Source organism: Phodopus roborovskii, unplaced genomic scaffold (assembly GCF_943737965.1).
Source record: "Phodopus roborovskii unplaced genomic scaffold, PHOROB, whole genome shotgun sequence".
In the NCBI taxonomy this organism is placed as follows: Eukaryota; Metazoa; Chordata; class Mammalia; order Rodentia; family Cricetidae; genus Phodopus; species Phodopus roborovskii.
Genome location: NW_026125856.1, coordinates 565,994 through 638,082, shown reverse-complemented (window position 1 = coordinate 638,082; position 72,089 = coordinate 565,994). Strand labels below are relative to the sequence as shown.

Below are 72,089 nucleotides of genomic sequence, written 5' to 3'. Positions count from 1 at the left end.
CTCCTAATAAATCTCTTGTGTGAGGTTTGTTGTGTGGTGTGACTTTGTGGTATTCCTTGGATCTGCACTGCCACGATACCTTTCCGTCTGGGCTATAACACTGACAGAAATGGAAGTATAGGGGTATTACAGTATTTTCACAATTGCACACAGCTCTACAAGATGGGCCAAAGATTCAAAAATAGGCAGTCATACTTTAGAGATCAGGACCTTGTCCAATATCAGATGTTAAATGGATAGCACCTTGCAAGTCGACAAAAAAAAGTTATTTAATATCTGTTAAGTAATACAAGGAATATATGGTTAGAATTTTACTACTAACTTCCCCAGCAGCCTTATTCCTCAGTGTTTTCTCCTGATTCAGTGCCTCAGTGTTTTAGGAATAGATCTTGAAGTTAGGCTTTTTATATCCTTTATGGGCAAACACATTGCACTTTCCAATGCTTAACCAATAAACAAATGTGGTAGTTTGAATGTATTTGGCTCCCATAATCTAATAGGGAGTGGCACTATTAGGAGGTGTGGCTTTGTTGGAGTGGATATGGCCTTACTGGAGGAAGTGTATCACTGTGGGGGCAGGCTTTGAGGTTTTCTATGCTCAGTTCAACTTCTTGTTGCTGCAAAATGTACGACTCAGGTACTCCTCTAGCACCATGTCTGTCTGCATGCCCCATGCTCTCTGCCATGCTGATAATGCACCAAACCTCTGAAACTGTAAGCGAGAACCTTCAATTAAATGTCTTCCTTATAAGAATTGCCATAGTCATGATATCTCTTCATAGTAATAAAAACCATGTCTATATAACAATTAATAAATTGTGGGGGCACAAAGGTCCTTGTGGTCAGAGACAAGTGCTAGGGAAAATGGAATGTTAAACACTTAGGGAAACAGGAAGTGTAACCTGTTTTCTGCCCAGAAGCCTGGGGATAGAGGTGGCTATTACTCTAGGTCATCCCTGTGCTATCCGTAAGGCCAGGCCGTAGATGCCTACCACAAACTCCCATAAGGAAGAAAGGAGGTGGCTAATAGTCTAGATGGCCTCTGTGCTTTCTGTATGGCCAGGGGCTCCTCCAGGCTCCTGAAACAGGACCAGAGGTGGTTGATAGCCCAGATGACCTCTATGCTATTTTTATGATTGCACCAGATCTGCCCTTAGGTCCTAATGATAACACAAGAAGTCTAGCTATAGAACCCATATTCACAGAAGAAGTGGCATGTTCTTTGAGAGGACCTTCAATGCAATTATACCTCACTGTGCACAAGGGATTGTGTTACACAAGAAAACTTTTTCCTAAGTTTTACTATACTTACTTAGGACTAGAATAACTTCATCAGTGTCAAACTTTCAAAGTTTGAACTAACAGCAGCTACTGAGTCATATTGACCCGGACTTCCTTCTTGCCTCAAGTGGATCATCACCCTTGCAGTTCTGGTGTTTGAAAGGACCCCCATAAATGAAAACAGAAAGCATGAAATTGAAAGAGAGAAAGGAGGGGCATGCATTAAAGTTTGGAGGGAGAAAGGAGAAGCGAGAAATATTATAGGTGTATTATTAAAACTAAATCCTAAAATTTATAAAAAGCCATTTTTATTTTTCTAAATTAATATGGTCGAAAAATGCCTCTCCTGTACAAAGCTCTGTCCCCACAATTGGCTTATTAGCCCTCTACAATTCCTCACAGAAAGAGTTCCTTCATAAGAAAGAATATAAAGGACTATCATATTTATGGAAAGATGCCCAGCCTCACCAGTTATGAATGATATATACAGTAAAATATCAAAGATCACTTCTCAAACTGGTAAAAAAAAAAAGTCAAAGGACTTAAATAATCAGTATTTTAAAGGATTCTGGGAAGTAGACCTTTTAAATATTACTTGATTCGCTGTAATTTAATTGGGTAAAGCTACCATAAAGTGAAATTTGACAAAGTCTAACATCTGAAAGTGCAAATAATTTGACCTAGAATTTCCATTTCCAGGAATTTTTTTTGCTACAAAATGCTTATGTTGTACAAGCATATATGTTGTAGAGAAACTAGAAAAAAATAAAATTTCTGTTCATGGGGAATGGGTAATAGCATACTATGGAAGCATAAAATGAGAAGAATCTGTATTTTTGTACAAAAAAAAGTATCTGGGCTGATGGGGGCTTCAAATACTTGAGTTAACAAATAAATATTACAGAAAACATATGCAAATGTGATAGTTTGAATGTAATTGAACCCCATAAGCTCATAGGGAGTGGCACTATTAAGAGGTGTGAATTTATTGGAGTAGGTGTGGTCTTTTTGGAGGATGTTTGCTACTCTAAAGTCAGGCATTAAGCTCTTATATGTATTCAAGATATCACCCGTTGTCTCAATTCACTTGCTGTTGCTTTTGGATCAAGATGTAGAATTCTTCAGAGTCACATCTATCTGCATGCTACCATACTCCCAGCCTCCATGCTCACTACCATAAACCTTTGAAACCATAAGCTACCACCTCAATGAAATGTTTTCCTTATAAGAGTTGCCATTGTCATGGTGTCTCTTCACAGAAATAGAAACCCTTACAAAGATAATTAGGTTATTTAACTTTTGTAAACCAAAATAATTTCACATTTAAAATATACATATTTAAATATGCACATTTAATTTCTGAGTTTATACCAGTCAACTACTTTAAACTGACTTTGGAAATTAGAATTTAAGGTATAATGGATATTCACAATTGTAATATTTACATTTTGGTCACATTTAGCTCTTTCACAATTTTTTCTATCACTAGAGATTGAATCCCCTGCCTCATGCATGCTAGGCAAGTACACTGCCATTATGACCCCATTAATAATTTCTGAATGTGTATATCTAGAGACAAAGAAGATAAAATAAAACAGACTAGACGAAAGAATTGTAATTAAGATTCACTTGAAATCTCTTAAAAACAACCAAGGAATCAGAAGGTCAAAACTTTGTTTGACATCTTCTAAACCTGAGCCTCAAAGGAAAACATTCTAGGTCATAGAGCATGGAGGTTCTTGTGAAGAACACAATCTCTCATCACACAAAATAGATGTGGCTTTGGGTTTCTATGCCAGTAATGTCTCCAAACTTTATGGAGGTAAAATCTCAGTTCTTAAAAATAAAATGGATGGAAGTACAGAAATAAAATTCCTCTTAATTCTTTCCATGTTCTTGATTCTAATGTGAAGAGAGAGAGAGAGAGAGAGAGAAGAGAGTGAGGAAGGGAAGGAGGGAAGGAGGGAGGGAGGGAGGGAAGTGAATCATGAGGGCCTTACTTAATTTTGAGGGAAATGGTAAGAGATGAGTCTTGTTTGAGGGTGTCACTGTGGATGGGCCTTTGAAGGGTGTCTTGATCTGTCTCTTTCTCTCTCTCGCCCCCTTCTGACTGCAATGAATAATGGCTATTTTCCTCTACCACAGCCTACGAACATGAATTTTTGTTAACCAGAAACTGAAATCTCTGAAACCACAATCCAAAATAAATATATCATCCTAAACTGATCCTGTCAGACATTTATCACAGCAACAAAGTGTCTATCACACCAGGTCTGATCCCCGTTCTCCAAATGCACCCCATACCTTCTTCCTTTGTTTTCAACATTCCTTCATCATGGAACTATTGTGATCTGATTCATCTTCAGCTGTGGAAACTTCCAGTAGTCAAAAGCCTGTTTGTAACAACTCTAAATTACAGTATCTATCATGGCTACGAGAATGCATACCTTCACCATTATCCTATTCACACGGACTCTCAGCAGTAGGAAAACAATGGCATTTCTGAAGAAAAAGCATAATTATCCTTCCCCCAAATTAAACACAGTGAGTCCACAAATTCTTTTATCTAAGGGACCTCTGTGATCTCCTGTTTCAGTTACTCCACAAAGGATTTTTAGGAAAATTATTGCCAAAATGACTCTTCTATTGTGATCAAAATTTACACAAACCCAAAGAGACAGCTGACCTGAACAAGGAGAAGATCATGGACGCCCCAGACTGATAGCAGGGAAACCAGCATAGGAACGACTTAGACCCCCGAACATGAGTGTCAGTTAGAAGGCCTGGGAAGTCTAAGGGACCTCGGACAGTGGAACCAGGATGTATGCCTGGTGCATGGAGGGACTTTGGGAGCACATTCCACATGGAGAAATACTCCCTTAACCTAGAGGCAGCAGGGAGGGCCTAGTCCCTACTGCAAATGACAGATTTTTTGACACTTCCTGGAAGGCATCACCCTCTCTGTGGAGTGGTGGGGGAATTGGAGGGGAGGGTGATGGGGACAATGGGAGGGAGGGAGAGGGAACTTGGATTGATATGTAAAATTTTGAACATTGTCAAAATTTGAAATATTTCACTTAGAAATCAAAATATTTGTCTCCAGATGCTAAACTATAGCAAGAAGTTTTATATATCCTTCTATATGGCTCTTAACACAACCACAAACAAATCCAAAATCCCCAGTTTCTGAACAAGTCTCCTGCATTGTCAGTGGTGGCTGTAATTTTCAGTGGATACTCTAGATGGTAGCATTGTGCATTTTATTCTTTTTATATCATTTTATTGATTTTTCTAAGTCTTTATTTTGTACATCACAGCAGGCATAGGAATGGAGGGAAGAGAGAAGGACAAATACTAACTTCATGTCAATATAAATCTGTAACAAGGTGGTTATTAATAATAATATTTTAATTATATTTTATCAGTCCAATTTTTATTTCTATCATTGTTTAATTTTTCAGTCCATGTCATTGATCCCACTGTGTCACCTCCCAGTTATATTCCCACCCTGAGCAATCATTTTTCCTTTCCTCTATCTATCCCTTCTAATGTCTTTATTTCATTAAGACTTCCTGTCATTGCTTAGTCTACAGCCCAACTGCCCCTTCCTACGGTCCATCTGAACCATTTATAAGGCAGTTATCCTTTTTTTAAATGTTTTCCCAACATTTTGAATTTGAAACTTACCAAAAAAAAATTGGAAGAGTACTATAAAAAGCAGCCATGTATCTGGTCACTAAGGTCCACCAGTTAACATTTTTCCACATTTCTGCCTTCCCTTAACTTCCTCCTACTCACACCCCCGCTCTCTGCTACCATTCTTCGGTCATCCTGACACACTATAAGTACTTCACCATGCATTTCCTAGGTTTCAGATAACATTTCAGTTGTACTTAAGCTCTTCAGCATGCATTTCCTAAGAATCAGAACATTCTCTTACAGCTTCATCTTGAAACCCCTTGTTCTCCTTGTCTTCCCTCAACTTTTTTTGTACATCTAACCATATCTTTCCAAAGACATAACACAAAGGAGATGGTTGAGGACAATAAAATAGCTCTTAAGAAAATGAAAAAGAAAGGAAGGGAAATATTTTGCGTAATTAATTTCTACTTGTTGTAGAAAACAGGAAAAATAAAAAGTTTGAATAAATTTAAAAAATATATGAGTATAGTGTATAAAGATAATTATTCTGCAAACATTTATCAATTAAAACTTCCCCTATGCATAATCCATTTTAAATAAACTGATAGAATAGCTAAAATATTTTATTCTTGCTCCATTACATATTAACAATAAATACCACAACTTTTCATAAATCTTTATTAGCTTAATCTCATTAAAATAAATGTAGTCTTTTTTTCCTAGGGGAGAGTGTGAACACACCCCCACTACCACAAATTATGCAGTTGAGTTTTCCTCATTTGGGGTAACCACAGGGGTCAGCACATCTGGAGTGCAATGGATAAGCCTCGTCCTGGGAAAACCACCTTCATGATCATGTTATCTCCCCTGCCAGGTAAGTATAAATAACTGTAGTCTCGAAGAAAAAAAAATGAACACTTCTATTTTCCAGTTAAACAAAAGACAGGAAAGCCATATGGAAGTAAGAGATTCTCCATTGATGGTCTCCTGAATGTTAACATCTGTTCTCACCTGGAAAGTGCCTTTACAAGAACTAAGGAAATGAAGCAAGAGAATCTAGTATTTAGTTTTAATAAAAGATAGTAGAAAAACATTAAGGAATAACTAGTAGTTGCATTTGTACTGCTATAATAAAACACCACGGCCAGGGTAGTTTATAGAAAGAGGGGTTTATTTGGGCTTACAGTTCCAGAGGGATGAGTCTATCACCATCACTATCAGGAAGTATGATAGCAGACAGCCATGGAAACTGTAGCTGGAAACTGAGACCTGAAGGTTCCCATCTCAAACCACAAACAGGAAACAGAGAGAAAACCAGGAATAATATTCATGATACCTCAACAATATGACTACCTAAACAAGACCTGAATAAAGATGACACCAATAGACAAGCTACCATGGAAGAGGGAAATCTCATGAGATCTCACCCCTAAACAAAACTACAGGCAACTAAAAGATATTAAGAGTGAGAGAAGTAGTTTTCTATTAGCAAGAAACCCCTTAACAGTTTATCCGTGGCCACATGCCCAGCCCTCAAATCATGTACATATAAACAGTACTGAACTTACTGAGAAGGTTATATTTATATATTTATTCAAAAATATAATTACACACATATATATGGAATAATAGCAAATAAAGGGGACTCCATAAATTTAAGAGCGAGTGCAAAAGGTGGTGGTAGTGGTGGGAGAATTGGACACAAAGAGAAATGAGAAAATTGGTGTGACTGTATTTTACCTAAAAAAAAAAAAAAAAAAACATTCAGGCTATTGAGAAATAATTCAAATTGAACACTAACCAAAAAAAAAAAAAAAAAAAAAAAAAAAAAAAAAAAAGGTACAGAATCTCTTATGATACTCGAGATAGTCCCTTCATTGTAACCATTACAAAACTGAAAAACAAATTGCATGTTCCTGCCAGACAATGGCATAGACTATGAATTACCTGTCCAAAAAAGAACTGGGGACATAGTGAGGAACTATGGGACTAATTAATACAGCAATAGAGCACAGCAAGACATATACCATATCTTGTAGCTCCACTTCTAGTGTCAAAGAACTAGGAAAGATGACTGCCTGTCTGACTTTGATGCCAACAACATGCATCTCTCTCTTGAGGTTGATTTCATTTCTTTATTTAGTCATCTTTGGTAGATGTCTCAAGGCCCTGGCATCTCCAACATTGTGGGCTCTTTGGTGTAATCCAGGTTTCACAGTCACAGTTTTACACAATGGTCGCTCAGAGACTCTCTCTCTCTCTCGAGGCCTTCCTGGAGGAACTCCCCTGTCACATGCCAACTGGCCTCAGTGGTCACCCACACTACAGTGGATAATCCCACAGCCATGAATATATGGGCAGCACAATTTGAATAGAAGACAGAAAGTTGTGAGTGGATGGGGAGATAAAGGGTAGATTGGGAGGAGTTAAGGAGGGGAAAGAATTGAATGTGATCAAAATATGTTGATTGAAATTCTCAATGAATTAATAAAAATCTTGCATTAAAAGGCTCTGTTTAGGAAATGGACAAATTTCTGGATAACTATCACTTACCAAAATTAAACCAAGGACAAGCAACTTAAATAGACCTATAACCCCTAATGAAATAGAAGCAGTCATCAAAAGCCTTCCAACCAAAAAAAGCTCAGGGCCAGATGGATTCAGTGCAGAATCCTACCAGAAATTCAAGGAAGAGTTAACACCAATACTCCTCAAATTGTTCCACACTATAAAAACAGAAGTTTCATTACCAAACTTTTTATGAGGCCACAATAACCTTGGTACCCAAACCACACAAAGACAAAACTAAGAAAGAAAACTACAGACCAATATCCCTCATGAACATTGATGCAAAAATACTCAATAAAATACTGGCAAACCAAATCCAAAAATACATCAGAGAAATCATCCACCATGACCAAGTAGGCTTCATCTCTGGGTTGCAAGGATGGTTTAACATATGAAAATCTATCAACATGATCCACCATATAAACAAACTGAAAAAGAAAAACCACATGATCATCTCCCTAGATGCTGAAAAAGCCTTAAACAAAATTCAACACGATGTCATGATAAAGTTCTTGGAGAGATCAGTGATAACAGGAACATACCTAAACATAATAAGAGCAATATACAACAAACCAACAACCAACATCAAACTGAATGGAGAGAAGCTTAAGGAGATTCCTCTAAAATCAGAAACAAGACAAGGCTGCCCTCTCTCTCCATACCTCTTCAATATCGAACTAGAAGTTCTAGCTAATGTTATAAGACAACAAAAGGAGATCAAGGGGATTCAAATTGGAAAGGAAGAAGTCAAACTGTCTCTATTTGCAGATGATATGATAGTTTACATAAGCGACACAATAAACTCTACCAGGGAACTCCTACAGCTGATAAACACCTTCAGCAAACTAGCAGGATACAAGATAAAGTAAAAAAAAAAAAAAAAAAAAAACCAGTAGCCCTACTTTTTTCAGATGACAAAGAGACAGAGAAAGAAATCAGAGAAACATCAGCCTTTACAATAGCCACAAGCAACATAAAGTATCTTGGTGTAATGCTTACCAAACAAGTAAGAGACCTATATAATAAGAACTTTGTGGCTCTAAAGAAAGAAATTAAAGAAGATACCAGAAAATGGAAAGATCTCCCATGCTCTTGGATAGGTAGGATAAACATAGTAAAAATGGCAAATTTGCCAAAAGCAATCTACAGATTCAGTGCCATCCCCATTAAAATCCCACCACAATTCTTCACTGACTTTGAAAGGATAATAATCAACTTTATATGGGAAAACAAAAGACCCAGGATAGCCAAAACAACCTTATACAATAAAAGAACTCCAGGAGGCATCACCATTCCTAACTTTAAGCTCTACTACAGAGCTATAGTTCTGAAAACAGCCTGGTATTGGCACAAAAATAGGGAGGTAGACCAATGGAATTGAATTTAAAATCCTGACACTAACCCACACACCTAAAAACACCGGATTTTTGACAAAACAGCTAAAAGTATACAATGGGAGGAGTAAAGCATCTTCAACAAATGGTGCTGGCACAACTAGATGATGGTGTATAGAAGACTGCAAATAGACCCATGTCTATCCCCATGCACAAAACTCAAGTCCAAATGGATCAAAGACCTCAACATAAATCCGGCCACACTGAACTTCTTAGAAGAGAAAGTGGGAGGTACCCTTGAACAAATTGGTACAGGAGACCGCTTCCTGAATATAACTCCAGGGGCACAGACACTGAGAGAAACAATTAATAAATGGGACCTCCACAAACTTAGAAGCTTCTGTAAGGCAAAGGACACAGTTGACAGGACCAAATAGCAGCCCACAGACAGGGAACAGACCTTCACCAATCCTACATCTGACAGAGGGCTGATCTCCAAAATAGACAGAGAACTCAAGAAACTAATCAACAAAACACCAAATAACCCTATAAAATGGGGTAGAGAACTGAATAGAGAACTATCAATAGAGGAAATCAAAAAGGCTGAAAGACACTTAAGAATGTGCTCCACATCCTTAGCTATCAGGGAAATGCAAATCAAAACAACACTGAGATACAATCTTACTCCTGCCAGAATGGCTAATATCAGAAACACCAATGACAACTTATTGCTAGTGAGGATGTGGAAAAAGGGGAACACTCCTCCCCTGCTGGTGGGAGTTTAAACTTGTACCATTTTGGAGATCAGTATGGTGGTTTCTCAGGAAAATGTGAATCAGTCTACCACAGGACCCGGCAATCCCCCTCTTAGGCATATAACCAAATGATCCACATCCATGCAACAAAGACATGTGCTTAACTATGTTCATAGCAACATTATTTGTAATAGCAAGAAACTGGAAGCAACATAGATGCCCGGCAACTGATCAACAGATAAAGAAGATGTGGCATATTTACACAATGGATTACTACTCTGTGGAAAAAGACAATGGAATCTTGAAATTCGCAGGAAAATGGATGGAACTTGAAGAAACCATCTTGGATGAGGTAACCAAGTCACAAAAAGAGGAACATGGTATGTAGTAGCTCATATATGGATTTTAGACATAGAGCAAAGGATCACCAGCCTATAATTCACACAGCCAGAGAAACTAGGATACAAGGAGGATTCTAAGAGATTTCTATAAGGTCCCTCACAGAAGTAGAAAGGGACAAGATCCCCAGAGCATATGGGGAGTGGAGGGGCAGTGAGTGGAGAGGGAGCTAGGTGAAAGAGAATGGGAGGAGAGGGAAGCACATAGGACTAGGAACATTAAGTCGGGGGAAGAACAGAAGAGAGAAGAGAGAGAGAGAATGACAGACAGAGACACACACACACAGAGAGAGAGATACCATAAAAGAGTGAGCCATTATAGGTTTGAAGAGAAAACTGACTCTAGAGAAATGTCCAGAGTCCTACAAGACTGACCCCAACTAGCAATAGTGGAAAGGCTACCATAAAAAGCCTTCCCTGACAATGAGATTGATAACTAACTTATCCACCATCATAGAGCCCTCATCTAGTAGCTAATGGAAACAGAAGCAAACACCCACAGCTAAACACTGAGCCGAACTGGAATCCAGATGCAGAGAGGGAGGACAAAACCAGGCTGCAGAAACCCACAGAGATAGTTGACCTGAACAAGGATTAGCTAATGGGCCCCCAGACTGATAGCTGGGAAACCAGCATTGAACCAACTCAGACCCCAGAACATGGGTCTCAGCTAGAAGGCCTGAGCAGTACAAGGGACCTTGGATAGTGGAAACAGGATGTATTCCTGGTGCACAAAAAGACTTTGGGGGCACATCCCCCATGAAGGGATATTCCCTTAACCTAGAGACAGGATAGAAGGCCTAGTCCCTACTCCAAATGACATATTTAGATGACCCCTCCTGGAGGGCATCACCCTACATGTGTATTGGGGGGGAATAGGAGGGGAAGGTAGTCGGGGGGCGTGAGTGGGTGGGACAGAGGGAAAGAGGGAGGGAGGGAGAGGGAACTGGGATCAATATGTTAAATAAAAATAAAAAATAAATTAAAAAAACAAATGAAAAAGAAAAAAATTAAAAATAAAAGGCTCCTTTTATACTTTTCCCTTACCCATCATTATGAAGAACTATAAAAGTACTGGTTGACTTATCCAATAAACTGCATTTTCTGTGACTTTAATTTTAATATTATGCTAAACAAAAAACACCAACTTTCAATCCTGCTGGCAGTGTATTGGGAGCCAATTATCCACAGGTCTCTTATATTTCCACTTCTCATGTGGTAGAGATCCTAACTATATTTTAGAGAATGTTTATATTATAAAGAGTTATGAAAGAAAGATCACTCCTTTCTCCAAGATAAAGAGATACGTTTAGTGTGATATAAACTTTCCCCTTATAGATGATAAGATTTCTGAAACAAACATCCCCCTTTATCAAGGAAACAAAATCATTCTCTCCTACCTTGAAGAGCAGGTTTCAGTTCATTACCATCTTGCAGAATTATCCCAACAACTGATTCCACTCTCCAACAGGAACCAGAAGGCCTCCCATATGTATGATTCTTACAAAGCTTGAATCTCCCTGTCTCTGGTTATTAACTCTGCTGCTAGGGCAATTACATGTGGCCCTGCAAAGTATCCAGTGACCTCTTCCCTTGGATCATTATGCTATGTGACTAATGTAGTGTGGATATCATTTGTTTTATTTTGAATGTTATATATTTGACCATTCCTATAACCTTAGAGTAGTACTCTCCCCTTTATTAAGGGGTTAGCTAGAAAAAGAAACTATGTGTGTGTATGCATGCATATGTGCATGTGTACATGTATGCACATATTTAAATAGAGATGTTTACTTCCAAGCCAAGTCAAAAGAAGTAAGATAGATAGATACCATAATAAGTTATTACTTCCTAAAATTTTAGGGTTCTGAACTTTTATGTGATGTGACTATGTTCAGAGCTTCCAACTTGGTTACCCACTCTGTGTCACCAAGTGGGAGTGAATTGTCACAGGAATCTGTCAGGGATGTGAACTTCTTGATATTTTCTGTGTAATAACTAATAAAATCTTTTATGTCTAACCCAGAAAATGTTCACATATTCTATCAGCACTTATGAAACTGGCATACAAGAAGAGTTGAAAGTTCATGGCCTTCACATATTGTATAGACTGATAATAACCTGCCATATGCTGATGAGTATTTTCTTGAATGTCTTTTCTTTATTAATTAGCTACTATAAGAACATTTTGCAATGGATCCAAGTAGAGGTGTGTCTACTTTAAATTGAGCTTAAACCATTTAATGATCTGGTTCATTGATGTTGGAGGTATTCTTTCTCATGGATTATTGAGATTTATAAATATTGACATCACTGCAAGAAGCAAAATTTGACATGCCATAAAGATATTAATATGCTCTAGCCATAACAATGTTGGGCCTTATCTAAATATCCCTTTTTGAATAGCACAGATACCTAGTTCCAACCACTTCTAGCAGTTACCTCAAAAAATGTACAGTGCAATTTTGCAATTAAAAATATAAACTTTTGCCAAAAATTCAAATATCCAAGCATGTAGAAGACCTTGAAGAACTGCTCAAATAATTCACAAATTCACTGTCAAGTGATGCCCTGCCTAAGTTTTATAAATCATCCTTTAAAAAGCAGAAAATGCCTAAGTTTTATAAATCATCCTTTAAAAAGCAGAAAATAGACTAGTATTTCAAAAGATAATTATTTGGATAATAAAATTTAAGAGAAGTTCGTGGAATAAAATAATGCTGTGTGGAAAAAATGGACCTCTAATATAATCAAAAGTGGAATTAAGAGGGTTACACCCATGCTATCACTTATGTTTGTCCAGAAATCGGCCCTCCAAAAAGAAACCAAGTATTTAAAACCATGTATTTAAGTACTAGAAACCAGTTTGGTTTGAGCCTACGTGTGATATGACATAAAATTCTTTTATAATAATTGTGCTTTCTTAAAACAAGGACTCATTCTTCAGCCTGAACTAACCTTAGACTCATTATTTATCATAAGCTGGCCACAGTCCTTCAATTACCTCTGCCTCCCCCACCCCAAATGCTAGGATGACAGATGTGCATCACCACAACCAGACCTAATTGTTTCACTTTTGAACTAAGATCTCAGTCATACAGCTTCTTTTTTCTACTATTTATTCTTAAATGTTTCCTGTTTTACACACATTCTTTCCAAGTGCTCTGACCACAAAGGAACCATGCTCATTGGCTTGTTCAACTAACTTTCTGTCTTTTTTTTAATGCTCATGTCTGTTTTATCTATACTATCTTCAAACTGGAAACAACACAATATCCTTTAATTAATGAGTGGGTAAAAATATGGTATATTTATGCAACAGAATACTCCTCAGGAACAATTAGTGAACTGATGATATGCATAAAAATGTGAATATATATCCTGATTATGAGAGTCTACTTTTTTTCTCACTCTATTATATAACCTAGGACCACTTGCCTAGGTGTGGCATCTCCCCCCAAAGTGACTGGGCCCTCTTACATCAATTAATCAGGAAATGCCTCACAGAAATACTCAAAGGCGAATCCAATGGTGGGAATTTCTGAATTGGGTTTCCTCTTCCCAGGTAACTCTAGTTACCATCAAGTTGACAAAAAACTAGCCAACACAGGCTCAATGCATTCCCTATTAAGATCACAGTGCACAAATCCATCCTAAAATCATTCAGAATCTCAAACAGCAAAGTCAATAAAAAAAAAAAAAAAGATTCAACTTGGAGGTATCATAGTTTCTGATTTAAAATCTTATATCAAAGCTATAGTAATCAAACTAGAATGGTGTTGGCATAAAGATTGTCATGTTGACCTGCATAACAGAATAAAATCCCATAAACAGGCACTGGAGAGACAGCTCAGTCAGTGAAATGCTTGCTGCACATGTATGAGTACCTAAGTTCAATTTCCAGCATGCATGCAAACAGATGTTATGTTATGTCCCTGGAATCTCAACACTGGAGACAGAAAGATCACTGGGCAACCTGACCAGCTAATCTAACCAATCAGTGAGTTCCAGATTCAGTAAGAGACTGTGTCTCAAAATAAAATAAAATGAGGAGAAGTTATTGAGGAAGACACCCAATGTCAGTCTCTGCAAAGACACAGGCAATAAAGGCAACTGGACAATAAGTCTATCTAGCAAAAGAATACTAGTGGATTCCTCCTAGAGCCTATGGCCTCCTCGTTTATTTACTTTGACCATATTTACAATACCAAGTATTCTGTCCCATTGACCAGACCTCGAATTCAATCAGAAATTGGGTGATTACCCAAAGGACAGTCATCCACTATTGCTTGCATCAGTGGATATTTCCTAGCAGGCCAGTATTGTGCCATGTAGGGTCCATAGCTGGGAAAGAGTGCTGATAGCAATTCTCCTCAGAAGTCTGTGTAACACCTTCAGGCACTGTATATGTTAGTCAGTAAGCAAAGGTCTTCCAACTTAGATTTAGCTTGATTTATCTGAGTTCTGTATGATGACTTCAAAAATAAGCTCATACTAACTAGTTCTGGTTGGTAACAACCAGCATTGGGAAAAACCTGTGATGTTTGGAGAGATGTATGAATTCATAGAGACTGTGGTAGCAAGCACAGGGTATATATAGGGTTTACAAACCACAGTTAAGGGAGCCTCTAAGCCCAATAGTCGATGGCGAATACAAAATGAATGCAATAGCAATTTTAGAGATGTTTGTTTCATAATGCTTTGTTTGGCCTTTTTTAACTTTACTGATCTTTTGATTATTTATAATAGTTTCTTATTATTTTATTACAGGATTTCTGTGTGTGCCTGTGTATGTTTCTCTGTGTATATGTGCTTCTGGTGATTTCTCTTTGTTTTTTATCCTGTTTTGATGTTTGCTTGTTTAGCTGCCTGTTTGCTTTCTAAAGAGAAAGAAAGAAGTCATGGAGTTGAATAGTTTGGGAGATGGAAAGGATCTGGGAGGAGATAAGGGAGAGGAAACCATGATCTAAATATTTTGTATGAAAACTATTTCTTTTCAATAAAAAAGAAAAGATGTTGGGAAAAGTGTAGAAGAATGAAACTAGACCTTACCTTGCACCCTGCACAAAAACAACTCCAGATGAATCAAAGAGCTCAACATGAAGCCTGAAAGTGTGAATCCAGTGGCAGAAGTAAGGAGTGCTTTCTAAATGACAGCATGACCACTGTGGAAATAAAGTCAACAAGCAACAAATGGAATCTCATGAAATGGAAAGGTGTCTATACTGCAAAGGCAATTTTCCATCAAGTGAAGAAACAGATTACAGAATGGGAGAAAATTTTTTCTAACTGTACTTCTGATGGAGAATTGATGTAAAAAATATTAAAAGTTGGTTATCATTTTAAAAATACAGATCAGAAAATCATGATGATGGCTGGGGAAATGTGCATAAATTTGAACTCTTCCTAACTTTTGATGGAGATATGAAGTAATACAACTTCTGTGTGAAAATAATATGGAAATTTCTGAAAGAATAAATGCAGAATTACTCCATAATCCAGAAATTCTGCTGCCAGGGTACATACACAAAACACTTAGAGAAGAACCATAGATACTCATGTACCCACATCTACAGCAGCAAAATTCAAAATAGCCAAATTATAGAAACAATCCAAATGTCAGTGAACAGAAGGATGGATGGATAGATGGATGGATGGATGAAAAAATGTAGGATACACATAAAAGGTAGTATTTTTTTAATCCTATAAATAATGTACACAATGTGGATGTACCTTAAAAACACTTTACTGAATGAAATAAGTCAGACACCATAAGACAAATGTTGTATAAGCCCACTTATGTCAGTTCACTAAAATATAGAGAGAAAACAGAATGATAACAATCAGGAACTATGGGAAGAGAGAAGGAAAGTTAATGTTTAATAGGAAGAGTTTCCCTTTGTAAAGTGAGCAAGTAGTGATTATTGCACAGCAGTAAGAATGTACATAATACATCTGAACTTCATGAAAAAGGCGAGGAGGAGGGAGAGCAAAAGATTATATCAATTGCAATCTACATACAGAACCAACTGTCATAATTCTTAATGTTTAGATCCCCAAATATCAAAATCCCTATGGCAGAAACCCTGAAGTTACAGTCCCAATATTATAATTCAGAAAGTAAAATTCCTAAATGCTTGAATCCCTCAAATTACAAGTCCCATGAAAAGAAAATCTAGAGAAAGGGATAGAAAACTGAATTCGGGAGAGTTATCCATGCCACATATCAATAACTTTAGCTTAAAAATGTGTTAATATTTATATATTTATACATTCATATGTGTATATAACAATAAAAGAAAGATCATGTATTTGAGAGGACGTGAAGTGGAGGTCATGGGATGGGCTCAAGAGAGGGGAAATGTGAGGAATGGGAAGGAAGGGAGAAATGATATAATTATATTTTAATTAAAAATTAATATATCATCCTTCTGTATCACCTGGTATCTCTGATAGGTGATAAAATTCCAAGACTTGCTCATAAATTAAAGTTGCATGTTCCTGAGAAAACCAGAAAATTACTGACAGATTTTTAAAAAGTTAAGAATAATTATGTGAAGAGTAGGATAACAAGACATTTTACACAATAGTTTTACTGTTCAATCACCACTACTATTTTTGCCAAATATTTAGCCTATATATGAAAGCAGTGAAAATGGATTTCCCCCCAAATAACATTGAAGCATGGGAAAAATCTTCCACAGAATTTGAGAAAATGCAATAGAGAATGTTCCTGCCAGTGTATATCAAATCATAGGAAAATTTCAAAAAGAGCAACACCAGGTAGAAAATGAAACTGAACCTATTCTCTGAGAAGACCTATGTCCCAACAGAATTAAAGGACAGTATTCATCACAATGTGAAACTTCAAAGTGTGATGATTGAGAAAGTTGTCTAGCTAGTATAAATACCCCCAGAAAAATTTCCTTACTCCATGACTGAAAACGGATAAACACTTTCAACAAAGTAGAAGGATACAAAAGTAGGACAAAAAATCAGTAGCCTTCCTATAGACAAATGACAAACACACTGAGAAGGAAATGAAATAATACCTTTCACAACAGCCTAAATAATAATTACACACACACACACACACACACACACACACACACACACGATCTTGGAATAACTAAGGGAGTAAAAAACTCATGTAATATAACTTTAAGACATTGAATATAAAATTTGAGTAGGACATCAAAAAATGGAAAGATTTTCTGTGCTAATGGGCCTTATGAAACTTTCTTCTGTACTAAGATTGGTTATAGTTCTGAATATATATGTATATCCGTTTAATAACAATTGATGACAAAAGATACCATTAATTTGAAAGAGCAAAGAGGAGTATATTTTTAGAGGGTTTGAGAGGAGGAAAGTGAAGGAAGAAATGTAGTAATTACATTATAATCTCAAGTAAGAGAAGATACACAAAATCAGAGGAAAACAACATTTAAAAATGATCAGATACCTTGAATCTAATAAAAGATAAAGAATGTAATACACTTAAACTTAATTACAGAGGAAGGGACTTTCTGAACTGGACCTCAGCAGCATAGACATTAAGATCAACAATTTTAAGTGGAACATCATGAAACTTTCTTCTGTACAGCAAGGGGAATCATTATTCAAGCAAAGAAGCATACTATAGAATGGAATAAAGTATTAATAAAGTCTTTACCAATTATATGAATGACAGAGAGTTGATATCCAGAACAAAGGAAGAATTCACAAGTCTGAACAGCAAGAAAACAAATAGCTCAATTTAAAAATAGAGCATAGAACTAAACAGGGAGTTATTTTCTGTATTTCCAAATTTAGGATTCTTTTCGTTGCTTTCTTGGGTTTTGTTGTTTGTTTGTTTGCTTGTTTGTTTTCCTCCTGTTCTTTTAGTTTGCCAGAATCTTTACAATTCACTATACTATTCACTTTATCTTTTCATCATTTCTAACATTTGAGATATATATTGAAACATCCAATGCCAGGAACATGTTTCATCTAGTTCAAACATGAGCCAAAGTGGCCCCATAGAAGCCCTCCAGTATCCAAGCTATTGCCAAAGTTATCAGTTACCCTCCACAGACTAATGTTAAGGCTCTGTTTCTGAAGGCAACAATTTCATATGTCGTTGAACACAGAAAATATAGCTAGTGGCTCTACTGACTAGCATCCATGGTATTGGTATGTACTCTATATGTTACCAGAGGAGAAAGGGAATCACCAACCCAACAACAAACCCTGTAAACTACATTGGTGATCATTCTTGTATATTAATGGTGCAAAAATGTGCCATACTATCTGATTGGATCTGAGATCCACTCAAAGAGATGTAACCCATGCTGACACTGCTTAAGTGGCCAAGTTCCTGGGACTTGACAGCCCATGGACCTAGGAGGGAAAATACTATTGTTCTGCTAAAGAAACATAGCAATGAAATGACTCCTAACAACATTTTGTTGTACCTTCAGATCATTATCTCATTCAACAATCATCAGGGAAGTGAAATTTATTCTTGTAGTACATGAGAACTAACACAAGGACCTACAACTGGACAATGTGTAAAGAATGAGAGATTTTGGAGCACTCAACCCTAAATAGGATGTCCTGATTAACACCAGTGGAATGACAGTTGGTATATTAACCACACTCTAGAGAAGGCCTCATGCCCAGAAGTAGTAGTAAGCCAACACAAAACAGACTCCATTTTGTGCAATTTTTGTTTTTGTTTGTTTGATTTTGTACTTTTGTCTAATAAAAGTTTTTGTCTTGATGCTTTTGTTTTATTGCATTTGTTTTGAGAAGAAGAAAGAAAAAAGAGAAAGAAGTTGAGTGGGTAGGGAGGCGGGAAAATCTGAGAGGAGTTGGAGTAGGGGAAAGAATATGATGAAAATATATTGTTCAGCTCTGAGTTCCTGCAGGCAAGATCCTTGACTCCCAAATCTGGGCCTCTGTTAAGAAAGAGACCTCAGCTGGAGAGTTCCAGTTTCCAGTGAGATCCGACTATCCTGCAAAACCTTCCCAAGTTCCAGCTCAGCCCTTGTCCTCTTCCGCCAGCTATGGGCCAGAGGTGAGTCTGGGCCCAATCAGGGCTGCCTGGCCCCTACATCCTCTTCCCCCCCCCCGCCCAAACTCCCTGGGTTGGCCCCTGATCCTGCTGCTCCTGTCTTCTGTCCCCGTCGAGAGCACCCTTGGAGATCTGATACACCCCCACCCATCCCCACCTCGAGCCTACCCCCCCTACCTTGTGCCCTACCCTACCCACAGTCCTGCCACTCTGGTTGAGCACTGGGACAGAGGGTGGAGCCAATAGTCCACCCTACTTCAGAGACTTCTTGGAGCAACTCTGAACAAAGGAGACCTGACTATCCACACGGGACCACCCGTAATTTCAACCTGCTTGGTCTCTGACCGCACCTCCAGTCCTCTGCTGGAGTCCGGGCCCCTCCCAGAGATCCGCCTATCTCTGCGGGACCACTGTGAGTACCTGCTGGCATCTTCTACTGGATCCTTATTCTTGACCCCATCCCTGGATCCCTGTCTGCGGAGAAACTTCCTTGAGAGCTTGGACCACACAGAGCTATAGATATTGAATCTCAGAGCCACATAGCCAACCGGGGAAGTACCATAGAGAGAGGGGGAGACCCCACGAACACCTACTGGAAGAAGCTATGGGAAGAAGGCAATACAAGAAAACACCTAACAACAGAAAGACAAGCATGACACCACCAGAATCTAGGGAATCTACACCAACTAGAATGGATCACAACAACAAAAACGTGGCAGAAATGAACAAATTCCTTAAGGAAAGTACAGAAAGCCAAGAAAAAACAATTAAGCAGGTGAAGGAAACAGTTCAAGACTTGAAAACTGAAATAGAGAAAATAAAGGCAACACAAACTGAAGGAATTCTGGAAATAGAAAAACTGGGCAAAAAATCGGCAACTACAGACACAAGCATAACCAATAGAATTCAAGAGATGGAAGAAAGAATCTCAGGCGCAGAAGATAAACTAGAAGAAATAGATTCATCGACCAAAGAAAATCATAAATACAACAAATCCTTAACACAAAACATCCAGGAAAAGTGGGACACCATGAAAAGGCCAAACCTAAGAATAATAGGCATAGACGAAGGTGAGGAAGCCCAGCTCAAAGGTGCCGAAAACATATTCAACAAAATCATTGAGGAAAACTTTCCAAATCTGAAGAAGGATATGCCCATGAAAGTACAAGAAGCATACCGAACCCCAAATAGGTTGGACCAAAGAAAAAAGACCCCTCTACATATAATAATCAAAACACCTAGCATACAGAATAAAGAAAGAATATTAAGAGCAGCGAAGGAAAAAGGACAGGTAACATATAAAGGCAGAACTATCAAAATTACACCTGACTTCTCCATGGAAACTCTCAAGGCCAGAAGGTCCTGGATAGATGTTCTAAAAGTATTAAGAGAACACGGATGCCAGCCTAGGCTACTATATCCAGAAAAACTCTCAATCACTATAGATGGAGAAAACAAGGTATTTAATGACAAAACCAGATTTTCCCAATATGTATCTACAAATCCAGCCCTACAGAAAGTATTGGAAGGAAAACTCCAACCCAAGGAAGAAACACAAAGGTAAAACTGAACTAATATATTCATAATACCACTGCCAACAACAAACCTAAAACAAACAAGCATCATCAATCAATGGTCCTTACTCACCCTCAACATTAATGGTCTTAACTCACCTATAAAAAGACACATGCTAACAAAATGGATACGAAGACAGAATCCATCCTTCTGCTGCATACAAGAAACACATCTAAGCTTCAAAGATAGACATTACCTCAGGGTAAAGGGTTGGGAGATGATTTTCCAATCAAATGGAAGTAAGAAGCAAGCAGGCATAGCTATCCTAATATCTAACAAGTTAGACTTCAAACCAAAATTAGTCAAAAGAGATGAAGACGGTCATTTCATATTCATCTCAGGAGAAATCCATCAACACAAAGTCTCAGTTCTGAACATCTATGCCCCAAATACAAAGGCACCCACATTCGTAAAAGAAACACTATTAAAACTCAAAGCTCTTATAAAACCTCACACACTTATAGTGGGAGATTTCAATATACCACTCTCAACACTAGACAGGACCACAAATCAGAAACTCAACAAAGAAACAGAAGAATTAACAGAAGTTATGTCTCAACTGGGGTTAACAGACATCTATAGAACATTCCATCCAAAGACAAAAGAATATACCTTCTTCTCTGCGCCACATGGAACCTTCTCTAAAATCGACCACATACTAGGTGACATAACAAACCTCAACACATACAAGAGAATAGGAATTGTAAGGACTAAGGTATTTCCTCCTGCCGCCTGGTCTTGTCCCACCACTGTGCCAGCCCCAATTAATACACAGAGACTCTGTATTTGATAAAATTCTGTTGGCCTGGTTACTTGTTTCTTATCGGCTAGCTCTGCCTTAATTACTAATCCATTTCTATGTATTTCCACGTGGTCTTACTGAGAGCAGAGGAATGGCGGTTCTCTTCTCTCCAGGCTCTCCATCATCACGCTTCTCCTACTTTCCCTTTCCTCCTCATCTCCTCCTCCCGCCTACCTAAATTTCCTATTGGCCAACAGTGCTTTATTCATTAACCAGTATGAGAAACATATACAGAATGACATCTCCCATCAAGGAATAGTCCCCTGTATCTTATTGGACCACCATGCTTTAAAATTGGAATTCAACAACACAAATAGCAGAAAACCTGCAAACGCATGGAAACTGAACAATGTGCAATTGCACCACTCCTGGGGTCAAAGAAGAAATAAAGAAAGAAATTAAGGACTTTCTAATATTCAACGAGAATGAGGATACAACATACACGAACTTATGGAACACTTTGAAAGCAGTGCTACAAGGGAAGTTCATTGCACTAAGTGCCTATATGAAGAAAATAGAGGATAGTCACATAAGAGAATTAACAGCGCAACTGAAAGCCTTAGAACAGAGAGAAGCGAATTCACCCTGTAGGAGTTGACGCCAGGAAATAATCAACTTGAGGGCTGAAATCAACAAAATAGAAACCAGGAAAACAATACAAAAAATCAATGCAACGAAGAGTTGGTTTTTTGACAAAATCAACAAGATAGACAAACCTTTATCCAAATTAACAAAAAAGCAGAGAGAATATGCAAATTAACAAAATCAGAAATGAAAAGGGGAACATAACAACAGACACAGAAGAAATCCAGAAAATTTTCAGGTCATCCTTTGAAAAATCTGTATTCCACAAAAATTGAAAATTCAAAGGAAATGAACAAATTTCTGGATAACTATCACTTACCAAAATTAAATCAAGAACAGACAAAAACTTAAATAGACCTATAAACCACAATGAAATAGAAGCAGTCATCGAAAGCCTTCTAACCAAAAAAAGTTCAGGGCCAGATGGATTCAATGCAGACATTCATTCAAGGAAGAACTAATACCATTACTCCTCAAACCGTTCCACAAGATAGAAACAGAAGGTTCATTGCCAAACTCTTTTTATGAGGCCACAATAACCTTGGTACTCAAGCCTCACAAAGACACAACTAAGAAAGAAAACTACAGACCAATATCCCTGATGAACATCAATGCAAAAATACTCAATGAAATACTGGCAAACCGAATTCAAGAATACATCAGAGAAATCATCCACCATGACCAAGTGGGCTTCATCCCTGGAATGCTGGGATGGTTTAACATATGAAAATCTATCAACATGATCCACCATATAAACAAACAGAAAAAGAAAAACCACATGATCATCTCCCTAGATGTGGAAAAAGCCTTCGACAAAATTCAACACCCTTACATGATAAAGGTCTTGGAGAGATCGGGGATAACAGGAACATACCTAAACATAATAAGAGCAATATACAACAAACCAACAACCAACATCAAACTGAATGGAGAGAAGCTTAAGGAGATTCCTCTAAAATCAGAAACAAGACAAGGCTGCCCTCTCTCTCCATACCTCTTCAATATCGAACTAGAAGTTCTAGCTAATGCTATAAGACAACAAAAGGAGATCAAGGGGATTCAAATTGGAAAGGAAGAAGTCAAACTGTCTCTATTTGCAGATGATATGATAGTTTACATAAGCGACCCAATAAACTCTACCAGGGAACTCCTACAGCTGATAAACACCTTCAGCAAATTAGCAGGATACAAGATAAACTCAAAAAAAAAAAATCAGTAGCTCTACTTTTTTCAGATGACAAAGAGACAGAGAAAGAAATCAGAGAAACATCAGCCTTTACAATAGCCACAAGCAACATAAAGTATCTTGGTGTAACACTTACCAAACAAGTAAAAGACCTATATAATAAGAACTTTGTGGCTCTAAAGAAAGAAATTAAAGAAGATACCAGAAAATGAAAATATCTCCCATGCTCTTGGATAGGTAGGATAAACATAATAAAAATGGCAATCTTGCCAAAAGCAATCTACAGATTCAGTGCAATCCCCATTAAAATCCCACCACAATTCTTCACCGACCTTGAAAGGATAATAATCAACTTTATATGGAAAAACAAAAGACCCAGGATAGCCAAAACAACCCTATACGATAAAAGAACTTCAGGAGGTATCACCATTCCTGACTTTAAGCTCTACTACAGAGCTATAGTTCTGAAAACAGCATAAAAATAGACAGGAAGACCAATGGAATCGAATTGAAAATCCTGATATTAAACCACACACCTATGAACACCTGATTTTCAACAAAACAGCTAAAATTATACAATGGGGCGAAGACAGCAACTTCAACAAATGGTGCTGGCACAATTTGATGAGGGTGTGTAGAAGACTGCAGATAGACCCATGTCTGTCGTCATGCACAAAACTCAAGTCCAAATGGATCAAAGACCTCAACATCAATTCAGCCACATTGAACCTCTTAGAAGAGAAAGTAGGAGGTACCCTTGAACAAATTGGTATAGGAGACTGCTTCTTGAACATAACTCCAGGGGCACAGACACCCATACATAAACACTGAGTCAAACTAGAACCCAGATGCAGATGGAGAGGACAAGACCAGGCGGCAGAAACACATACAGACAGCTTACCTGAACAAGGAGGAGCTAACAGCCACTAGACTGATAGCTGGGAAGCCAGCATGGGACTGACTCAGGCGCCCTGAATATGGGTCTCAGCCAGAAGGACTGAGCAGTCTAAGGGACCTCAGACAGTGGAGCCAGGATGTATCCCTGGTGCACAAAAGGACTTTGCAAACACATCCCCCATGGAGGGATAACTGCCTTAATCTAGAGGCAGGAGAGAAGCCCTAGTCCCTACTTCACATGACCTGTGAGATCTACATGACCCCAACTGGATGGCATTCCCCTACACATGGAATTGGGGTGGGGAGATGGGAGGGGAGGGTGGTTAGAGTGCATGTGAGAGGGCAGAGAGGATAAAATGGAGGGAAAGAGGGAGGGAGGGAAGGAAGGAGGAAGGAAGGGAAGGAGGGAGGGAGAGGAAACTGGGATCAACATGTAAAATAATAAATTAAATTTTAAACAAATGCTTTGACTCCAAAATTTAAGTTCAAGGACAAGTTACTAGGGAAAAGGATTTCTATTTTTGTTTCCACAGAAAATGAAAAGATGTGGATTCCTTCCAGACTAATGTGGTTTGATCAAGCCAAACCGCATGAAAGAGAGTAGGAGGTGATCCTACATTCAAAACAGCTGGACAAAGCAGCCTTACAGACTACAGCCAGGATTTCTGAATCTTCTTTGAATCCCCCATGACAGCGCCCCTTACCAGCAGGAAGTAGTTTGGAAAGAACAATGCCCAAATTCCCAAATATTTTCTATAAATGTTTGTTTTCATTTAAATGGACTTTGTTATATAAAATAAATTAAAAAACATTTAAAAAATAAAATGTTCCAATGGAAAAAAAAAGAAAATATATTGTTCAAAAAACTTAAATTTTGAGTTTTCATAATATATTCTATTTTTTTATTATTTTATAAAAATCATACTGCTTTAAAATGTTTTGAACATTTTTGTTTTGCTTTTTTACATAAGCTTGGAATTTGTTTCAGATTAAAAAAGAAACTGATAGTTTATTGAAATTTAATTAAATTTGTGAATTAATATAGAGATAATTTACTTATTTACAATGTGAGTCTTCCAAAGTCTAGAATTAAATACATGTTTTCATTTAGTGACGTAAACTTTATCTTTCAGTAGTGTTTTCCTCAAATTATTCATACAATTCTGGCTAAGCATTTTGTCTTCCTTCTTGCTATTTAAAATACTGTCTTCTTTTCAATTGTATCTCTAATGTATTGATTTATAGAGTAAAAGCGCTGATTCTTGTAAATTCTTGACATACCCTATCATTTTTTTTTCTAGTGCTGTCTCCAGATAGAGACTAGACAGAAAGTACAGAGAAGGTACATAAAATGAAAGAATGAATGAATGATAGATAGATAGATAGATAGATAGATAGATAGATAGATATTTTTGGTGTTCCAAAAAACGAATGTTTTAAAAGGAACAATTAATATCCTCAAAGAGTTAAGTAATTATTGAGTCCATAAAACAAAAAAGATTCTAAAGAAAGAACAAAAAACAAGAACACATTCTCAGATATTATTTATTTTTTGCTATGTCATATCGCCTTCCTGTTCATGTGAAAAATGTACATATTATACCTTTTTGCAATAGTGCACTTAGAGTTTTATTGTGAAAAGAATGAAAAATTGTCATGGAAAACTAATAATAGGCCTGTTTATGCTTCTAATTGCCTCTGTTATCTAGGCCAAATGAATTACCACGGCTGTTCCTTTTTTGCCTACCTGTAAAGTAACAGTTATGCTACATTATGTAAATTTGTTACTTCTAAGGTCATTGTATGACTAAATTACTCAGCAAGTGATTTGCGATTTTAATTTTTTACTAGATTTTCCACAGTAAATGTTGTGACAAGTTTGTAAACAGAATCTATGTCTTTCAATGTAATGGGATTTAAACTTGTGGCCTTCAAACAGTGAATCTGGAACCATTGTAGACAGTGTTTTGAATCATATACAACTTGCAGTCTTAACTAACAGTATACACAATATACAATCCATAGTGCCACTTTTATCTACTCAATGAGATTTACAGATCTATGTGGATCTAACATGGGGCAAGCATTCTACCACTGAGCTACATTTTTCATATTTCATTTATTTTTCATAGAGACCACAGTTTTCCCTCCCTTCTCACCTCCTGTTCCCTTCCCCCTCCTCAAATCAGAGAGGGGCAGGCCTCCCATAGGCTTGACCAAAGCATAGCCCTTCAAGTTGAGGCAAAGCCTAGCTCCTCCCCCTGTGTCAAGGCTGGGTGAAGTAATCCAGTAAGGGGATCAGGTTCCCAAAAGCCAGTGAAGCACCAGGAACAAGTCAATCATTTCTTTCAAAATTATTGATAGTGTGTGCATAGTGTATGTGACTGTGCTAGCTACCTGTATATCAACTTCACACAATTTATATCCTCTGAAAGGAAGGAACCACAGTTAACAAAATGCCTCCATAAAATCAGGCTGTAGTCAAACCTTTGGGACATTTTCTTAATTATTGCTTGATAGGGAGACAACCCATTGGGTATAGGGTCATCTCTGGGCTGGTGGTCCTGGGTTCTGTAAGAAAGCAGGATGAACAAGCCAATAGACAGCACCTTCCATGGCCTCTGCATTAGTTCTTGTCTCTAGATTCCTGCCCTGGTTGAGTCCCTGCTCTGGCCACCTTTTGTGATGGACTATGATGTGGAAGTGTAAGCCAAATAAACCCTTTCCTTCACAGCTTGCTTTTTGGTAATGGTGATTTTTATCACAACAATAGTAACCCTGACTAAGACACTAACATAAACCATAGATATATCTTGGAATTATCACTGTAGAGAAGAAAAGTAGTATTTATCATTTTTCAAAGCTGTCTCCTTGTTTCTGGTCTGATCCCCTAAAACATGTGTTAACTGAGTTTTAATTTATAATAGAGTAGTATTAATTTTAGCATTTCTGCTGTATGTTAAATCACTTAACCTTTCCATCTTGCATAACTGTGTAGCATCTCATTTGTTTCCTCACTTGTCCCCTAGCAACCACTATCCTGCCCTTTTAATATACTTTTCTCCTTTTATATTTCCCATACAAAATTAATCAGACAATATTGTCTTTTGTGCACTTTTTGTTTTGTTGTGTGTTAGCACTTTTTATCTTATTGTTTGTTTTGACCTCCATTTTTGTTTTATTTTCAAAAGAAAGAGAGAACATGAAGTTGAAGGAGTATAAAAATGGAAGGGACCTGAGAGGAGCTAGGGGGTGGGAAATAATATAATTAAAATAGATTGTATGCAAAAAACGTAAATTTAAAAAAGAAGGGAAAACAGGTCAAAATATTAAGATTTGTAGCCTGACTTAGCCATCTTCTCCAGCTCATAGCATCACATAGTTCATATCATAATGTCTTAAATCATAATCATGACATCTTATAGGTAATAAAAGTTAAGCTGCTAACTCCCTCTCCCCTCCCCCCCATGCTCCCAATTTGCTCAGATCTTGTCCCTTTTCCCTTCTTAGGGGGACCAGGTATGTCTCTCTTAGGGTCCTCCTTGTTTCTTAATTTCTCTGGCAGTGTGGATTGTAGCCTGGTAATCTTCTGCTCTATGTCTAAAAATCCATATATGAGTAACTACATACCATGTTTTTCTTTTTGTGACTGGGTTACCCTCACTCAAGATGGTTTCTTCCAGTTCCATCCATTTGCCTGGGAATTTCAAGATTCCATTGTTTGTTTGTCCCCCACCCACCCCCACCAAATAGTACTCCATTGTGTAAACATACCACATTTTCTTCATCCATTCTTCAATTTAGGGGAATTTAGGTTGCTTCCAGGTGCTGGCTATTACAAATAATGCTGCTATGAACATAGTTGAACAGATGTCCTTGTTGTATGAATGTGGATCATTTGGGTATATGCCTAAGAGTGAATCTTGAGGTAGACTGATTCCCATTTTCCTGAGGAACCACCATACTGATCTCCAAAGTGGCTATACAAGATTGCACACCCACCATCAGTGGAGGAGTGTTCACCCTTCCCCACATCCTCTCCAGCATAACCTGTAATTGGTGTTTTTGACTTTAGCCATTCTGAAAGGAGTAAGATGGTATCTCAGAGTTGTTTTGATTTGCATTTCCCTGATGGCTAATAATATTGAACACTTTCTTAAGTGTCTTTCAGACATGTTAGATTCCTCTATTGAGAATTCTCTATTTAGTTCTGTACTCCAATTTTTAATTGGATTATTTGGTGTTTTGGTCACTAGCTTCTTTAATTCATTATATATTTTGGAAATCAGCCCTCTGTCAGATGTGGGGTTGGTAAACATATTTTCCCACTGTGGGCTACCCTTTTGTATTGTTGACTGTGTCCTTTGCCTTACAGAAGCTTTTCAATTTCAGGAGTTACCATTTATTAATTGTAAATCTCAGGGTCGTGCTATGAGTATTATGTTCAGGAAACAGTCTCCCGGGGGAGCAGAAAGAGGATGGGATGCAGGTTGGGAGGGGGACAGGGGAAGAGGGGAGAGTGAGGGGACTGGGATTGACATGTAAAATAAGCTTGTTGCAAATTTAAATAAAAAATTAGTATTAAAAAATGTTAAGCTGGTAAGAACAAACAGGAACTAAATAGTGAGGTATTTCTGAACATAAAGCATTAAGCTTAAGTTGTTATCAAGGTACTTACAATGAAATAATATTTTGTGACAATGAATCAAAATTTAGACTTACCATAATTTCAGAAATGTGATAAGGTACAAGTAATAATTACTCCATAACAATGTAATGTTTTGTCTAAACAAAAGTCATATTTACATTAAACCAAAGAAAGAAAACACTGAATAGCTGTGTGTTGTTTGAGGTCATGATTTCTAAGAAAACAAGTTATAGCCAACTTTTTCAGGGTAAAGAAGTGACTGTTGGAAGAGTGCTTGGCCAGCATGCATGAGACCCTGGCTTCTCTAGCCAGCGCTGTAATCCCGGAGTTGTGGCACAGGCCTGTAATTCTAGCACTTGGAATTTGTGGGCAGGAGGATCAAAAGAATAAGGTCATCTTTAGTTATGTAAACAACTTGAAGCCAGCCTGGGTTGTGTGAGACCTCCACCCATCTTAAAGAAATAAATAAATGATTTCCCTTACACACTCCTAGACTTTAGGGGAATGCAGGTAAAAACTCATGAAATCATACTTCCTTATGTTTTTATGTTTTATTTATAAAAAATGATTTGTTTTCCTGTGTACCTTCTTGGCTTCTTCAGTGGTCTCTATTGTTTTTGAAGAGTGCAGCAAGTCCACCAGATGTATGTCCAAGGCTTGCCCCTTTGCATATGCTGATTTTTCCAAGAAAATACTGGATTGTGTTTAGCAGCCATGCATCTATAAGCAGCTTCAGAAAACAGCTAACGAAAACCAATAAGGGCATCTCTGAGTTCATTGTTATGGTGGTAAAAGCTGAAAGTTAGCCAATCATCCTGCACCACTCACCACTGTGTGAAGACAGGCATGTGCCCTCCACATTCACGTACTTAGCATCATCATGGGATGGGCCTGTGGAGTCCTCAGGTCTGTAGTGGCCTGTACTTTCACTACCCAAGAAGGCTCTTGGCTGAAGCAGCATACACAGTCCATTCAGCAGTGGCTCCATTTAGTGTGTTGATAAGCTCTTAATTTAAGACTATTCTTTGCCCCATTCTACTTGCCCACTCCCCTCAGCTGGGTTCATAATGACCAGGAATTGGAAGCACCAATCTCTCAGTAGGTGAGCAGGTAAACTCTGATTGCATCCAGGTGATTGCACATTATTCATTGCTAAAAATACCTGAGCTATCAAGCCACAAAAAGACACAAAAGAACTTGAAATGTGTGTTATTCCCTGAAAGAAACCCATCTGAAAAAGCTACATACAGCAAGAATCTTAATTATATGATGTCTTGGGGAAAGCAAAACTATAAAGATGATAAAAGATTGGTGAGCTTCCCAAGGATAGGGGTGGAAAGATGCATAAATAGGTGGAACACAGAGGATTTTAAGAACAGTAGAACCACTGTATGTGACATTGTAATGTTTGACAAATATTATACATTTGTCAAAACTCATAGAATATATAAAACCCACAGAAAACTCTAATGGAAACCATGGATTTTGGATGATAAAAATGGGTCAGTGTAAGTCCAACACTGTAACAAATGCACACTGTTGTGAAGGAGCTTGACAGTGAGAAAGGCCACAAGTATATGGAGGTGAGATACATGGCTGTACCTACCCTCCATTTAATTTTTTGCAAGGTCCTAAAACTTCTTTAAACAATATATCCAGTTTAATAAAATAGCAAAGCAAAAATATAAAAGTTTTGTGAGTGGGGAAAAAAAAAGACTAAGAAACCTGAGGATATGTTTCAGGGGAGTTTAATATCTACAAATAGTTTAGAAGAAAGAAAATTTAAGATATGAAATTATAAAACAATAGTTCAAGGCTATTTCTTAGAACTAAATAATAAAAAACAGAAAAAACAGCCCAGCAGTGCTGGATGGTGGTGGTATGCATCATTAAGCTCAGCACTTAGGAGGCAGATGCTGGCAGATCTCAGTTCAAGGCCAGTCTGGTCGAGCCAGTGAGTTCCAGGACAGTCAAGCCTACACAGAGAAACCTTGTCTCTAATCCTCCCAAATAGTCTGAAACCCTCTCCCTGCTACACACACACACACACACACACACACACACACACACGAGTCCACCAGTAAAAATGCACACACACAAGAATGATCGGTCCCTCTATAGTTGTTTGCTTATCATAACAGGAGAGCCTGGGGCAAAATTATATTGTAAAATATGCTGTTTTTCAGTAGGTCTCATTTAAAGGGTAGAAATATATCACAACCACTTCAGTAAAGCTTTCATTCGAATTAGTTGGCTGAGCCAGGGTGCTAATGAGGCCCCAGTCATGGGCCCAACTCCTGTGTGGGCCATTCAATCTTTTCTGTTTCCTGGCCAGACCATTAACATTAAAAAAATAAAAAGATGAAAGCTGAGAAAAATACAGAGAAAGGTAGAGATGAGTTGCTACAAATCCATTAGTAATACAAGAGGGAACAAACATTAAATTACCTGCCCTGGTGAAGGTTCTACATCTTAACCTACAAAAGCATCATCCTCACTTTAAATAACCAAACTATTTATAAATTACTTTATATAATAGGTTACTACCAACACCCTAGATTTGGACTGCCATTCTCTGGAAAAGAAAATGCTTGGGTTCTCTTGTATTTTTGGTGGTTTCCTAGTCTTCCTTATTGACATAAAAATTCAAGCAAAAGCCCAAAAGTAATTTTTCAGGCCAGTATTTCCAGGCACACGAATTTTATATGCCAGTCAGATTTATTGTAATAGGAATAGAATGAATTAAGTCAGCTGCTTCTAGATGATGTTTGTGATTGATTTTCCAGAGTACCTTGGAGACTGTCCGTTTATCTCCTACTGCTCTCAGCTTTTTTTTTTTTTTTTTTCTTCCTGAAATAAGTTTGTTGGCAAGGCACATTTTTTTTCACCTCTCCTTGGTACCTGTAAATACACAAAACTACATATTTTGCCCAACCAAATTGCTTGGCTCTATCACATTTCACAGAGGTGTTTTTCCCCTTCCCTCAGTTGCTACTCTCTTGTCAAAATCTCTTTGAAAGATCTTTTTCTGCCTCTATTTTGTGTTTGCTTTCTAATGACTCTATTAGTAATATCCAAAGAAAGTATTTTGAACAACAACAACAAAAGGCCAGCAAGAAAACTACTTCCTATCACTCCTGTTTTTTAATATAATATTCTATTCTTCTTAGAGAGTTTAGTTGAAAATATTTTAAAGTGAATATTAATCAAGCAATATTGTGAAGCAGTGAATGAGCCTCCTGCCCTTTATACCTCAATCCCTTGTAAGCAGCAGTCAATACGGTGCCTAAGCTACTTTCACATTTTTTAAGTCACTGAATTCTCAGTGGTGTATATTTAAACACTCCAAGTAAAATGAAAAATAAAACATAAAAATGGAAAAGAAACGGAGGGAAAGTACTTCAGCATAATGTGATGAAGGTCACATGGTTTGTCTGTGGTATTCAGAAATAGCCTGGTAAACTTAGTACACCAGACAGTCTTCCCACTCAATTGTAAATCATTTAAGCTCAGATTTAAGTATAATACCTTACCTTGGTCTCAGTGCCACAGTAGTCATTTTATTGTTTCTGGCAAAGAAGGGAGGAAAAAATGAAAACTAATATAGTGGTTGAAAAGTAAAATCTCTTTAACAGACTAAGCTTTAAAAACTTACTATTTTCCTCCAAGTCCTTCCTGCTGCACTCCAGACCCAGTCGTGTTTGAAGAATGTATGAAAATCATTAGTTCTTCTTCTCTAGGGATAAGTATGCTTGCTCTACTGGGAAGATCCCTGGAAAAGGGATCAGAAAGCCTAGGCACCAGTCCTCTTTGGGCCACTAACTAGCTATGTTACTTTGAGCAAGTTGTTTCATGGCTCTGCCTTTCAGTTTTCCTATCTTTATAAATAATAGGGTTGGAACAGAAAACTGCTAAGATCCTATTAGCTCCAACTTTTTCTTAATGTTATTATTTGTAAGAGAAAACAACACAATATAAGTGAGCATACGAAGTAAACAGAGGACCAATATGAAGCTGACTGGTTGTTCAGAGCAGGAGGCAAAGTGCAAAGAACAATGCAAAGAGCCAGGAAGCTGTAAAATACATAATGGTGTAAGCTACAAAAGAATGGTTTTGAGACTATTAATATAGGGCAGATACTTCACAGAGAGCCTGAAGTCATTGCCACAATTAAGTTGTCCTTTTTATAAAGCAGATGCAGTTGCCGATCAAAAAAAGAGATGAAAAAGGACATCTTATTTCAGGCTCTTATAACAGGGTGCTGTGGCTTAAACAACAGATATTTATTTCTCACAGTACTCCAGTCTGGAAAGCCCTAGATCAAGGTGCAGGCCAGTTTGGTGTTAATGAGAGATGTTTTCAGTGTTTCTTCTTCTCATGGCAAAAAGAGGTAAGAGAACTATTAAAGGATTCTTTCTATTTCCTTTTTCTTTATTAAAGGAGTCTTTCTATTTCCTTTTTCTTTTTCACTTTGGCAATAATAAGAATTGAACTCACGACTTGGTACATGCTAGGGAAATTCTCTACTATTTAACTGTATCCAAAACCCCTGGGATTCCTTTGTATTAGTATATTAGTATTAATACCATGCATGAGAGTTCTACTCATATAACTTGATTATTTCCTATAGGCTCCACATCTAAAATGACATCACAATGGCAGCTAGAAATTCATCACTTATTTTGGGAGTCTAAAAATGTTCAATCTATTAACAGATGGGCTAACATCAGAGAGTCATGACATTCAACAATATTCTAAAGAAAGACGGGATCTCACCAATAGAAGACATGAAAACGATTAAACAGACACCATTATTTCTGTCAGGCACCCATGACATCATTGTTAATACAAGGAAATTAAGCTGAAACATGGTGTTCTAGTTTTATCCATTTTGATACTGTGAAAATACCTTAAGCAAAGTGACTTTTGAAGGAAAAGGACTTATTTCACTTTACAGATTACAAAACGTCATTGAGGGATATCAGTACAGGAAGTCAATGCTTGATATTCCACACAGCAATGACTACACCTCAGGAATCACTTCACAATCATGAAGTACAACAAGGACCACGGAAGATGTGTTTAATAAACAGATGCAGGCTTGTATTTAACTAGCTATCTTCTATAGCTAAGAAGCCTTTGCCTAGGAATAGTGCCAGTCATAGTATATACTAAGCCATTATAGGTTTAAAGAGAAATCTCACACTTGGAAAATGTATAGATACATACAAGGATGACCCCCCAACTAACAATCTAAACAATAGTGGAGAGGCTACCTTTAATGCCCTTCCATGATAATGAAATTGATGCCTACCTTATAAGCCATCCTACAACCTTCATCTAGTAGCTGATGGAAGCAGAAACAGACACTCACAGCTAAACACTGAGCTAACTCCTGGAATCCAGCTGCACAGAGGAAGGGGTGATGAGCAACGAGGTCAAGACCAGGCTAGAGAAACCCACATAATCAGCTGACCTGAATAAGGGGGAGCTCATGGACCCCAGACTGACAGCTGGGAAACCAGCATAGGATCGAACCAGGCCCCCTGAAAATGGGTGGCAGTTAAGAGGCATGGACAGTCTATGGGGCCCCTGGTAATGGAACAGCATTTATACCTCGTGTAGAAATGGACTTTGGGAGCCCATTCTCCATAGAGGGATACTCTCTCAGCCTTGACACAAGGGGGAAGGCCTAGGCCCTGCTCCAAATGATGTGATAGACTTTGAAGATCCCCCATAGAAGGCTTCACCCATTCTATGGAGCAGAAGAGGGATGGGGGGGGGGGGAAGTCAGTGGTGGTCATGGGAGAATAGGAGGGAGATGGAACTGGAATTCATATATAGAATAAGATTGTTTCTAATTTAAATTAAAAAAGAATGAGTGAGTTTGAAAGCATTTCCTCTCTATCTTGTAGTTTCAAGAGCATTAATGTTAGCAATTTTTTAAAAGGTAGAATTAATAATTGAATCTGTCTAGTCCTGAATTCCCATTTAATACATTTTAGACTACTTCCATTTAATTGCTTATTATTATGTTTTGATCATTTATATCCCCTGGGTTCAACTTTGTTGAACCACACCATTTATTTTAGATTTCAAAATGTATAGGATTATAAGTTTTACATTCTCCATTTGCTTGAAACCTTGTTTTCCATCCTTGCCATTAGGGTATATCACTTGGATCTTGGTTTTAAACAAATCTGCCAATATACATGATTTAACTGGATACCAAATTATTGAGAGGTATATGTGCATTTCTCTTACTTTGTTGTTCAGTTTCCTGCATGGTTTGGCCTTGTTCTTTTTTCCTCCCTTAATTTATACTGGCTTTCAAAGTTGAAAATATTCAATTCTTTCCTAATTCTGAAGTCTTGTATTATCTATTCTTCTAATGAGATTTATTTTTCCCTAGTGATTAGGATTGTAAATTTAGTTTTACCTCTTCTCTGTGTATGATTTATTTATCTTCTGCACTGCTGAATTAATGGTCATGGAGTATTTTAGTTTTTTGATTATCTTGGAAAGTCTTTGTTTCTCCATCAATTTTAAAGAATAAGTGAGGTAGTAATTTTGTTGGTAGTTTTTCAGGAGTTAGGTTATAATATAGCATTATCTCCTAGATTTTAGAGTTTCGTCAAAAAATCTGTTATCATTAAAGGGTAATCTTTGTAATTAATTTGTTACTTTCTTGGGTAGATTTTTAATATTTTTTCCTTTGTGTTTTAATTATTATGTGAAGATGTTCTTTCTTGATCATATCTATTCGATTCTAAATTCCTCCTATTTTAAAATGTCCATATAGTTCCATAGATGTAAGTTTTTATGCTATTAATCTACATCTCTGTTTTGTGTTGTATACCAAAGATTCATTTTTATCTTAATCATACCCCAAAAGCCATAAAGGTCATGATCATAATTAATTCTTTTCTTTAATACTATCTGAATGTAGAAGACTCTCAACCTTGTCTTCAAATCCTGATATTCTCCCACTATTTTTATTGATAATGGTTTCTCTTCTTTTTATTTAATTAATTGATCTTATCTGCAAGACTGCCACAGTATTTTTATTACCTCTCCATTCTTTACTAAACTTCTCCTCTAAGTCTTGAATTAACTTTATCTCATTTATATCTATATTTGCCTCTTCTTAGAAGTTATCAAAAAATTTAAATAGACTATTTTTGGACACTGGGAGAACAAGAAAGAAAGATTGTAAGAGCCAGAGGGGATAAAGGACACCAGGAGGAGAACAAGGCCCTCTGAATCAACTAAGCAAGTTGCATATGAGCTCACAGAGACTGAAGCAGTAAGCACAGGGCTTACATGAATCTACACCATGCCCTCTGTGTATGTAGCATAGCTATTAGTATTTTTATAGAATAGTATATAGCATAGTCTCTCCTGACTATGAGAATGAGTGGGTCTCTGACTCTTGTGCTTGTCCTTGGGACTCTTTGCTTCATGTCGTGTTGTCATACCCAACTTTGACATGATAGTTTTTAATTCATCTTATTATATTTTATTTTGTCATTTTTGCTTTTTATCTCTTAGAAACCTGTTTTCTTGTGAAAGACATAAAGGGAGGAGATGTGGAAGAGAAGGGAGGTAGGGAAGAACTAGGAGGAGTAGATGGAGGGGAAACTATATTATATGAGAAGAGAATATATTTTTCAATAAAATTAAAAAGCATAACAAACTCAAAAAATAGACTCGAATTGTCAACCATTTTAATCATTTAATTATTGTTGTATGTATGCAGTTGTTGAAATGTTATAAACTCTTTGTTTTGTTTTCCTTTCTTCTGTTACTTCATTATTATTAAAACACTTGTTGGAATGGACATCACTTCTTCTTATTTTATATGAGGGTCTTCTTAGTGTGTAGATATATCTTGCAGTCTTAACACACCACCACTTTAGGTGAGGGACAGGAGAATATAACTGTCAGCAAAGTGCTTTCCGTGTAAGCATAAGAACATGAGTTTAAAATCCAAGAACCTACATAAAAAGCCAGTTGAGGTTGCTGCATACTGGGTAGGTGGAGAAAAGAGGCCAGCTAGTCTAGCTGAGTCACCAAATTTCAGGTTCAATAGAAAATCTTGTCTGAAAAAATAAGGTGGAGAACAATTGAGAAAGACACTTGATTTTAATCTCTGGGATCCATAAGCACATGTGTGTGCATGCACACACACACAGAGCAAAAAAACTGTGTGTTCTATAAAAGCAGTGCAATCATAGCATGCAATACTCTCATCTGAACTGAGATCCTTTAGACAGCTGTCACTGAGGTTTTGCAGAGTGATGCACAGCACAAAGTACACAGGTTGTACATTTAGAACAACAGCCAAAATGATGTTGTGGGATGATGCAACAAGGATGAGGGCTCCTGGAACATCTCACATTCATTTTGTATTTGGTTTTGACTTCATTTTCCTGTTGCACATTTGAAAAATCTTTACTGTTGCCAACTTTATTATGACCTTCATTTTCAGTTACATGACACCATATGGGGCTATGACTCTGTTTAATAAACTGGGATTAGACAACCAAAACATGTATCAAAATAAAGATTGCCCAATTTCAGCATTTAAAAAATTTAAACTTTTTATCATTTATTTTTATTAGACCCCTGAGAATTTTGTGCAAATAATTTTGGCCATATTCACCCTCCCCTTCCCTTCTCCTCCCAGATCCTCTCTCCTTTTTCCACCCAACTTTGTGTACTTACTTTTTCATCCAGCAAGACCAATTTGTGTGTGTACATGTGTTTGTGTTTCTTGTGCTCTCTGTTTGTTTCTTTTCTGTTTGTTATTTTGTTCATTTTATTCTATCCTTATCTTTTTTATGTTTTTCCCTTAGAGGTGGATAAGGAAGGTGTGGAGTTGTAATGGCAGGGGGAGTAAAGGATGTCAGAAGAGATGAGACAAGAGAACTGTGATCAGAATGTCTTGTATGAAAAATAATTTTACTTTCAATAAAATAATATTTAAAATAGAAAAGAAAAACTGCTTTCTCTCTCCTAGAAGCTATCAAACCCCTGTAGCTAGCTACTTGGCTAGGGATGTGGTTGTATATCCATGTCCTCTCTCCTTGTTGGGGGTTGATCTGGATTGAGGTCGCAGTGGGCTTGTACAAACTGTCATAATCACTGTGAGTCCATAAATGCATTTGAGATGTTGTATCCAGGAAATATTCTTGCATTGTGTTCATTTTTCACCTTTGACTCTTAGACTTTCCTCTCCCTCTTCCCCAATAATTTCCAAGGTTGGGGAGAAAGGTATGGGATATAGATGTATCATTTAGGCCAAGCATTCACAGTTTTTTTTATTCTCTATACTTTGACCAATTATGGGCCAATGTGCTAATCACCATCCACTACCAATAGTAGCTCCTCTTATGAGAGCTGAAAAATGTTTTTGTCTATGGGTATAATGGTGTGCTCTTACAGCACCAGATATTTGGCAAACTAAGTACAGAGGATCATTTGAACCCAGGAGCTAGAGGCAACTCTGGCTAATATAGCAATGTTATGACTCTTCAAAATATATATTTGTAAAAATACCATTTATGATAAAAAAACTTTGCATCTATTTGTTAATCGAGAAAATAAAATTAACACTTAGAATAAAACACATATCAACTTTCATTTAGTAAGTTTTCACTATCTACCAGTGACTGGCGTATACACTTTAAATGGATTAAGTTATTAAATTATCATGATAACCTCATAAATAGAAAGGTAATATAATTTTCATTATTTAATTTGAATAAGGAAACTGAAGTGCAATAATACTTATTCCTTGATAGTACAGATTTTCCCTTCTTGCATTTTTGTATATTCTTATTTCACAATTAGTGTGTCTCTTTTTACAAAAGCATGAAAACCACTCTAAAAACAGGCTTTTAAATTAAAAAAAAAACTGAAAAATTCCTGAAAGTCAGGGAGCAGTCCTCTTTCCTTGCTACTCTGAACTCTTTTTCCTGGCTTGTGCCATTAGCTTCCATAGTTTTCATCAGAGTAAATGGCTCACAAATACAAATTTTGATCCAGTAACTGTGATATTAGTTCCAAACATAAATTATTAGAAACTAGTTGCCCCTTCTTGGATACTGTTGAAACAATTCAAATTAACATGTTCTAATTATACATACCAGTTGATCAAAAATGGTCTGCCTCAGTGCTTCTTATTATCAATTAAATGTGCTACCCGAATGTGCAAGCTGGATCGCTGTGACTTGTTTTTCATTCCTTCCCTTCTCCTGCCCTCTACAGCTAGCCAATTTATCACCAAGCATATACTCCTCCTAAAATATATGTCAAATCCGCCTACTTACTGCCACTCCTGTCACTATCCAGCCACTGGCATCACTTATGATTACCTCTTTTAATGGTTTTTGTCATATAATTTATTCTTTTCAAAGCACCTAGGGAGAAATTACTAAATATAAAAAGAATTCTGCTCAAATCTCTCAGTGCATCCTTGTTGTTCTTAAAATAAACTTATAGCCTTTACCATGACTGTTGAGACAGAAACTGCAGTTTTAATATCCAATGTTTCCCCAGTTTATAGAAAAACAAAATATTGTTAGGAATAGTAATAAGGTGGTAGACAATAAAACTCCCTCACAATATTATTATTATAGGTGAAGTGGCCATCCAAAACAATTCTGGCCAGCAGAATAATAAAAAAAAAATCTATAGGATAGTACTTCCTGAAAAAGCTTGCCTTACTGATAGAAAGGGATAAACTCAGCTGGCAAATGTTCTTGTTGCCTCCTGCTATCCCTTGTCTCTCCAGAGGTGGAGATGCCATCTTAGAAGATAATGATGGATGAGAGTCACATTTACAGAATCACAGAAAGGAAAGACTGAGGCTTCGATACCTTACACTTGAACTAGTCCTACCATGCTGACATTGAGATTCAGCTTATATGAGACAAACCATTACAACTTGGTTTTTCTTCCATGTAGCCTAAACAATCCTAGAACACACAACTTTGGATGTCATGGCCTCTGCCTACTTCTTTATTCCTTTTTGTTTGTTTGTTTGTTTTCTTTTTAGAGACAGGGTTTCTCAGTATTGTTTTAGCACCTGTCCTGGCATTCACTCTGTAGACCAGGCTGGCCTCGAACTCAGAGATCCATCTGCCTCTGCCTACTCAGTACTAGGATTAAGCGAGTGTACCACCTTCTTTACTTTTATCCCAAGTGGCTCTTTTTTCTCTATTGCAGCCACAGTGACTGACTGTGTCTTTCTTTTTGGACTACTCCAATTATTTTCCTTTTTCAGGGTATTTGCATGTGCTGGCCTTTTTTGCTTGAAATAATTTTGCTGTCTTCTTATGCATCTTACTTCTACTATTATTCAGCTCTAGATTTAAGGGGAATCTTCTCAGTGTGGACTTATCAAAGCAGCTCAGGCTAAATTGAATGTTTTATTAGTACCCTGAACTTTTCTTTTGTAGCATATCTATAACCAGTTATATTATTTTCTCCTTTTAGTTTAATACTTGTCTTCTCACTATACACTGGACTCTCAGGAACTACATTTGCATATCTATCCTCTATAACAGCGCCTGTCACACAGGAAACACTAAATAAACATGTACTAGTAATTGGCAGAACTACTGAAATGTCGTGTCCTTTGTGGCATTTTCTTTGCTCTCCTAAATCCTGGTTTCCATGGCATTTTGTTTTAACTCCTATTTTAATTCAATATTTTTAACAAAGAAGGGATGCTATAGAGGGTTTCAAGGCCTATTTATATGTGAAGCATGTAGAAATTCCTTATAATACAGTATCTTAAGGGGAATGGTTAATGCATCAGCAAGATACAAAGGTAAAACAAAGAAAAGACCAGTGACTCTAGTGAGGTGGTAGAGATAAGGCAAAGGAAATGTTAAGGAAATTCAGGAAATGTTAAGATTTAAGCCACATATTGAAGAGGAAGGAAATATAGGCAATGAAGGTAGTATACAATGAGTTATGGGTGTGAGAAGCTGAGTATGTTTATCAACAGAGTATTAAGTATGAGAGGAGCATTAGAGGTATAGCATGAAGGACATATTTGAGGGAACAAACTGTTTTCATAAAGATGGGTTCTCCATGGGAATGCTCTTATGACCTTAAAAAGAACTTGCCCAAAGAATTGCAGAGCAAATAAAATCATGATATGTTTTGTTTTGTTTTGCTTTGCTTTGCTTTGTTTTGTTCTTCAGAATTTGTGTGATCAACTCCTTGAGGTATAATCCTATCTCCAAGTTATTTTCCTTTGAGACATTAGCATGAAAATAGAGCCATATGCATCTGCACCATTGCCCTGCCCATCTGCTGTTACAACTGGTTCCATGTGTAGAGCAAATTATCAGGAGCCACGACTAGAAAGATAGACACTTTCAAGACCATGAAGTGCATTTTCTATCACCATCAGTGACTAATCAAAAGGCTTCAAGCAGAGGGAAGATTGCCCTAAGATTTTAGTCTTAAGAAAACTTTAAGGGCAACAAAAAAATGGTTAGAGCTATATTATAAGAGTAAAAATAACTATTGAACCTCAACTGAGTCAGTAGAGATCAAAAGTCAACACAACAGAATTGTGGAGATGACTCAGACCCAGAATTAACTGGATGCAATAATCGATCAGGCACGGAAATGAATAGAAGAGAAAGAGATCATGAGTCCCTGGAATTTCTGGTCTAGAGACCACCCATTGTGTCCTTGTAGTGAGAACGGTAATCGATAAGGAAGAGTATGGTTTAGAAGCTATAATTAATTTTAGTCTGGGTGATGTGGTATTTAATATATACAAATGGACTTATCCAGCTTGCTAAGTGGGCACATGGGTCTGGAGCTCCAAAAGAGCAGCCTAGATGAAAGACCTATGTGACTTAGCTGAGAGGATGCTAGTCTAAGCCAGTAATTCTCAACTTTCCTAATGCTGCCACCCTTTAATACAGTTCCTTGTTTCATGCTGAACCTCTATGCCTAAAATGATCTTCACTGCTACTTCCTAACTGTAATTTTGCTGCTGTTATAAATCATAATGTAAATATCTAATATGCAGAATGTCTGATATGTGATCCCCAAAAGGGGTCTCGACCCACAGGCTAAGAACCACTAAGGTTATGGCAGTGGCTATATAAATGCTATCCAATAAGGGAAGAACATCTTTGAAAGGTGTAAGAATTTAGAGCACATAACAACTGGTGATGAGGAGAGTAAAATAGACATTAAATGATGAGGTGACTGTAAGTCAAACCTGTGGGTTCTGGTTTGAAGACTGTATTGCTCCAGTGGTATGGTTCGAACTGGATCACTTCAGTTTTCACATGGAGAAGCCCTAATTTCTGATGTCTTACAATTTGACTGTATATATGATTAAGAATTTGGAAATATGCTCCTCAAAAAGGTAAGTAAAATAAAATAATGTTGTAGAGATGGCCCTTTATTCAAGGTGACTACTATCCTTATAGAAAGAGATCAGGAGCCTGGTGTGACATGCACACCTTTAATCTAAGCACTTGGCACTTGGGGGGCAGAGACAGGTAGGGCTCTGTGAATTCCCGGCCAGCCAGGGCTACATAGTGTGTCCCTAGAGTAAGGGGTGGGGGGGGATGGTGGGGGAGGAACAAAGGGAAGGAGGAAGAATAGGAGATTAGAATACCAACACAAAGAAAAGCAAGCACCATGTGACCAATAAGCTAACCATATGGAAGCAAAATAAAGAAAGCTCAAGAAACAAATATGGAGCAAGTGGAATGACTGTCCCAGAGGGGATGGAGGACACCAAGGAAACAGTGTCTTCCAGACACAACAGGACCAACACACATGTGAGCTCACGGAAGGAAGGAAAGGAAAGGAAAGGAAAGGAAAGGAAAGGAAAGGAAAGGAAAGGAAAGGAAAGGAAAGGAAAGGAAAGATCTTGATCTTGGATTGTAGCTTCCAGAATTGTAAGAATGTGTGTGTGTGTGTGTGTGTGTGTGTGTGTGTGTGTGTGTGTGTGTGTGTGTGTGTGTTGTTTTCTAAGGAATATATTTTCTACATGCAAGTCAGTAATTTGGTGGTACTTTATTATGGTGGGCCCAGAAAACTAATTGTAGTGGCCCATCAAGATGAGGATTATGGGAAAGAAAGTAGGTTGTTAAAAAAGAATGTGTTTGATAGGTAACATACTGAGTTACATCCTGATACATATGATTATGATGTTCAAATGGCTGGGTTACAGGTACAAATTTGGATGGCATTGCTATATAAGAAATATATTAGCTCCAGGACTTGATGAGATCATTTAAACAGTTTATGTAAAGTGAGGAAAAAAATCATGAAGCAATATAATGAATACCAGCATTGAGGGACCACCTAAAGGAGAGAAACAAAATCATAGAGATGGGATGAAGAGAGAAAGCTCACAATTACTCCTCATTATATCCTAGTTTTAATTATAATTAATGAAACACATGTTGATCTTGTCAAACAGTGCTTTTACATAGTGAGGCACAATATCTTATTTACTTCTGACTCTCCAGAACCCAGGAAAGTACCTGCTTCTTAATATCCCTGCAATAAATATTTGCTTAATTGAATGGAATTGAAATTAGAACTTCATTCCCTTTTTTCCTCTGTTTGCTTATTTCTGGAGTGTGCAGCATGTATTGCCACTGGTATTTTAAGTTCGTAGTGAAAAATCATTTCAATGTGTCCTAAGCTTGATCCCCTTCCAACCCAACCCCCAGGACAATAGTTTTCATTATAACCTGTCTTTGCCATTCTGGATGGAATTCTGTGCACAGAAGTTATATACATATATGGGTATATCTATGTAACAAATCGCAGCACAGCAGCCCCCTGGGCTCCCTCCGGCTCTGGTATGACATATTTGAGCCATATAAATTCAGCTTCTTCTCTGGCATCTGGTTGCCGACTCCCTTGCAACTCCACCTCGGCAGTGGTCTCTCAGTCCTCTCAAAGCAGGCAAGGAGCACTGTGTGCTGGGAGACTATGGCAAAGAATCCTCCAGAGAACTGTGAGGACTGTCACATTCTAAATGTAAGTTGATTCATATATTTTCCCTTTTGAGCAGAAGCATGCTTTCACAGATTTATTGTATTGCAGTGTGAACATTAGAAAGTGAAATCGACGGAGACTTTGAATTATGGCTTGCTATTTTGAGGGTTATTGTGTATTGTTTCATTCTTTCTGTTCTTTGCTTAGGCAGAAGCTTTGAAATCCAAGAAGATATGTAAATCACTGAAGATTTGTGGACTGGTGTTTGGTGTCCTGGCCTTAATTCTAATTGTCCTGTTTTGGGGGAGCAAACACTTCTGGCCGGAGGTATCCAAGAAAGTAAGTAACAGACACTTACTCAGTGTTTCTTTTCTGAGTTTGGTTGAATTTAACTAGTGAATTAATTTAACTTGTGAATTAATATGAAAATGAAAACTCCTTTCATCTTTTTGCATTCAGTTAGGGGCATAGAAAATGAAATTGAGGTTTTTCTTTCATTTAATTATGTAGGTGAGGGGAAATTGTCTTCTGCATTTTGTTTGGTTAGTAGTGACAGGAAGTAAATTTACTTTTATGGTTGACTTTAAGGAGTTAAATCTCCTGGAAGCTTTTTTAATGTAAAAAAGAAACACTACTTTCCATCTTTCTTTCCATTATCTGGGAAGAAACTGATGGCAGAGTAACCAGACAGTCACGAAAGAAGAAACCACCCGAAATGGCAGCAAATGGTTTTCAGGGATCATGTTCTGACTTAATGCATCTGCTGTAAGGACAGGCAGCAAGGAACACTCCTTTTTCAAAGGAGCAATTCTCATATCTGAGTTCATAATTATTTGTTACTTAACCAGAACTAAAACCTTTCAGCTCCTCCAGAGTCACAACTATTGTCCCAGTGAGATAGTAATGCCATGGGTAGATACAAGCAGCATTAAGTCATTAATTACAGATATGCCAGAAAGCTTCTGATATTGACATCATTTGAAGAGGCTTGGTTGTCATTATGGTTTGTATTCTCATGCTTCTTTCTTATTGTTATTCCTAGGCTCATGTGCAATAGACAAGTTTAGATGTGACCCAAATAAAACCATAGTCCTTTCTTGCTAACAATTTCCATTTGGATGAGAATTAGATGCACTACAACCCAAGAAGATGGGTTTTTGGCCTTGCCATATTCTTCTCTATTTGTGGGTCCTTGCTGTTGCTGCTGTCACTGCTGGTATTGTTGATTTTTGTCATGAGATGCTCATTTTTACTTGGTAGCTGATGTAGGGAAGAAAAGGCACAGATCCAGGAGGAAAAATGAGACAAGAAGAAAATGGTTTGGCATGGACCATTAGGAGCCAAAGGAGCAATAGGAGCAAAGAGTTCATGGGGAAAAGGGGACAAAGGTGGAGAAAAAGAAAATAAACTGGCTAACTATCCAAATAAAAACAGAAAAGTAAAGCATATCTACCATGGGATTCTCCACCTCTGCTGCAGTACTTGCTTACATTTAGTCTCAAGGGATACTTTGTAAAGTTTAAGTGGGATGAAGAACAAATAAGCCTACTTATTTGTTTGCCTTTCTATTTACATCATGTTCCAGAAAGGTTTTCAGGCATCACCCACTACTATTAGCCCACCCCCACTGCCCTACTACTTTTGAACTACTTACTATTCAGATGGCTTTCTTAGAGAAACCAACTATGTTAAGGATAGCAAGGTGTGCAAAGCTACCAACATCAGAAAAGACACAGAAGTTGAATTGTGAGCTAACATTCATTCCAGTACAATTACTTACTTATTACCCCATAGCTAATTTCTAAAATGATATGCTGCCCCGAAAATTGAATCATTAATTCTCTTGGAAATTCTAAGTACGGGACCATAAGTCATATATGTTGTTGTGAATATGATACCTTCATTGTATATTTTGACCATTCATAGATACCTATCTGAACAAACACAAGAGACTTTCTTGATTCCTAGTATCCACTGCCACTATAATTCTAATCGCATTTATGTGTTTTTCTAATCTCATAGTGGCATTTGCTTCAGTGCAGTAATAAATGACTGGGAGGGGGTGACTTGCAGTAATAAATGACTGGGAGGGAGTGACTTGCCTTTATCGTGTAAGAATCCACACTACCTAACCAAGTTCATGATCTCCCCTATCTTTCAATTATACTATCGTCATTTCCCATTCCAGTTCTTAGAAATATGATTTCCAAACCGCAACTCTGTAATTCCTGAAGCCAAACAAAAAAACTCAGTCAGTGCATATATGGAAAAGGTAAAAGTATGCCACTGATTAAAGTGTACTTAAAAAGAAAGATATCAAAGCAAAATGAAGCAATTCATCTGAGGATATAATTTTCACGAAAAATAGAGGAAAGGAGGGTCCAAAGTCCATTATGAAAATATACAGATAAAAGATATTATGTACCTCCAAGGATAAGTTTTTCTACTATAAACAAATGTTATGTACTTACTATTCCATGGAGAGTTACAATGTTACTACCTTTCATGTATAAGTCCAGGCCTTCACCACAAAGTCAGGTTGGGGTCAGTATAAATCAGGAGACTAGGTAGCAGTATAGATTCTTTATTCAATCAACTACTACCTTCTGTGTCTCAGAAAAAGAGCTTGGGAGGCTGTCCATGTTCCTAGTGACCAAGACTCTGACTAGGCCTAGATCTGAGCAGTTAAGAATCCAGGGGAAATAAAAGTAGTCTATTAGTCTGGGAAGAATATTTCCAGAGGAAAATGATCCAAGCATCTTGTACACATTTAAGACTCTCTCTTAAATAGTACGGGCTGGAATGAAACACTGATTAACAAAGTAAAACCCATAGTCTTCTGGACTTTGCTTTGGTTGCCTATGGGATTTGTGAGGACTGTGGGGCCTTTGATAGAAAGAACGACTGAGACCTTTGTGCATATTTATTGCAGTGATGCCTTTGTTGTCTCCGGGCTGTCTCTGAGTTCTCAGTGTTTGCTCTTCCAGCCCCCACAACACTCCTTCTTGTTTTCTTTTTCAACATCTGTTTATAATAAACAGTGTTTATTTAAAATCCTACAGCTGGTGTTGACATTTCCATGCTACTAAGTCTTTCCTTCCCCTCCCACCTTCGAATGCACAAAAGATCCAGATAATTGATTGAAAGACTGGAGTAAGCGATATTTGACTCCAAGTGTACCTCAAGCATGCGTGTGAGCACACGCACACACATACTCACATCACTTATCCAGGAGAAAAATAAAGGAGGATCAGCTCTGAGAGAACTTCCATCATTCTTTCCAGGCCCTAGGTTTCCTGAGCCATAGCCATTCCTAAAAGACTTGAAAACGTCTTAAAGAGGCTTGAGGAAAGCTTAGTCCATAAGGTTATGTGTTCAACTTTCCTAACTGAGAAGGAAAAATCATATTCCATTCCAGAGATTTCGAGAGGTCTCCATATTGAAGCTTCACTTCTAAACAGTAACTTCCTTACTATCCATGAAGCATACTTACTGGGGAAAAATAATCTTGCTTAAAGCTCCCTGTGTTCCACATTGAACTTGAAAGAATTAGAAACTAACTCCTCAACTAATTAAATCAACATGGAGAAAACAAATCAGAAAGGCGGTAGCTCTTAAACCTGCAGTTTATAAACTCAGCACAGATTTTTGTACCCCACTCTTCCAAAATTTTGTGGAATGAGACAGAAATGCAAAGTTATGTGGATGAAATGGCGTGTGTTTCCTGCCATAAGTCAGAGCTATGTGGCAATTTTTAGGCCTTCTGGGAAGTAATCAACACCACCCCCAGCAATCAACATATTCCGGGAGACGCTCCTTCAAATTCCACATTCTGGTAACATGAGATGAAAGGTCATGGGGATAAGCAAGCATTCTGTCCTGCCCATGCAACCTCAATGCAGAAGATCACTGAAATAGTCTCATTTATGTACCATACCCAAGATCATCCCAGGCTGAAAATCCCTTACACAAAAGAATTACTTTCTCACCAAGTCTCAGTCCAGTTTGCTTTGTGGCTATTTTTCTACTACTAGTATTAGCCCCAGACCAACTTTCTTCACTCATCTCTAGGTACACGAAGGGACAATGTTTCTCTCTAGATTGTCTAGGTTTTTATACACAGCAGTACAGTGGTTGAAACATGGTACTGGAGAAGCATTTATATCCTCAAGGCTAAAGCTAGAGAAGTAAGTGGAATTTCTTAAGCAGGGGAACTGAGCTTTACCAGATGCTGCCACATCAGCATTTTTCTTTTCTTTGCAAGATCCAAGTTCACCCTTGTACAGTGATCCTTCCTGGGTCAGTTGCTATTTTGGACTATTCAGGCATACCTCTCACAAATTACAGGATGCTAAATTCTGATTGCTATGAATATACTCTTATTGTGTGTATATAAGGTTGTATTTACTGTGCACTTTATGGGACATGTGAAAATATAGCCTTCAAACAGAGCTGTATGGAGCTGTAGGGAGAAGAAACCCAGGCAACCTGAAAAGCACCAGACAAACGTGAGGCTAATTGAATTTGCCAACTCCCCAACATTGCAGCTACAAAGGGCATACAGCTAGGGACTGAACCCTCAGAGACATGCAGTAACTTGTTCAAAGTCATACAGCTTGTAGGTGGAAGGACTAACATTAACACTGGAATATTTTCTGAAGTTTCTTTCCTGTTTTCCAGCTGAATTGGGGGATTGGGGAGAGGATTATGGATACAGAAAAACTTCTCAACTAGTTCTAGTCTACAGATGAAGTAAATGGCCTTCCTTCCACCCTTTCTTCCTTTTTCCTTCCCTCCCTCTCACCTTTCCCCCTCCCTCTTTTCCTCCCTCCCTCTTTTTCTCCCTCCCTTCCTCCTTCCTTCCTTTCTTTTTTTTAAGAGTAATTTCTGGTTGCCAATATTTTCAGGACTGAGAACTGGTGACTGAAGATGCTGAAGTCCAACTATGCATAAGAAATAATCTGTCAGCACTGTGTTGTTGGTAGAGCAATACCCAGAGGTCCTTTAATTCTCACAGGCTTGCTCTGTAATAATATAGTACAGTACCTTTCCTTCCCTTCCTTCCAGCCTACCACCTGCTAGCCAGCTATTCTGAGCATGTATTTCAACTTTGGAGCATGTAGCTCATAAACAGACAGTAAAGGATGAAGGTGGGTGGGGAGCAGACCAGCTAGATTAATCACAGGTTTCAAAAAACAATCCTAAGCCAAATGTCCTCAAATCCCTGTCAGCACAGGTTAACACTGCTTGCCCCCAAACAGATCCATCACACTACCCTGTGAGTCAGCTCTACTCTTTATAAAAGCTTTCTTTTCTGATTGCAGAGACTGTCACCAGACAAGAAAGCAAGGTAAAGTGTTCACATTGCAGGAGGAAGTTAGGGCTTATTGGCTGCCTGAATGGAGGATTTATCTAGACTGAGAACAGAATTCCTGGACAGGCAGAAAAATGAATTTATGCCCCCCCCATATTTTGTTCGTTTGGTCTCCTTACACATTACCTGTGTTTTATCATACATCCACTAATCCGCTGACTTCTCCGTCCTATTCCAATATTCTAACTCTCATAAAATCAGTAAGAACCCATTTGGATTGTGTTAGAAAGATGGTCCCTCTCATATCTCCTGTTCCCTGTGTCACAGTACATAAAATGCATCCATTACAACTTCATTCCTTTGAGTGAAGCATTGCATTCAGTTTTGAAAACTGATAAATGTCTTTTCTGTTGCTAATATCTAAATGCAAAATCATTTGTCAGATTTTCTTCTCTTAGATAAGACCTCTAAAGCACTGGAAGATTCCTGGTTGTCTAGACAAAAGACAAAGGGACAGATGGAAATGAGAAAAGCATTGAAAAATGTGATGAGGGTTCACAGTGAACAGGGTATGAAGATATCAGAAAGGGGGGCTCATCTATTTGCCAACTTGGCAAGGGCATAGTTCATGTCACATGCTATCCTTGCTCTTTCTCTCCTGGAATAAAGCCAAGTTGGGGGCAGACACTGAGGAGAGATGCTTGGAGCCTGCTCACACCTTTCTAAGGTCAGCCATCCTGTCTCTGCTTTAGTTTGTTCCTGGACAGGGTAAAGCCATTTAGTGCTTCATCTCCAGAAGGCACTTCAACCCAGGATCCAGGGAGCTTAGTAGACAGCAAAGTATTTCTGATGCCAAGGGTATGAGCTCAGTCTTCACATGGGCCAGTGAAGCTTGCATAGTCATTAGCCAAGAAGTGTGTTCCATGGGGACCTGAGTGCGACAGTATGTCTGGATTTACTCAAACCCATCCCCACACAGTCCAAAGTAAGTCATTGGCATCATCCTCCTTAGACAAAGGACAGTCTGTTTCAAAAGGACACCTTTGATAGCAGAATTCCATCTGAGTGAATATGTAGCTCCTTTCTCCACCCTCCCACACACTAAGGATTCATACACAAATGAAGTCATTCTGATCTCACTCTAGTTAAGAAGCTCCCATTGCTAACACAAAATCTACAAGCTGATTAATGGGTACAATTAACGCTGAGGCCTCTTCTCTCATCAAAGAACAACAAGGGCAACACAAACAAACCAACAAACCCAATTTTTTTGCAGAGCTGTTGAAAATAATGAAGATCTGCTGAGCTTGGCAGTTTCCAATAGTACTCATCCAGAAAGGTGTCCAAAAACAGTGCATTGCCAAGAGTGCAGGAAAACTCATTCCACACAAGCACACTGAAATTTTAAATGTCACCAGCACAGTCCCATACTCTTCTACTGATGATTGAAAATGCAGTCTGTATTTTCTCTTTCTTTTGCCCAGGTAGGCTACAGTCCAATATCTCCTAGTCTCTAACCCCGTTTTTCCATGCAATAATCCATCAGTGGTGCTACTGATGAAACAAACAGCCCACCCCAGCCCCTGGTGGCTCCCACTGTCAACATTTGTCTCCACAACGGATAGCATTTCTAAAGAAACTACCCCCATTGGGAAGCGTGACAAGGCAGTGTCTGAAGTGGATGCCTCTGTCCTCTGCTAAGTCAGCTTACTGAAAACTCTTTTTTTTTTCCATACCTAGAAGTTTCTCTTCTCTAGCTGGCTTGCAGAATTAGAACTGAGAGGATATAGGCAGAAGCAATTAACAAGCCTAAAGGAGTTTTCTACCTGCCACAAACAAGGCCAGACTTCCTAAGTTAACTCTGCAGTTGCTGGAGGAATTTCCATATTCTTTTCCTTGACTTTAGAAGACACTACCAATTGTCAAGGCATTCCTTTAGGAAGATGAGAATTGTCATTGGGGAAAAAACTTAATCGGCAAATAATTGCTCTCCATATTTAAGGTACTACAGGGTCACAGGGAGGTAAAATGGCTTTGCCTCTGTTTTTCTTTTCAACAGCTCCATCAGACTTTTCATGCTTGAAGTAACACTTGTTTCTACAAACCCATCCATTTTGTTTTTCTACTTGAATTGGGAAAAAATTTGACCAGGTTAAACTAACATGCTGTCACAGACATCAGCAGACAAAACAAAACAAAACAAAAACAAAAACAAAAATCAATGCAAGTTCAGGGAAAAGGATGCCACTAGGAACTGTGTTATTAGAAAGCAACACTGGCTCTGTAGGCAATTTGCTTCTTCAGAAGGACAAATGAATACATAGAAACCTAAGCAATGGGGAGAAGATAGACTTGTAAATGGCAACATCAACTCTGTATGGTTTGCAACAGAGATCAAGTTCCTTTGGAATTGGTATTTGTCTATAGCCCCAAATATGTCCCAATTCATAGGTTAGATGCTTAACTCCAAGTTAGAATAAATCAGGGGACTGGTCCTCTTGGTCTGTAGTGAGAGAATTGTCTTTTAGAGAGCAGAAGGAAGGTTGGGGATTTGTTTCAGCCACTCAAGAAAGGCTTAAGGAACAGCCACTCAGGGGCATTCTCCTTGGAAGATTTTGTTAATTTATGACACCTCACTCACCCTGTCACCAAAGTCTGTCCATGGACAGGAATCTATAGAAGCTGTAAACAATGAAATGAAATTTAAAGACACAGACTAGCAATAACCTGAATGGGGATGGTTCACCTAAAAATTCCCTACTAAGAGAAGGCAGATGACTGCTACATTTAAAGAATGAAGGAAAATAAATCTATACAGGATAAGATGATAACTGAATATTGGCCAGTAACATCTTCAGATTCTACAAAAGACAAATACAATACTATTGAAGCACTTTTAAAATCCTGATAGGTACAGGAATAGAGAGTAATAGCTAACTGCTCTAAGTGTTTTCAAATTGCTTTCTTGGACGTACTAGATTTTAAGGAAGGGATTGGAAGACTTAGACAAGAAGCAGTAGCTTCAGGGAACAGCATAGGCTTGAGGTGATCCCTAGGCTCAACACAAGTGGGAAATACTTCAAAGGCTGATTTGCAGAATATCATTTGCCACTTAGCCAAGGGTGCCAAAAAAAAACCATTGGAATTCCTCATAATTAGCTCAGCTACTTGGCTCCAATACAAAACACTGACTCTTAAGGGACCCCCGTGTGTCAGCCTGTACGTTAAAACCCACTTCAGTTTGATCACAAATATTAAAGAACGTCCAATGGCAGTCTGCTGTGATGACCCCTCAGTAGAAACACTGTGGAAAGAGAAGGTGCCCCAGGCGTTTCCCCCCAATTAAAGCGTTTCATGGTGGAGCACACAGACTGTCTCAAAGCTTGCTTTTCTTGATCTGCTCTCCCAGACCTACGACATGGAGCACACTTTCTACAGCAATGGTGAGAAGAAGAAGATCTACATGGAAATTGATCCCATGACCAGAACAGAAATATTCAGAAGCGGAAATGGCACTGATGAAACATTGGAAGTCCATGACTTTAAAAACGTAAGTTTACTGTTTACCCTGAGGCTTTTCACTTAACATTGAATCAAGTTAAAAGTAGCCTTTAACCTTCACTTCATTCAAAGTTTGCTAGTCTGAGGCTCTGGTAGGTCATGGAACTCATTGAGGTCATTACAGGAAATTAATTGTGCTACTCTTTTGTCTGTTTTGTAGGGATACACTGGCATCTACTTCGTAGGTCTTCAAAAGTGCTTTATTAAAACTCAAATCAAAGTGATTCCTGAATTTTCTGAGCCAGAAGAGGAAATAGATGAGGTATGTGAGAAAAATGATGGTAGTAAAACACATAATTTACTGCCCAACTGCTGTATGGAATGCTCTCTTCTCATTGGATCCTCAATCTTGTAAATAGGCTCTATTGTCATCCCCATTTTTCAGATATAGGAGCTGGGACTTAGGACAAAAGAGTGACTTACTGAAAGTACATAGCTAGTGAGTAGCAGATTGAGGTCTTGAATAGAGGCCTTTTTAAAAAAATGAAGTTCATCCTTTGGGACTTTGAACACTACACATTAATACCCATATACCTATTTAAAAAAAAAAACAACAAAAACCTATGAAGGCGGGATTTAAATGAGTCCACCAGACCCAAGATAAATGATAAATAGGTATGTATTAAGGAAGCATTTACACAAATAATAGTAAACATCCACCACAGTCTTTCTGCTCATGAGGATTCAGTCTCTGCCCTTCTGACGCTTTTCCTGCAACCCAAGAGAGTGAGCCAACCCCTCCTCTTCCTTATAAGGGATCACATCTGCACACTTGAAGTCACACCCATAGGATGTGGTCACCACCTCCAAGTTCAGTGGCAAAGCAAGATGCCACTACAACCCTATGTATTTTTGCTCCCAAACCAATGGTTTCTAGTGAGAGGTATAAGTCAGAAGAACAAAAGCAAACATGTGTACTAGAAAGACTTAAAGAAAACTAGGCCAGGGATGGAGAGGATGGCTCCTAGTTCAGTTCCCAGTGTGCACATCAGTCAGCTCATAACTCCAGCTTCAGGGGATCCAACACATCTGGCCTTCATTCCCAATGCAAATATCCCAACACAGATACACACACATACACATAACTAAAAAATAATTAAAATAGGCACTGGAGAGCTGGCTCAGAGGTTAAGAGCACTGACTACTATTCTAGAAGTTCCAAGTATTCAATTCTCAGCACCCACATGGTGGCTAATAACTATCTGTAACTCTAGTTACAGGAGATCCAATGCCTTCTTCTGGTGAAACAGACATCCACACATGTAAAACACCTTACATATAAAATAATAAAAAAAAGTAAAATAACAAATAAATTGTGGTTTTTTTTAAAGGAAATCAGTGCCAAGGCTACATACTACTTCCGTCATACTTCAACATCTGCCTACTTGAAAAGTCTCTGTTTATTCACTTTACTATTTTATGCTGAGCTACTAGTGTCATAATCCAAAATGCTCCCTGGTAGAAGCAAAAATAAAGGCAAAGACTTTTACTGGATTCTCTGGAAACACTGCTAAACTGGAATGACTAGGCCATGAAGCCATGGGAGATGGGTCATCACTGTCTAAAATACAGCCATCCTTACAGCCTTTGCAGTTCTTTTGGCTTAATTTAGTTTGGTTTTACATTTAAAACTGGAAAGCCTAAAGTGCAACTGTGGCAATGGCATAATGGACTCTGTATACATTGAAATCTCTTTCTCCCATATTCTTTTTCATGTTCTTCCAACAGGCCACTTACATGTATTTCTTTTTTTTTTTTTTTTTTCTTTTATGGAAAGAACTGATGGGTTACACTATTTCTCCTGTTCCTTACCCAAGACTCCTTATAGCTGTGGCTAGTGGCTAGTTCCGATGTTACTTTCTCATGCTATTGCTCTCTTCATGACTGTAAAAGTTACAAACCCGGTTTCCTAGAATCCCCCCACAAAAGAAAGTATCCCCAAAGAGGATGCTTTGCTGCCAAGATCCATGGTAGATTTTTCAGAGTTTTGTTTTGTTCTTAATAAACTTAGATGCTTCTGGAAAACAGATCGACTTCCAGGAAATTAGGAAGTAGTATGGACAATGATAAGATGAAAGGAGATTAGGATTTAAATGATACTTTAGAGCCAGAGAGAAGGGTCAGCAGGTGAAAGCACTTCTGGGCAAGCCTGATGACCCAAGTTCAATTCCCAGGATCTATGAAACACGAGGAGAAGCACTTCTTTTGGGTTGCCCTCTGATCTTCACATGTGCACTATGGCATATGCCCTGCTCCCCCAACACATAATAAATAGAAAATACTTTTAAAGAGACTATATGAAATATCATATGAAAATGTTTACAGATAATGTATCAAGCACAGACAGGCAACAATGAGAGCCTAAAATGATTGAATGGGACTTTTTGAATGATACAGAAGCCTATGTCTTCTTTGGACCTCAATTTTTTCCCTGTTCATTTGGTGGGATATATTAAATAATACACATATTGGTCACATGGTAGTAAAATTATTTCATCTCCAAGAAAACATAATTTCACACTACAGGTCTTTTTTAGTGGGACACATTGTGGTTGTGGATTACAAAATCTCTGTAAGTCTGTACTTCCTTCACCATTGTGTCTATGGCATGTGCATGTAAAGCATGCAGAGCTGGTATATAATAGCCCTCGTTTTTGCTAACAAAGCTAGTCAGCACATCAACCTCATCTTCTACAACCTCTTTCGGTGTGTTCCAAGGTCTTCACAGACTGAAGGGAAAAAGAGCTTGAAAGTTGTGAATGGTTCAGAGAAAAAAAAATATATACAGGCATATTTTGGAGAATAAATAAATAAATATACTGAAACCATAAAGTCAGGAAGACACAAAAGAGGTACTAACAGGCTTTATTAAGAGTTTGGCTAAAGTGTTGAAGCCTTATTGACAGGTGGGAAAGAACTATGTATTCAAGGTAACAACTCCCAGCACTAGAAATGGAACTGAAGGTATTTTTGTTTTTTTACAAAACCAAGAAACTCTGTAAACCAGGACCTCCTGTGAAATAAACCGTAATCATCTAGAAGGAATAGAGTTAACGAGTCCACCTTCCATACTGAACATTAAACACAAAACACTAAACTTAAACATTAAACAAAAAGCATGTAAATACAAATTTTTCTTAAAGACAATATTATAGGCTAACTTGGTATTTAACTGATCTGGCTAGTTAAGGTTATAGGAGTTGTTTTTCTCTTGAGGTGAAATTCTCTATTCAACCTTAGCTTCACTCCTAAAACAAGGCAGGTATTCACCCATTTAAAGGGGAGAAATTTAAAACACTCATGTTCCAGATAATCAAATTAAAACTTGTGTGGCCTAGGGATTTCCCAGAACATGATGGCAGACAGTTCTCTTATTTAGTGAGCAGCAACCTTGCTGCCAGACCCAGAAAGAAAGGATCAGTTAGTTCTTCTGTGTGCATCTACTGTCAGCACAACATGGAGACAGCTCTCCAGCAGCCATCCTCAGCACTGCAGTCATTACTCAGGCTTAAAACATATACTGTGTTTCAGTACTTCATAATATCTAACTTGTTGTACTAATTTCCCTACAATCCCAAACCTGACCTTTCTTCTTTCAGAATGAAGAAATCACTACAACTTTCTTTGAACAGTCAGTGATTTGGGTTCCTGCAGAAAAACCAATTGAAAACCGAGACTTTCTGAAAAATTCTAAAATTCTGGAGATTTGCGATAATGTGACCATGTACTGGATCAATCCCACTCTAATTGCAGGTATAGTGTCCTATCCCCAATCTAATGCTCCTCCCAATGACACTAACATGCTAGGCATGTTGATACATCTCTGCATTCCCAGCATCCATGAGTCTGAGGCCAAGACTTTGAGTTCAAGGCCAACCCAAGCTATGTATTGTCTATATACTATACAGGTTGACATATGTGTGTGTGTGTGTGTGTGTGTGTGTGTGTGTGTGTGCTTGTGAGAGAGATTATATATATATATATATATTATCACAAAAAAGATAGTAACAGGTTAATGTTTCCAGCATTGAGAGACCACATATCTATGAGAACAAATGATCGGTTTATACCTTCTTGGATGAAACTATATATGCTGACTGTGGTGAAGAGGGAATTTTTCACAGCCAAGTTATAAATCAGATAAATTAATGCTGACAGGCTTTTAAAATATCTCAGGAAAGGCAACACCACCCTAATGTGACCAGTGATAGCAAAAAGCTAATCTATCTTTCTTTGTACATCGATATTCATTGCAGCAGGGATACCAGACTATTCCTCAAAACCACAGTGGCACATCCCAAGAACCGGAGAGAGATGAGACCAAACTGTACCGCTGTCTCAAAAATTCTCATGTCAAGTGGCATTCTCTCCAGAATATATGACAATTATGACAATTGTGACAGTGCAGTTTCTTTAGGAATGTTTGAGGAATCACTATAAATGGAATTGAAGGTTAGAGGTGCAGAGCAGAAAAGTACAACGTTAATTCAGGAAGACAAAGGTCCCCAGAAACCTTATTCTGTTGGGCTGACACAGACTTTTGCCTCCCTCACTCTGCACAAAGACTACTTTATTACTCAAAACAGGACAGTACCAACAATGCATGCTTCTACTAGTATCATTTGCATTTTTAGATGACAAAATGCAATCTGGTATCCCAAACTGGATGCTGCTAAACAAAGAACATGAATGGAAATATTGATGAATAAAGCCTACCATTTAGTTAATGTCAATGAACCAATGCTTACTTGTTATTTTTGACAATTGCACCACAGCGGTGCAAGATAATGAGAACTAGAATAAAAAAAAAATAAGTAGAAACTTATACTTTCAGCAAGTCTAGCACAGGCATCAGTTAAAAATAAATAAGACATGTGGCCCTGTAGCTCAGGAGTTAAAGCACTTGTAAAAAATAAATAAGACACTGGGAGTAGTGCCAGAGAGAGTTCTCAGTGGTTCAGGGCACTTGTTGCTCTCAGAAAAGACCCAGATTCAACTCCCAGCACCTACAGGTGACTCAGAACCACTTGCAACTCCATTTCTAGGCTACTTAATACCTTCCTCTAGCATCTGTGGGCACCGTATGCATGTGGTGCACAGACATATATGCTGGCAAAATATCCATATATGTAAAAAATATAAATATAAAAAATGAGACACAAAAGAGAAGTGATGGGAGGGCAGCTGAGATGAAGTCAAATCAGGTAATCAGGAAATACTTTTGAGCACTTGGAGCTAAAAACATTGAGGGAGACAGAAGTTCCTTGTCTTGTGTCAACTGAATCTACTACTAAGAAAAGGGGCAAATGTTTGATGACAAATGAAGTTAGTGACAAGTGAAATACAACTATCCACTTAAAGAGCTAAGAAATGCAACCCATGAATGTCTAAAGTAAACCAGTCAAAAAATATACCTCTCACTAACTTTTATTCTCCTAAACATTTCTCTCAGAAATGCTTGCAGAGTAATGTCATCACAATTTCTTATTTACTATATTAGTTTCAGAATTACAAGACTTTGAGGAGGACGGTGAAGATCTTCATTTTCCTACCAATGAAAAAAAGGAGATTGAACAGAATGAGCAATGGGTGGTTCCGCAAGTAAAGGTGGAGAAGACCCGCCACACCAGACAAGCAAGTGAAGAAGACCTTCCAGTAAATGACTATGTGAGTATGAGCCACTGAACTCATTTTCAGAGCAAAAACCAAAGAGCTCTCATAAAGTTACCTACCTCCCAAAGCAGTTGAAAAAATTATCATAACTTTAATAAACATTTAAGAAACTTGGACTCTCCAGGAGTACATTGACCACCAACTTTGATGTCTTCAACTCTGTGATTTGGCTAAAGAAATTTCTCACCAGCCTCAACTCAGAGTCACCTAGTCTTCCCCTGTTTCTATTTGGTGGGACTCCTCCCTAGAGACTATTTTCCTTCACCGCTACCTTCTTCTTTCAGACTGAAAATGGAATTGAATTTGACCCCATGCTGGATGAAAGAGGTTATTGTTGTATTTACTGTCGTCGAGGGAACCGCTACTGTCGCCGTGTCTGTGAACCTTTACTAGGTTACTACCCATATCCATACTGCTACCAAGGAGGACGAGTCATCTGTCGTGTCATCATGCCTTGCAACTGGTGGGTGGCCCGCATGCTTGGGAGAGTCTAATAGGAAGTTTGAGTTCAAATGCTTAACCTTCTGTTAGCCAACATATAATAAATGCATGCTATTCAATGGTTTTCTGTCTATGAGGCGTTTGCCTCCTAGGAGCCTATCCTCCAGAATTACTTTTAGAATATTCCTCTCTTCATATTCTAATAAAATTCTACATCATCATCAATGGCCTTGTTGCTGCTGAACACAATAGTACCCATTGTGTTTGCTGAGAATACTTCTGACAATTGAAATGGGATAGACCTGCCTAACATGGATGGCAAAAATGTCAGTTTGCACTACATCAAGCTTGAGTAAAGCATTCCAGTTCCCAATGCCCATATTTTTGCTATTCAGTTTTGACAATGTTACCAGAAGCAATGAATAAAGGCATAAAATTGTGTGCATAGTCCCAATGCTTAATTACCTGAAGGATGCTGTGGGCTTGCTTAAGTGTCTATAAAACTGCTGGTCAGGCAGTGAGTCACAGCAGGGCAACACTAAAATGTGGTAACTGCTCAGACTCAGCAAAGGAGAAAGCTAACTTAGCAAAGAGGGTCCTGGGTTTGCCTCCTGTGAATGGGAACTCAACTTTGGACAAATTCAACATTTTAGAACCTTCACATCTGACTTCTCCTTAGATCAGTATCTGGTTACATAATGTTCCAAGGCAGTTTTATGGAACATGAAGACCAATAAATAAAATTCACAGAAACAGACACAGGAAATTACTGGGGTGAAGAGTCAAATGTGCTTTTTCCTACTAAAGTACAAGGAACTAGCAATCTGCTACTTAAAGAAGTGTTAAGACCTAGTGTCCAATTACATCATATTTTCTTAGGAATAGATAGAATACAAAGGAAAAAGGGAAAAAGTGGTTGGAGGGTGATATTAACTTCAATGTCCAGTTTCAAATTTCATGCTCTGCCAATCTGTCATCCCTTATAGTTTTATTTGAAGATAACACTTCTCATCACCAAAGTATTTGTAGGCCAGGAAGTCATATACTCTCACTTCACTGTTGAGAAAATAGATAGAAAGAGCTATGATCAAGAATGGCTTAGGATTAACAAGTTAGTAACTACTACATACTTGAATTATTAATAGTCACAAAATGAAAGTACAATCAAATATATCTGACAATACATAGCACTAAAATGTTTCCTCTTTTATTAATAAAAAAAGGCACCAGACCTTTTTTGGATTACTTCAGTTATAACAGGAATTAATTTATGTTTGAAGTAGACAAATTCAGAATATGAGGATATGTAAACTTAGTGATGTTAGCTATATTTTTAAGTAAATTATTCTTTTTAACACTGTTTCCACCAATTAGCCAGTAATTTTAAAGATCTAAGGATACTAAAAATTGGGTAGTCTCTAGCATAGTATATGTACTGTGTGCTCTGTGGTGGATACAAATTAAGTTGAAGGTATTCCCAAGAACAACAAGAAGAATACATGGTCATAATAAATACAGGAACATATACAAAACAAACTACAGTTATATTTCCTAGGTACATTTGCTACATATAGAGCTACACTCACCCACACAGAGAAGTATACACTGTTCTATATCACAGTTTTTAATTCAGGGTTCCTATTCACATTTCCCCTCCTTTCTTTCCTCCCTCCTCTCTGTCTCCATTCTGGAATATTAACACAGGGTTGTGAGCATATGAGGCACAGAAAGCATTTCTTGTTCAAATAACATATCCTACCCACTAATAATTTCACCATGGAAAGTATGAGTCCTTTAATGAGGCAGACTATCAGATCAAGCAGGGAAAGAAATGAGCATGTTTAAGAAGCAATCAAACCATCTCCTGGTTTACAGGGAAGAAAAACACCATCACAAATAAGCAAAGAAGCCCAAATACATTGGCCTATTTCAGCTCAGACACAAGCCAGAACAGAAAAGGAAACAGTGTGATCTCACTCCTGCCACAGCTTTTTGTCCTCCTTTCAATCCTATGTAGAGACTTCATGCCTTATGGTATGCTCAGATACACTAAGTTAGAGCTAGAAGAGCCTCACTTGCTCCTGACTCTCTTCCCAATCCAAAGGAGCAGCACTGAAGAACACTGACCTCCTATGTGTATGCTTCACCTGTGTGTCTGTATGTGCACTGTTTGCATGCTTAGTTCCCTCAGAAGCCATAAGAGGGCACAAGACACTCTGAAAATAAAGTTACAGACAGTTATAAACCATGTGTGTGATGCAAACCCAACCAATCATTGTCCTCTGCAAGAACAGAAAGTGCTTTTAACTGCTCAGTCATCTCTTCAGCCCCCTGTAGCCAGTATTTTATTAAGTAATCTCTCCACTGGCAGAAATTTAAATGTATCTTTGTCCTCTACTCGAGGCTCTTCCCAAATGCTCCCAACCCTCTCTCCTAAAGCATCCCTCAATTATTTTCATAGTCTAGTTCATTGTCTTAGCTTTGACCAAGACAACCTGTCCTTGCGGAAATTCCCAGGGTGGAGATTAAAGTTAACATAAATGCTTTTACACAAAGTTTACTTTTCACAATTATATTTTAGTAATGTCATTTTCTTACCTGAAAGCTACTTACTACATTAAAGATCAGGTGTAACTCACCCACGAGATATCCTTAACCAAACCACTCTCAACAGCCATCTCTGATACCTATTTTTCCTCTACCTATTTTTTCCACTACCATATCTTCCCCAGTTGGCAAGTCTCAAACACATTTGTTTCGTGTTCTTTGTCCATTCATCCCATCATCTTCTTTCACTCTTGCCTACACATGCAATCTAAATTTTCTGCATTTCAGCATAGTATCTAAAGTATATGGGAAACTCCTGAACATATTTTTGTAGGCAACAAGACATAAGAGGAGGAGGAAGGTAGAAGAGAGGAGGTTAGAAAAGAGTACAATTTAGGAACAGCACCAAAAGTTAGCTTTGAGCTTTGTTCAAACTGGCCAGGAATGTACTTACCATACTTAAAGACGTTTTCGTATTCTTCATCTTCTGACAATTACAACAGTGAGGAATGCTCTGATCCCAGAATGATCCAATGTCCCTATGACTGTCCACAGCCCAGTGACATATTTCCATTATGAAACTACAGGCTTCTGCATTTTAATCTCAAATTCCAATGATTCTAAGTATAGAGGGGGGAGGCAAAAGGCAAAACTTCTGTGAAATCACAAGAAATACATTAGCATTCAGATTCTTTTGTAATCTAAATTCCAATTAAGAGAAGTCAGGTGAGGCAAAGCCATCCATCACTCCCACTCGGCAGAAGGACACTATGCATTAGTGTGCATAGCACCTTCCTGCACACCTAAAATGGCTCTTTGGCAGGACTAGGGGCAAAGAAAATCTATTTTGAGTTTTTATATATAAGGCTCACTGTCTGGCTGAGTCCAAAACTGTCACTTTGGCTCCTAAAGTCTAACGCTGAAAGCTTACTGAGATAAATATGGACCTTCTCATTCAGGCTGTCAGGAAATGCGTGGATCTATTTTATTTATACTCTTAAAAATGATTTCATTTTGGCTTTCCTTTTTTGAAGTAGTTTCATCTAGGGCTTAATTTTGCTGACAGCATGCTGTTCTCTAACAAGAAAGAAAAGTAACTGCATATTCAAAACCAGGTATAAGTGAATATACAAAAATTATTGCCCCTGACATCACAGAAGTCCTGCTCCAATGTCTCCTAGAGTATTTCAAATCAATTTCTATGAAAGCCACTTATCCAGTAACTGCAATTGTGACTTCTTTAGATGAATATTCTGTTCCAGTATTTATGGGACTAGAAATAGTCACTTGCCTACTTGCTGCTCTGGTATTTGGTTCTGTTTACCTATATTTTCCTCTACTTTCTTCTTATTCACGCCTATTGTCCTTGGTAAAAGGGCTCTAAAAGACAGGTCTATTGAACCAAAGGAAACGAACCAAACCACAAGAAATCTTTCAGCCAAAACAAATGGCAGCAAAAACCAAAATATTACAGCAATTCCATAGTGCTGAGCTGATTTCTGACTGTGATATTAATATACTGTTTACATTTATCCTTCCCTAATTGATGCTATCATCTGCCATTCTGAATTTTCCACTGACAGCAGTATTTGTGCTGCTCTTCCCGAGATTTTGGCTACTAAAATACGACTCAAGCTTACACCCTTATCAGTCTACATTGAGCCAAGAGGAAGACACTTGCCAAGGGCAAGGGACTTAAGGGTACAGAAACTAGCCAGAGTTCAGCAAAGAAAAAGCAGCAGTGTAAATGCCAAGAGGTAGAAGACAGAATGAGAGCTTATTAGTTTTACAAAGGAGTCCAGATTTATTTTACAAAGGCTTGCCAACTAACAAACTCACTGTCCGCCTGCAATCCATTCCTTGGTGTGAAGGTTGCCTATTAAACAGCAATGTTGTTTTAGCTGTATATATCTAGTAAGCCAATATGCTGCAACCTGCCCACTCCAATCCTTCCAATAATAGTCTTTGATGTTTTGTTCATGCAAAATCATATCATTCTGAAATCAGAATGGTTTGTGGTTGACCTTTTTCTATTTCCTGTTCCTCTAAATTACTTCTCCTTTTAAGAATGTCTTCCTTTAAGGTCATACCAACCTAGGACAACTGTCACACTAATACCACCACCAACATAAGAATCACCAGTATTGAGCTTGACAATGAAAATAAGATGTCCTTCTTATTTTATAGCATATTTATGAAATATTTTTCATGATACAATCTATGAACTTTAAAAAACTAAGAAAGTGTAAGACAGTTTTTGCTAAAGGATCCAAAAGAGCAAAAAATTCTTCAAACTCTCAGAAAACAAAACTTATCTTTCAAAAGACAACAGGTGATTTGCTTTGAACTGGACTACCAAGTGTTCTGAGAGATCTGGAAAGCTTTATTTCCAGAGAATATTTCTTTTTACTGTATCATTAGGATCAAGTTTGGCTGCACAAAACAGTAAAACCAATGTAATATATAAATAAGGTGAGCCAGGTTGTTCAATCAAATGACCTGTGAGCTGCTCCCCATTTCTGATTATGTAGTTTTACGTTTACCTCATGATCTAAGACAAGTCTAATTGTAGTTATATCCATACTCTAGACTGGCATCCAAAAGAAGGTACAAAAGATAAAAATGCCATCCTGTCTTTTGTGTAGAATTGGGTTTATAGATCTAAGCTTCAATTTAATTAAATATATGACCAAATGGAGTTCAAAAATATTTTGTATTAGACTCATGACTACTACAAATAAAATCAAGATTCTGTTAGTGATGAAGAAGTTGCAAAGACACAGTAGAAAGGATAACTGGCAAGTTGGCAGTTATCTGGTAATTTGTCATTTGTCATCAGATCGAAAACCACAGCTACTGATGACTTGTTACTTTTCACAATCCCTGTTCAAATCAATTATATTACTTGCAAAAGGGTAAAAGTCATTAACAAACTAAGACTTGTTCTTATATATTCACAAACCAGTCTGGTTAACTTTATCTCAGAAGAATGAAAGCAAAGGGGAAGCAACAGCACCTATGAAGAAATGACAGCTATGGTAATAGTGTGAAGTCAAAACACTGCACAAGGCAAGGTTGAGTGTAGAAAGATGACCAAAACCAACTTTACTGACTCTGACTTTGCTACAGCTCCATCCCACACATCTGTGTTAAAGCAATGGTATAAAATTTCTACAATGTACAACTCACACCCAAAGATAGAACACAAGTAGAGCAATCACCTACTTTTATTGTTTGCAAAGCCTGTATTTGTGGCAAAGGAGAGAGCATGAAAAGATTTAGAATTGGATGTGGAAGTCCTTTAAACAGTCCTACCTAGTGCCCTAGAGTCAGAATATTGCATTGTTTTGGAGAAAACTTGGAGGACAGGTTTTGCTTTTCAAAACTCATTATATTTTGGAGTAAGATGATAGTATTCATTAAAGGCTTTTATTTGGAAAAAGTTAATTGCCTAGAGAAAATGTGTTTTCCATGGTGGAGAATCAAAATATGTCTAAAAGAACAGAGTAGATCTCATGACATATTATACACAGAGCAGATGTGAAAGGTTGAGGCCAGGAAAAATTTATTTTCCTGTCATTCAGGGAAACCTCTCTTTTCTATCAAAAGTCAACAATCCACACATAGTTTTCAAAATCTGGATTCATCGGTCATCCCAATGAATATGGATTTGAACATATAAAAGGCTGAACCAATTTTTATACCAATTCCAAGAGGAGAAACTTTTATATTCTCAGATATTACAGTGATTATTTAGGTCTTAATAAAATAAATAAAATTATTAGTTAGAAACTCACTCAGTTTGGTGGGCAACCAACAGAAAATTATTCTCTGCCAGCACATTCATCATGAATACTCAACAAATATTAACTAATAACCTGCAATGTGGGAAACCAGGTGTGTTAATGAAGCCTGTTAAACTACTGAGAGATTGTTTCACAGAAATTCTACTTGTCAATATATGTTTTATTCTAAAACTTGTTTTCTGATCACCTGCCTCTTATTGACGCGCAATTCCCTGCCTTTGAGTTTATGAAAAGTGGTACAGAGAAGACTGAGACAGGCTTGTCATTAAAGTGGAGCACTATTTGGGTCTTGGATAGTTTGATTTGTTGAAGTTGGAAAAAAGGAAGAAAAGGCTGATACGTGTTTTAGCTTATCCCCAAAGCCTCCAAACCCAGTCTTACTCAGTACTCCTTGTAGATGAAAATTAAGCCACTTTCAGGAGCTGAGAAGGAGAAGAAAAACTTCAATCACAGAACACTTTCATATGGAAGTCTAATTACACAGAGCAAAGTCTATTGTTTAACAAATTTAGTAATTCAGCATCTCCTAAGTTTTTTTTACCCATTTCTCAACTTTTCACATCCCATCTTCAAGTACTCACTCAGAGCCTGTATTATACACAAAAGGAGACCTCAATTTCATCTCATGAGGTGACGTGTAGGAGCTGTTTTTCTATGGTTTTACATAGATATTAGACCTATTAGATTTCACTATGTGCTAACTTTGAAAAATGAATACCACAACCTAGAAGGTCACATTCCCGCCCTCATATAGAAGTGACACTTGTCTCTTTCTATTCGACCAGAAAGAAAAGATACCCATGGTAAAAGGAAGAAAATAAACACCTCAGTCTTCTTTGTTTTACAAAGCTTAAGATCAACAGACTTACTGTGCTCTCTACTGGCAAAATCAAGAGCTACAGGCAGCATCAAATACTTGGAGAAAGCTTTACAAAGCTAGGCACTAATGATTACAGTGCTCAGAAAGAGGATCTCTTACTGCTGAGTTCAAAAATTTCAAGGCAGCATTAGCTAGCAAAGTCAGAGCTACTCCAGGGTCAAGGTGAATGTAGATTCATATACTAGTACCATGTGAGATCATGGTCCGTGTCATGAGCTGTTCCTGTATGCTACAAAAGGATATGTACCCTGGCTTGATGGCTCTCACACTGTAGTCTGTATCAAAGTGTGCAGCCTTAGCTCCATGGTGCAACGGGATTGAGTAGCTTTGAGAAAAGGTTCTACGATTCATAGTCTATCAATTTTTCTGTCCACTAGTGATTCTGCCACATATAGCCTGGGAATACTTTTGATTATATTTATTTCCATTTTATATGTATGGATGTTTTGCTTGCATAGATGTATGTGCACTGCATGCATGCCCGGTCACCATGGAGACCAAAAAAGGGCATCAGATCCCCTGAAACTGAAGTTATAAATGGTTATGAACCTCCATGTGGATGCTGGGAACCAAATCTTCTCTCCAAGAGCAGTCAGTGCTTTTAACTGCTGAGCCATCTCTCCAGCCCCAACCATGAATACTTTTGAATAACACTGACACATTGTTACAAAACATCTTGACAGTATCGTTAGCTACATATAGTTTGCTATATAATGAGATAATTTGAAACACAAATGAAGTTCAGAGAAGTGAGGGATCTTCTTTATAGTTGGCATAATAACTCTGTGTCTGAACCTCATAGCATTTGGGTATGTCACATCTCCAGTGATAGACCTTCCATTTCTTCATTTTGTGTCCTCCCTTTAAAGCATCATTTTCTTCTTTGTGTTCTCTGCATAAACTACTTCTAAAGTAACAATGACCTAATGGTCTTCTTCTCTGAACTTCTACAAAAACAAAAACAAAACCTGTGAGTTAAAAACATATACAATTCTTTCTAGGTGTTACTATGAATGCAAAAGGTTACCAATAAATAGCCAAATGGTCACCAGAAATTATATGTTCCATTCAGTGTCTGAGAGCAATTTATAAAAGGGAGCTGCATTTATTTTACTTTTTTTTTTTTTTTACATTTATTTGTAATGGTGAGTATGGACATGTGAAAGTCAGAGGGCAATTTAAGGAAGTCAATTCTCTCCTTCAACAACGTGTGTTCCAACGATTAAACTCAGGTTGTCAGGTTTTGATGCAACCATCTTTACTCGCTGAACCATCCCACTGGCCTGGGAGCTACACTTTAGCCACAGCTCAAGAAATGATATTTTATCCCCACTCTGGAACAGGAAATAAGTCAGACATGATTTGTCTTCTCATTTTGTTGCCTTTTGTTTAGTGACTTTTCCGGACTAATTCCCTAAAATTTATTTTACCTATACCATCAGGCAGTAAGTTTCTGCTCAGTTAGTTTGCTCCATCATTTGCCAGCAATGATGCCCTTTACCATCTGGGGGCACACTTTCACTGTTCTCAATTGTCAACTCTGGCCTAGCCTTCACTCTGGCTTGCCAGAGACTTCAAGTTTGCCAGAGGTGAACTGATAGGCTGTTCTCTCAGGTACTTCCTGCAATTTAGACAGCTCCGAACAAAGAGGTAGCTGTCTAGATCCCTTGAAATAGATCAGCCTGTCATTAACACAGATCTTTCTTTTAGGTGTTTGGCGACCTCACACAAAAGCCATATTAAAGAGCTGTAGCTGACTATTTTTGACAACTGCAGTACAGATAGGGCCTCTCTCAAGAAGTAAACTGTCTGGTGAAATAATGAAAACATTTTGTAAACAGGCTTTCCCCAGGGAGCCATGAGATAGGTCCAACAGTCACATAATTCCTAGGGAGCTTCAAGAATCGCCTGCCTGATCTGAGCTCTGGAAAGCTGTTGCTTGTCACAGGTGCTGCAATTGCGATTCTGCAGGTCTTCAAGGTGACTGTGGAGCTGGGGAGAAAGACATAGATACAGGCCAGGTTCCAATGCTAGGAAGTGCTATGGTAGAAATAAGTCTTCCTAGGATTACTTTGGGCCTTTGATGAATTCCCAGATATTTGGAAAAGTTGATGTTTATCATTTTTACTTATACTGTTGTTGTTCTTGTGGAGGATTAGATTCACATAAGATTTTATTCTGCCATGCAAGCTGTGCCACCTCATTAGCTATTATTTTATTTCAGAAGCTATTTCTAGGATTGATTCCCTCTATATACCCCTATTTAACCATTTCTCTTGAAGGGTTTTGTACCAGGTCATGCCTACCTTATATAGTGTTCCAGAGTGATCATGGAACATTATTTATTTAGTGAAGGATAAAATGAAGCTGCTGGGTCTGTGGAGGGGAAAGATAAGACACTGAGTTAGCAACTGATATTATCTAAAATATCCTTTCCCAACAACTCTTTAAAAAGGTAAGATGTGAAGACTAAAAACAGTTTGTATGAATGCATTCAAAGATCTAAAGGAAATCATGGCTTTAAATTTTCTAAAAGGAAACATGACAATGATACACTATCATTTCAACATAGAATGTCAATAAAAATAAAGATTTTTAAAGATCCAGATAGAATTTTAAAGGAACTTTAGCCAGGCATAGCATTCGGGAGGCAGAGTCAAGGAGGCAGGGGATTGCAAGATTAAAACCAGTATGTGTTATACACAAAACAAAATAGAAAAGACACGGTGAAGAAAGGGAGGGGGAAATAGGAAGTAAGAGTAGAACCAGGGGAAGGGATTCTAAAATTTAAAAGTACAGTAATAAAGGATTTCACTAGAAGGTGTCAACACCAGATTGAGCTTCAAAAACATCAGAGAACGCAAAGATAAATCAAGATAGATAGCACAGTCTGTGTAACAGAAAGCAAAAATGATAAAGCAAATGAACAGCCCCTCGGACTCTTATAGTGCACCACCAAACATACACATGAATTAAGGAGTAGAAAAAACATTTAAGGAAATAATGGCCACCATGAAGAACTTTGATCCACATATCTGCACTCAAAATGTGATAGACACAATATCTATATCCATGTAGATCATTATGAAAATGCTGAAAGACAAATGTTAACTCTTGAAGGCACCAAGAGAGAAGCAACTCATTACATACAAGATCCTCAATAACATTAACAGTGGTAGCCTCATCAGAAACCACAGCAGCCACAGTGCATTGAGAAGATATACTCAGAGTGAAAGGAAAAGAATCTCTATCTAATTCTGTATTAGAGGGTAAAGATATGTCTCAATGTTTAAGAGCACTTGGTGTTCTTGTAGAGGACCCGGGTTCAGTTCCCAGGACCCACATGTGAGTTCACAACCATCTGTAACTTCAGTTGCAGGGTATCTGATACATTCTTCTAATCTCCATATGCACCAGGTATGCATGTTATCCATATATATCCAAGCAATACACTCATATATTTAAAATAAAATAAATCTAAAATTATTTTCAAGAATTTTAGATTTGACAAAACTATCTTTCAAAACTGAAAAATAGTTGATGCATTCCTAGACGAACAGAAAAAGCAAACCACAATGTATTTTCACTAGTATGCTTGATATATTATAAATATGAAAAAGTATCCTTCAGTTTGAAATGGGAATACTAAGCAATAACTCAAATCTACACAATAACATAAACACTAATAAGGCATATCACAGATAAACATAGGGCTGTACAAATGCATTTTATAAATTTTATCCTCTCTGATCCTAAAGTATTTCAAATGAATAAAATATTTAAAATATGTGTAATTTGTCCGCAAAGACTTTTCTGTAAATGCCCCACAGCAGCATTCTCCATAGTAGCCCCAAACTCAAAACAAAGTAAATTACCATCAACTGGGAAGTGGGTAGACAGAATGTGGTATAACCATACAACAGGGAAGATGGCTCAGAGATTAAGAGTGCTGACTGCTCTTCCAGAGGTCCTGAGTTCAATTCCCAGTAACCACATGGTGGCTCACAACCATCTATAATGTGATCTGGTGTCCTCTCTGGCATGCAAGTCTACATGCAAGCAGAACAACGGATGGATAGACAGACAGAAAGACAGACAGACATTTAAAAGAAACATACAGCAGAACACTACCCAACAGCAAAGAGACATGCTCCATCATGGATGAATCTTACATTCCATGGAATAAACTATGTTCAACCCAAAAGTCTATTACATGGTTCTGTTTGTATGAAAGTCTATAATGAGAAAATGGATTAAAGATTGCATGCACTAGAAACAATGTTTAACTGAAAACAAAAAGAAGTAATCTTGTGGAGATCAGAAACATAAAATTAATTTATGGAGATGACTTCACCATACAGTAATATTAGTGAAATACTGAATTATACAGTTGAAATGACTGAATTTTGTGGTAAGAAAAACATATTTCAATAAATTCCTTGTAAACATTAGACAATACAGGCACTTAGTATGTATCAGACACTATTTTAAGTATCTGGCATACAACAATTCACTTAATTCACTCAACAGCCCCAAGAAGGAGATAATAATGTTTGTTCCCCTTTCTTTAATGATGAAACGGAGGCACAACGAGAGAAATAACTTGTCAAAAAGCACACATGAATCTTGTTGGCTTGGTTCTATAATTTGTGTTATATTCTAAATCATGACTTTATTTGTACAGGGGAAAACAATGATGTATAGGTATACTGCTATATGACAGTATACAGAAGAAATTACAGGATTGCTTGTTAGCAACTCCCTAGGAAACAGGAATGAGGGGGGCCCAAAAGGACCTTTTACATATTACTCTTTGAACTCTGAGATCTTATACTATTTATAATAATTCATGTATTCTTTTTGTAGATGACACATCTATTTTTACATCAAAGTACTGGTTATCTTTATTTGTTTGAGTACACACTTTAAGTTTTCCCTAAACATTTTTATATCTTTTCCCAGTTCTTTGAAGAATGTTTTCAGGAGGTCAAATTCCCCACTAATTACTGTGAAACAATTTCTGCTATATTTCATCCTTCCAATGTCAAAGCCCCAGGGTACTCTGAGGCCAAGGAGGAGGACTGAATAGGGCTGAGGCACACTTCATGAAAGAAGAGCCTATCCTATTTGCACTGCTTGACAAAACACTGATCAAATTGGATTCAGGGTTCAGTGAGCTCTGGTATGAAGTTCCCATTCCCCAGAATATCCTGTGTTCCAATAGGGGTGCTAGCTGCCTGAAACATTACAGCTGACTGACAGGAAGAGATTCCTGCATTCATTTACTCATAAGGAAAGAAATCCATTTCATGAAAATTGTCTGGATTTGTGCCTACAGCATGAGAGTGATACTGCCTCTGGCATATGTATGTCTGTGCAAGAGGCTTATTTATTTATCTGGTTTTATCTTTTGCTCAAGATACTCACATGGGAATAGACTATAAAAACAACCAAGAGATGGGAAGTATCTTTACTATCGCAGGAAATAACAGCTTGGAAACTTTTAATTGTACAACAAGATGCATAAAATTAGTGCTTAATGTTTAAACAGTAATAAACCATTTGTGATCATTTCCTTGATTCAGTAATGTTGAGGGGTCCACCATGAATAACAACAGGGTGGACTGGTTTGTAATAATGTACTTACTGTAAACTAACACCTTTCATGGGCATGCCATGAGAAAACAAAATGCCCTTTTCATGAAGGCCTTTCTTTTTAAAGATTTCACATTTAGTAAGACTGTTGCAAAGTATCTGGAAGAGAGGAAGGTTTTGTTTTCATATAGGATTTTCTGTTTGCTAGATACAGGCTATGTCAGATAATCTCCTTCGATATTAAGATGCAGAAAAATCAATACAACATTATGTAGGGTTAGGAGTGTGTGGCTCAATGGCAAAACACTTTCCTAGAGTTGTGCAAGGAATTGAGTTCAGCTCCCAAACACACACACACACACACACACACACACACACATGCATGCACATCACAAACAAGATACAGCAAAACTCCAGTAAAAGTAGTGTAGGTTCAAAATCTGATTTATGTCCAAATCCCAGGTCTTTCACTACTAGCTATGTGACTTTGAACAAATTGGATAACCAAATCTTCATCATTTTTTTTAAGGTAGGGAATGG

The 72,089-nt window shown here is 37.7% G+C and overlaps 1 protein-coding gene and 1 non-coding gene across 2 annotated transcripts; one reads left to right on the top strand and one right to left on the bottom strand.

Moving 5' to 3' along the window:
• Positions 1-5,643: 5,643 nt before the first annotated feature.
• Positions 5,644-5,805, bottom strand: LOC127217832 (U1 spliceosomal RNA). The gene has a single exon (XR_007834122.1). It is a non-coding gene; the product is annotated as a U1 spliceosomal RNA (small nuclear RNA).
• A 37,762-nt stretch (positions 5,806-43,567) lies between these two features.
• On the top strand, positions 43,568-58,946 carry Tnmd (tenomodulin). The gene is made up of 7 exons (XM_051178833.1): positions 43,568-43,774; positions 43,940-44,071; positions 52,456-52,596; positions 52,768-52,869; positions 56,207-56,360; positions 58,108-58,274; positions 58,565-58,946. The coding sequence occupies exons 1-7, from the start codon at positions 43,727-43,729 to the stop codon at positions 58,772-58,774; spliced, it is 954 nt and encodes a 317-aa protein (XP_051034790.1). The 5' UTR covers positions 43,568-43,726; the 3' UTR covers positions 58,775-58,946.
• The last annotated feature ends 13,143 nt before the right edge of the window (positions 58,947-72,089 follow it).

Excerpts from the sequence above, each read along its gene's own strand:
- Tnmd (XM_051178833.1), top strand. The coding sequence starts at position 43,727 with ATGGCAAAGAATCCTCCAGAGAACTGTGAGGACTGTCACATTCTAAAT. Across the intron at positions 43,775-43,939 it reads AGGACTGTCACATTCTAAAT|GCAGAAGCTTTGAAATCCAA; the intron begins GTAAGTTGATTC and ends TTCTTTGCTTAG. Across the intron at positions 56,361-58,107 it reads CAATCCCACTCTAATTGCAG|TTTCAGAATTACAAGACTTT; the intron begins GTATAGTGTCCT and ends TTACTATATTAG.